This window comes from Panthera tigris, chromosome X (genome assembly GCF_018350195.1).
Source record: "Panthera tigris isolate Pti1 chromosome X, P.tigris_Pti1_mat1.1, whole genome shotgun sequence".
Lineage (NCBI taxonomy): Eukaryota > Metazoa > Chordata > Mammalia > Carnivora > Felidae > Panthera > Panthera tigris.
The window spans coordinates 106,402,687-106,474,775 of NC_056677.1; the positions used below are offsets into that span (position 1 = coordinate 106,402,687).

At 41.3% G+C, this 72,089-nt stretch overlaps 1 protein-coding gene across 2 annotated transcripts; it reads left to right on the forward strand.

Moving 5' to 3' along the window:
- The first annotated feature begins 268 nt into the window (after positions 1 to 268).
- OCRL (OCRL inositol polyphosphate-5-phosphatase) lies at positions 269 to 50,079 on the forward strand. 2 transcript variants are annotated; one of them, XM_007085459.3, is made up of 23 exons: positions 269 to 537; positions 5,193 to 5,272; positions 8,305 to 8,343; positions 16,577 to 16,687; positions 17,117 to 17,206; positions 17,918 to 18,038; positions 18,126 to 18,287; positions 19,555 to 19,656; positions 20,623 to 20,737; positions 21,905 to 22,021; positions 22,126 to 22,313; positions 24,740 to 24,851; positions 26,431 to 26,540; positions 28,149 to 28,284; positions 32,895 to 33,005; positions 33,663 to 33,828; positions 34,093 to 34,328; positions 41,573 to 41,596; positions 44,308 to 44,424; positions 45,322 to 45,406; positions 46,032 to 46,159; positions 47,274 to 47,385; positions 47,606 to 50,079. In XM_007085459.3, exons 1-23 carry the CDS (start codon positions 344 to 346, stop codon positions 47,725 to 47,727), a joined length of 2,778 nt encoding a protein of 925 aa, XP_007085521.2. In that variant the 5' UTR covers positions 269 to 343; the 3' UTR covers positions 47,728 to 50,079. The 2 variants fall into 2 exon arrangements, with proteins under 2 accessions (XP_007085521.2, XP_042829753.1); XM_042973819.1 differs by lacking the exon at positions 41,573 to 41,596.
- Positions 50,080 to 72,089: the final 22,010 nt, after the last annotated feature.

A 72,089-nucleotide genomic window follows, 5' to 3' on the forward strand; every position in this document is an offset into this window, starting at 1 on the left:
GGGTCAGGCTCTCGGTTCTCGGCTCGGCTCCCGGCTCCCGGCTCCCGGCGCCCGGCGCCCGGTGCCCTGCGCGGAGCTGTTCCTCAAACAGCGCGCAGCCAAGGGCGGTGGGATCCGCCCGCAGTCCGCAGCCCCACTGAGCCCGGAGGCCGCCGGGATGGAGCCGCCGCTCCCGGTCGGAGCCCAGCCCCTTGCCGTATCCACCAGAGGGAAGGGGGAGGGGAGGCCGCGCAGGGCGGGAGGGGCGGGGGTCGGAGGGACTGCGGAACGCGGCAGAGGGGTGGGTGGTCGGTCGGACTCAGAGGCAGAGCCGAGCCGAGGAGGGGGGCCGGCGCGGGAGGCGATGCCTTGGGCACCCAGGAGGGCGGGCAGAGGGGCGGGAGCCTCCCTCCACCCCGCACCGCGCCACCCCTCCCCGGCCGCGCTTCTGGAGGAGACCCTTGACTGTCGCCCACATACTGTTGAGGGTATGGAGATGAAGGGTGCTCTCCGGGAGCCCTGCTTCCTGACGCTAGCCCAAAGGAACGGGCAATATGAGTAAGTAACCACCTGATTCCCACGGAGGAGGGGAGCCTGCCATTACCTCCTAACCCCAAACCGCGACAAGCCGCCCACTCTCCGTCCACTGAGGCAGCGTGGGCAACAGGTTCAGGCCCAGGTGTGAAGTGTGAGTGCTGTAGCCATGGGGCTTTATCCCCAACTCTCAAGCCGCTAGGTCGCTCCTGGCAGTGTGGCTCAGTGGAAGGACTCAACAGGCGGGCGTTGAAGCAGGAAGCCTGGGTTTTTAGTTCCTGCCTCTGCAACTGGCATGTGTTGTGTAATCTTGGGCAAGTCAACAATGATTTCTGGGCCTTGGTGTCCTCATCGGTCAAATGAAAACATTAACTGCCTTACCTTATAGACTTTGAAGTTGCAACTGGTGGAATAATAAATAAATGCAAAAGTGGTTTGCAAAAAGTAAAAGTGTTAATAGAAGAGCTGCATTGTTAACCTTACAGAAGTGCCTTTTCTTAACGCATTCAACTGGTTCCTCCTGTCTCCCTACTCCTTTATTTCACTTGCTTGCAGGCATATTCATTAATTCAGTAATGGTTTAGTGTAAGCCAGTAACTGCCTCACTTATTGACTTGACTGTTAGAAAAAGTAACGAAACGTGTAGAAATATAAACAGCATTTGGCAGTGTATCAGTGTGTGTTACTTTCCATTCTGCCTTGCATATATAGGAGCTCAGTAAATACTGTTGACTGATTGAATAAAAGATTATTTTGATAAGCTATCACTATAGCTGCTGATCTCACTCCCTTTCCACTAATGCCTCATCTTAAAAGTATCCATGGTGACCATTACATACATAGCATAGGCCCTATCGCTCTGTGCCCAATTCACCTCCCTTGGTTCTTCTGTTGGTTTCTTGACATCAGAGTTTAAAAATCGGTGATTTTTAAATCCTGCTTTCTCCCAACATTGGATTTGGCCTAAAAACAGTTTTTCTCGGTCCCTGCTTTTAGATCTTACAGACTCAGTCTGGGTCTATGCTGTCGAATTTACACAGAAGAAATTCCCACTGACCTAGCCTGCCCTTTTCTTGAGACTCTTGCTGCCACTCTAACTGGACAACAGCAGGGCCTATGAAGTAGTTCTTCCTTAGGTCCTGCTTGGTCAGTTCTGTTGATATGGTAAATTGATGTTATTTTCCCCAGATTTCATCAAACACTGAAAGACCAGTTGAATAGTAAATTCAACAGAAGAGTGAATTGAAAAGCAGAATACCACTGCCACTTCCAAAGGCTAGAATGGGGTGGAGAGATGTGACCCTTGAATAAATCAGTAAATTTTTTACATCTTGGTTTCCTCTTCTGTGAAAACAATGTTTTGAGGATTAAATAAAATAGCTACATTGTTGAGATGACCACAGCCTCAGATATGGTTCCTTGGTTTGATAGGGTTGGAGCTCTAGTTAGCTAATAGGGGAGTGAGCAGCTGGCCTTGAGATGAATGCCTCATTCTATCTTGCCTCATGTGGTAGAAGAACTGGTAAACTCGGAGTGATAGCTCTGACTATTTGTGTCCTCTCCACAAAGAAATGAAAGTTTTGTGTTCCATATCTGTTTGAGTTAAGGGGGTATAGCAACAACTGAGACTTAATTGGCTTGGTGTGTGCCAGGTACTCTTCTGAGCACTTTCCATGAATTAGTTCATTTAACCCTCATGTCAGGGTTACTGTGAAATTGTGATATTATCACCATCACCCCCATTTTCTAGATACAGAAATTGAGGCACAGAGAGATTAAGTCACTTGTTCATAGTTAGGAAGTAGCATACCCGAGATCTGAACACATGTAACATTTCAGAATGACACCATTTGAGAAGTTTCTTTTGAAATCATTTATTGGAGATACCGAGTATTGTCATACCATCTATAATCCTCACATTCTTGTCTCATGGGTACCTTCTCTGACTTGGGCTCTTCTCACAACTTTTTTCCTTTGGTCTTTTTATTCTAGAACTTGAAGTCTGTTTTAGTATTTAGTACTGTAGTTCCTGCTGTCAACCTGCTGTCAATAGGAGAAATTTAGTTGAGAGAGTAAAATTACAATTGAAAATAAGGGTTTTTTTCAAGGAGAATGGATTATGATGCAACCTGTTGTTTCATCTTTAACCTTCCTTGAACAAATCAAAGTATTTCCTAGAGTAATGCTGAGTCTGCATTCACAATTTGTTACTCTTTTCTGTTTGACAACACTCAAGTTCTGATTTCCATTGTTTTGTCATACACCTATTATTTTTCATCTTTCTGTTCTGAAAGTAATGATTACATTTAGGAAGAATTTTTAAAAAAAAATTTTAAGTAGGCTCCATGCCCAATATGGAGCTTGAACTCATGACCCTGAGACCAAGAGTCGTATGCTCTACTGACTGAGCCAGCCATGAACTCCAGAAGAATTTTTATACTTATTCTTAACCCTATTCTTGCTACAATTTATTTAGTGACTAACACATGGTAGATATTGTGGAATTGACTTAAATTCCAAGTTGATCTTTGTTTTGTGATGGATTTTTTGGGGGAAGGTTGCATTTTTAAATTGAGATATAATTGACATATATTAGTTTCAAGTGCACAGCACAATGATTCAATATTTGTATATATTGTGAAATGACCACAGTAAGTCTCCTTAACATCCATCACCATACATAGTTACAGATCTTTTTCTTGTGATGAGAACTTTTGAGATCTACTCTCTTAGCACCTTTCAAATATACAGTACAGTATTATTGATTGTAGTCACCATGCTATACATTATATCCCCATGACTTATTTATTTTATAACTGGAAGTTTGAGCCTTTTGACCCCCTCCATCCATTTCACCTACCCCCCCCCCCCACCTCTAACAACCACCTATCCTCTGTATCTATGATTTTGGTTTTTTGGTTTTGTTTTGTTTTTAGATTTTACATATAAGTGAGATCATATGATATTTGTCTTTTTCTACCTTATTTCACTTAGAATAATGCCCTCAAGGTCCATCTATGTTGTCCCTTTTGTGAGGGCTTTTAACAGTACAACCTAGTTCAAGCTTTAACTGCTAATATCAAACACTGTCTTTTTAGTCATTTCTTGGAGATTGTATTGGTTTGTGTTCATTTTCCCCAAAGTAAGCTCTTCCTCCTTCACTCTTGCTTTTTATCTAGTTTCTGATCTCCATCTGGGTTTATAGGACTCTGCTTGACTCATGAATTTTGCACATTGAAAGGAGCCTGCCCCATATTCCCTTAGTCACCTTAAAATATGAACCCCTACAGATTAGGTATGCAGAATCAGAGCAGAAAGACAGCATTAATACTTTTATTTCCCTTAGTTCTATCTGAGCAATTCCTCTCCCCATGTGATCTCCTTTAAAGTTAATACATTTGAAAAAAATTCAAAAAGCTAAAACAAGCCCCTGAAAAGACATCAAACTAGAAATAAAACCCTTCAAAACAATGACATTTTTTAATGTCAGGTTGAACAAATTATATTTAGAAATTTATCTCTGTTTATAGCTTAGTGAAACTGGTTCATTGATTCAACCAATATTTATTGAGCATCTCTTAGGCAGGAGGCAAACTGAATATGATAGCGTCTTTGTTTTCAAGGAGCTCAAATTAATGAAAGAAATAAATATAACTGCAATGAAGGGTGTAAATGCTCTAGTAGAGGGGCAAACAAAGGGGACCAGGGTACTGCTTCTGCTTGGGGGAATTAGGAAAAGCTGCAAAGAGGAGGTGATATTTGAGCTGGGTCTCGGAAAGAATAGAAGAGTGTTCCTGGCAAAAAGAACCACCTAAAGACTGCTTGATTTGGGGAAGCTAGGAGATGTTCAGAATGGTCGTTTTACCAGTAGGTCATACCTTGATCCTGGGCCACTAAGGATAAGCAGTAAATGAAAATTAATATTTCAGGAGTACCTAGGAATTTAGAAGTCTTTCATTTCATACTGGGAGGCCAAATCAGTTATGTTTACCTAGAAATACCAGCATGAAGTTGGAAACCATAGTAAAAACACAAGGAATATAAGGCACTGGTTGTGATATCTGCTGCCTTGGTCACGGGTTATGTTAACTGATCCGGCTGGCTGGGCACCTCTTCTTACTTCTCTATGAACCTGTATAGTCGTTTGAAGAGATAGAGCCATTCTTTGGTAAAAGCCAGAGGAATATAATCTGAAAGTTAATTTATGAAATTTCTAATTCACTTATTCAGCAAACTTGAGTGACTGCTATGTGTCAAGCACTGTGATAGTTGCTAGAAATACTATGGTGAAAATGCAATCATAAGTCTGTCCTCATGGCATTCACACCTAGCTATTCTTTGCTCTAGTATACATACTCTGAAGGTATATGCACTATAATCCTTGCTTTTGAGATTGTAAGCTGTTTTTAGGACATAAACTATTATATATTCTTTATGGCATAGGACAGTGTAGGTATTCAGATATTGATCGTCACTAACATTCTCTTAGATCTCAAGTGATATCTCACTGTCATGATGCCCAGATCCAGGGAATATATGAGATATAGTAAGTAATATGAGATATAGTAAGTCTAATAAATATGGACCAGATTTGTGTAACAACACAGCAGTATATTTTGTTGTTAAATGTTTGGGTTTTTCAGTAAAGCCATTCGTTGATGCCTTCTTCTGTTTCCTAGGTTAATAATCCAGTTGCGCGAGAAGGAACAGCATGTTCAAGATATCATTCCTATAAATAGCCACTTTAGATGTGTTCAAGGTACTAGCTTTAATTGCCTAGCTAGTTTTACAATGTTTTTCCTTAGTCGTTCTTGCATTGTCTAATACCATACATATTTAAATATGTCACTGCACATAAAATGAAATGTATTAGTCTTTGCATAAAGTGATAACATTACTAAGCTACCATTGAGAACATGGTAAATACTTTGTCTATGAGTGCTGAAGGGCTATACTGAAATATGTATACAGACTCACCTGCTTCCCTGGCTGGGTGTTAGAGATGTATGTAGTCTCTTACGTATGTAGGTAGTCTTTTATGCTTATGGACTTCTATGTGGATTTAAATGACATTCTTGGTTTAACAAACACACTGCTCATTGTAAAGTATCAAGGTCACTGGATTCACACCCATTCAGTACTTTCTCCCCACACTGTTTGAAGTTAAAACATTTGGCAACATGCCTTACCAGATTTTAATACCTTACACTCAATTGTGCTGATTCTCAGACCTTGATGTTGGTGAATCATACTCCAAAGAGGACATATTTGGCTTCGTGCCCTCAAATTTGGGGACAGAGAACAGAAAATCTGTTGTTTCATCTGCTACAATGAGACTCAAAATTTGGGAGGTTTGTGTGGGAAGTGTTGCTTCTGTCGTCTCACATTGCTGTAGAAGGAAAATTGATTACTAGAGAACAAACGCATTATGTTTCCAGTGGGTTCATTGGCTTTGTCAGAAAGAAACATTCTGTATCAGCTGTAGCTTCTTGAAAAACTTGAATCTTACCTTGCATGGATTCTTTTTTAAACTACACTGAACTTTTTTTATCACAGAAGTAATATGTATACTGTAGAAAGTTTGGAAAGAACAGAAAAGTATACAGAAAATAAGTACATTCCCATCCTTCAGGAACAAACACATAACATTTTCCCTTTTTTTTTTTTTTTTACACATGTAACTTTCAGGGTGGGCAGAACTCACACTATATGTAGTTTTTTGTCTGTTCTGCATGCCATCGTATTATGAGTGCTTTTCCATGCTATAAATAGGTAGAGTACTATTCCATTTTATGAATAGCCTATAATGTAAGTATTCCCGTGTTTGACATTTGAGTTATTTTTTGCTAGTTTAAATAGTAATGTGATGAATATCTCTGTACCTAAATCTTCTTGCACATCTCGTATTAGGATTTATTCCTGTAAGTAGAAATACTAAGTGGGTATGACTTTTTAAGACAACATTGTATTGAGAATTAAAAACAACAGTCTCCACATTGTGTAGAAGAATGAAATAGCCGTTTAGCCTGCCCTGTGTGAGAGTTACATGTTGAACAAGGCACTTGCCTGCCATAGTAAGTTGCTGTGGTCACTTTACTTTTCATGGTGTAGTACCCTTTATTACATACCTAGCCCTTTAAAGAGGAGAAAAACTAAAGAACACAACTTTAGGTTTTCGCATCCTATTAACCCTCTACCTTTTTTTTTTTTTTTTTTTTTTTAATTTTTTTTTTCAACATTTTTTATTTATTTTTGGGACAGAGAGAGACAGAGCATGAATGGGGGAGGGGCAGAGAGAGAGGGAGACACAGAATCGGAAACAGGCTCCAGGCTCCGAGCCATCAGCCCAGAGCCTGACGCGGGGCTCGAACTCACGGACCGCGAGATCGTGACCTGGCTGAAGTCGGACGCTTAACCGACTGCGCCACCCAGGCGCCCCAACCCTCTACCTTTTTGTACTACTTCTATAGTCTCTTTAACTCTCTTTCTCTTAGTATTGTTTTTAATAAGAAATATAAGGTAGATTGTTAGGTTGGAATCTAAGAAAATATGTGTGAGCACACATAGTCGTTCCCCATAACAAATCTAGAATGGCTACCTCCTTGAGTTTTCACATCCTTTGTTTCCCAGCCTGTGCATCCATTTTGATAAGTCTATAAATACTTGGGTTTCAAGGAATTAAAGTTACTGAAGAACAGTGGAGAACTTAAAGTACTATGTCCTGATTCACTATTGTCTATTGATTCATCATGCTAGTAAGGATATTGAGGCTATTTTTTAATATTAGACTACTTAGTTCCTTACCGTAGCTTCTGTAGTAACTGAATAATGCAGCCAAATATACAATCTGGGCTTCTGAAAGAGCTAGAAAAGGCTGAGGCTACTCCATCTGGCCAAGGTAGATCCAGACTAATCCTAAGGAGTCAGTACCTAGAGTTCAACTAGCCAGGAGGGTCTTACAGGTGCTGTTGGCCAAATCCAGGGAAGTCCCAGAGGAAGAGATGGGTTGGATCTAGACACTGGAGCTAAGGAAAGAAGTTCAGGACAGCCGGGGGAGGGGAGAAAACCGAGCTCTGAACTCCAGAGACTGTGCTTTGCCCTGTTTTATACTTCCTTGTTGGGTGTGGTAGACCCGACCCAGGTATTAAATTGTAGCCTGAAGGTCAAGAACTGAAGGTATTCTCTGATCCTAAACGTGGCAAAGGCTGAAGAAAGGAGATTGCTGGAAGTTTTCAGAGACTAGGTCCAAGTTAAAATAATTCACTTCTGGGCCTTTGGGGTCACTTCCTTGACTTTTTATAAGAATTATCTAGAGACACCTGGCTGGCATAGTTGGTAGAGCATGTGACTCTTGATCTCAGTGTTTTAAATTGAAGCCCCGTGTTGGGTGTAGAGATTACTTAAAAATAAAATCTTAAAAAAAAAGAATAAATGACACAGATTATATTAAAGTCAGTATGTTTTGGTTGAGGGGAATTAAACTCCCCTTCACTTGAATTAACGTGTTCTTATATTGCCTACTATTGTCATTGCTTGATTTGCTTTGAGTTGTTCCATTCAGTTATTTGTTTAGTTTTCTTTTAGTTGAATTGCTCATAATCTTTAGAACCTAGTGCTACCAAAATCCATTTTTAAAAATGCTAAACAAAAAAAACAAAGGATTTGTAAAATGTATTGTAGACCTAGGAGTGGTGATTGAGAGAAGCAGTTATTTACTTAGGCATGTACTTCTTTTAGTTGTAATGAATGGTTTTCCCTTCCCTAATCTTGTTCTTTCTTCTTTTCCTTCAGAAGCAGAAGAAACTCTTTTGATTGATATAGCTTCAAACAGTGAGTATCTTTCTGAGTGGAGTTGATTTTTGTTCAACAAATATTTAATTGAATACCCACTATATTTAAGACACCTTTTTTGGCACATTTTTATTTTACTGTCTTATTCTGTATTCTTCATTTTCTATTTTTTTTAATGTTTATTTATTTTGGGGGGGGCACACATGAGCCTGAGTGGGGGAGGGGCAGAGAGAGAAAGAGAGAGAGAATATCCCACAAGCAGGCTCTGCTGTGTCAGCACAGAGCCCAACGAGGGGCTCAATCTCACAAAGTGTGACATCTTGACCTGAGCCGAAATCAAGAGTTGGAAGCTTAACTGACTGAGCCACCCAGGCGCCTCTATTCTTCATTTTCTTAAGGCAGCCATGTGAATTAGCATTGTCCTCCCAAAAACATTTAGGCTAAGCATAAGAAAAAGCAGGTGGCTGGCAAGAATCTTTAACAAGTTGAAAATATGATTTGCTTGTCTAATGCTGAACTTCTTTGAGCCATCAGTATTTTTGCCATCAGTTAAATCATTACTGTGGAATTAAAAATTCCAGAAAGAGCCAGAAAATGTTTAAAGCACATAAGGTTTATGAGTGGTTTTGTTTTTATTTTAACTGCTATTATATTTAAAAAATTTTTCTCACTTTTTAGTTTTGCATATTAAATCATAATTTTTTCCTTTATTCATTTTATCATTTTGGGAGGCTATAGAGTCACTCTCGTACCAGATACCTTGCTTTTCCCAAGCTACCCTTTTTTCCTTAAAATAATTTTGGTCTTTTATTTAACCTCCATCCCCTCAAGGCATCCCTTTATCAGGAAGAACATGATCTTCTCACTGTTTCAGTTCTCTCATTTTTATCTGTTTGAAGCAAATCATCTTGACTTTCTGTGCAAGCTGTTCTCTGTTTATCATCTAATTGTACTGTGTTATGGGGAGGAGACAATGGGCACTTGAATGCTACCTTGACTAGTCTGTGGTTGCTATGGAAAAGAGTTTGTGACCACATAAATGTAAATCAAAGTGGTTGCCTTATCTCCTGGTTGAGTCCTTGGATAGTGGGGCTTAGCCCTTACCTTGGGGCTATGGGTTATACATAACTTTGTTTAGAAACAGTCTCTGTACTTGCCACCATTAATTTGTATTGAACAGTTTAGATAGGCTTTTTCTGGTTTGGGTTTTATTATTCTTTTCATTGGTCATGGAATTTAGAAGTCTTAACGGTTGATTCTGAAAGGCTAAATAAACCCAGCTGCTGACTTCTGCAGGTATCCAAGAGAGCAAATAACTTACTATCTCTGTCTTACTGTGCTTAGAAAGGAGAAGGCAGAAACAACACTAAAAAAGCAAAATTTGAGCAAAGGCATTTCAGCAGTGACTGGCATTGCTGCTGAAATACGATGTTGAAATGTCCTGTTCTTGCTGTAGAAATAGATATTTGATCTAAGGCTGAAAAAGTTAAACTGAGCTGTGCTTTTTCTTTCATAAACATTTATGGCATTAGTTGTTTTGGCCTTGCCCTCATAGAAATTAGCCATGTGTTGTTCTGTCCAGAGTTCCAGTTACTGGATCACAGCAAGGTAATAGTTCAGTAACCACTTGAATAAAATCCTTTGTTACGTCTGCCCATTTAGTAATATTTGCAGTGAAATAAGATTTTATCATGATCCTTGGGCTTCATACATAAACCTTTAAAGCACACAGTATGTTGCTTGAGGGAGGCCCTGGGTTTGTTTGTAGTCCTGATTTTAATATAAATATGTGTTTTCCCATTATCTGCATGTTGGTATTAAACATTTTAAAATAATTTTTTCTGATTGTAGAGGAAATAGACGTATCTACATTATAAACAATTTGAAGAATTTAGAAAAGTTTAAAGTACCAAATTAAAATTATGCTTCTGCAACCTAGAGATCAGCACTGTAGTTAATATTGTATCTCCTTCCAGTTTTCTATTTCTACTTTTGTATGACTGGAATCTTTAAACAAAATTTTTTTAATGTTTATTTATTTTTGAGAGAGAGAGAGAGAGAGAGACAGAGCATGAGCGGGGGAGGTACAGAGAGGAAGGGAGACACAGAATCCAAAGCAGGCTCCAGGCTCTTAGCTGTCAGCACAGAGCCCTATGTAGGGCTTGAACCCACAGACTGAGATAATGACCTGAGCCAAAGTCGGACGCCCAACCAACTGAGCCACCCAGATGCCCCAATACGATTGGAATCTTTATATGTAGCTTTTATCCTGCATTTTCATTTAATATTATATTGTAACTTTTTTCCATGTCATTTAAAATTATTTAAAAACATGATTTTTAAAGACTAATATTTCACCATAGGTATGTGCCAAATTTTATTGAATTAACTCCTTTACAAAATTAAGACACTGTCAAGGAACATGGTCTGTCATTCTACTTCTTCAGGTCCTCTTTATATTTCTCAGTAACGTTTTGTGTTTTCTTCATATATATCATACATTTGTAGGTTAAGGATTTTATGGTAGATTTTATTTGTTTGAGTGCTGTTGTCAGTGGAATCTTTTTCTAATTGCTTATTTCTATTATATAGAGAAGTTATTGAGTTTTAGATATTTATTTTTTATCTAGCCACTTTATAGAAATATATTTTAAATTTTGGGGGTTCTGTTTATTTTGTTTTTTGGTTTTGATAGACAGCTGTGGTCATCTACAAATAATAATTTTGTCTCCTTTTTAGTAGCTACAACTATTAGTTTTGCTTTGTGTCTCATTATACCAATGAGAATTTTAAGACCAATATTAAATAATGATGATAATCCTTGTTTGGCTCCTATTTTCAGTAAGAAAGACTCAGGTGGTGCTTCATTGTTGAGGACATTATTGCCTGTTGATTTGATAGGGTTTTTTTTAAAAAACCATATTAAGAAATTCCATTTCAAGTTTGTGTGGTTTTTAAGACCATGAATGTGTATTGAATTTTATTAGATGTCTTTACACTATTTGTAGTGTAAAGGAATATTGTTATTCCTTATTTGTCCCATCGATGGACTGTATTATATTAATTTCCTAATAATAAATCTTCCCTTATTCATTATTCAACAAATGTTTGTTGAGTGCCTTCTGTTTGCCAAGCACTCTTCTAAGTGCTGCAGAATCAGTAGAGAACAACATACATAAGATTGCTGCTCCTGCTTTTGTTCATGCTTCTGTGCTGTTTGGTACTAGTGTCACACAGATACCTATAATCCATCATATAAAAATATGAATACCTTTTATGTGTCAGGCACTGTGCTGGTGGTCTAAGGATATATCAGAAAGCAATATAGTCATGGTACTTCATTTAATAGTGCAGGAAACAGACTTTAAACTGATAAGGTATAGATACCTACATAATTGCAGTTTTGATCAATGCTATCAAGGAGAAATACAAAGAGTTTATAAAAGGGCTGACTAAATTAGGTGGAATGGTCAGGGAAGGCCTATTTAATAAGTACCATTTAAATTGAGACCAGAGGGGCTAAGTAAGACGGGTAAAAATGGGGGAGAGAAAAGTATGCCAGGTAGAAGGAACCACATGTGTAAAGGTCTCAAATTGGGTAAGTAGCTTGACACCTTTGGAATAAAAGAAGGCCAGGGTGGTTGGAACAAGGCTTAGGCATCAAGTTAGGATGGGGTAAGGCCAGATCCAGTAGTATCTTGTAAGTCATGGTGAGGAATCTGGATTTTTATATTAAAAAAAAAATGGGAAGAATATGAAGGATTTTATCCCAGGGTGCCAATCATTTGCATGGAAATCAATTAGGAAGCTGTTTCCAGAGTTTAAGCTAGAGACTATGAGTATGGTGGCAGTATAAATGGAGAGAAGTAGACGGATTTGATAAATGTTTTCAGAGGTTAAATCAGCAGAGGTTGGTTTGGGCATGGGGGTAAGTTAGAGAAGTGTCAGAGATGAATCTTAGGTTACTAGCATGAATGTGGATGATGGTACCATTTGCCAAAATAAGAACATTGTAGGAGGAATGAGTTTTCCTTTGAGGGGGTCATGAGTTCAGTTTTAGCTATATTTAGTTTGAAATTTCTTTGAGACATTTGAGTATAGATTATAAATTGACAGTTGAATGTATGCACCTAAAGCTCAAAAGAAAGGTCTGGGCCACTAGCACATAGATGTATTTGAAACCCTGAGAGATGATATGATTGAAAATAGAGCTGTGCTATCAGATACGTTAGTTTCTAGTTACATGTGCCTATTTAAATTAATTAGAAATAAAATTAGAAGTTCAGTTCCTCAAAGTAGTCACATTTCAATTACTCAGTAGCCACATGTAATTATTGGTTACCATATTGGACAATGCTGATACAGAGTGAGAAAAAGGTTTAGGACTGAACGCTAAGGAATTCTGCTTTTTTAAAGGTTAGATAGAGGAGAAGATACCTCAAAGGGCACTAAAAAATTAGTGATCAAAGAGAGAGGCAAACTAGATGAGGATGGTATCATAGAATCCTTTGGAAAAGAGTATTCAAGGAGTGGTCAACTATTGATTTCTACTGATAGGTCTGATAAGATGACTGAAGAGGATCCATTGGATTTAGCAATTTGGAGGTTCTTGGTGACCTTAACAAAGCTATTTCACAGGGGTGGTGGGAGCCAAAGTCATATTGGAATGGATTAAAGAGAGAAATGGGAGGTAAGTAGTGACTGTGTGTTTCTAATAAAGCTTTACTGTGGAGGGGAATGTAGAGATCGACTGGAGTTGGAGGGAAATACAGGGTCCAGGAAGGTTATTGTTTTTCAAATGGGGAGAATTTAGAACACAATTTGTTTCTTTTAATTTTGTAAAGTTCATTTATTTTATCTTGAGAGAGACAGCACGAGTTGGGGAGGGGCAGAGAGAAAGGGAGAAAGAGAATCCCAAGCAGGCTCCGCAGTGTTGGCACAGAGCCTGACATGGAGCTCAGACTCACGAGACTGTGAGATCATGACCTGAGCCGAAACCAAGAATCAGGTACTTAACAGACTGAGTCACCAAGCGCAATTTAATTTAATGCTAATGGAAAGGAGCCTGTGAAAGGGGGAGATGAAAGATATTGGGGGGAGGTGTCTAGGGAATGATTGTGAGTGTAAAATTCCTGAGAGAACTAGAGGGGTTAAAATTCAAAGAGAAGGTGGTCTTTGATAGGAGGGCTCCTCTTATATCAGAAGGGAAAGGAGAAGATGGGTACAAATACAGGTAGCTTTCCATGTGGTGCCTTCCATTTCCTCTGAAGCATGAGGTGAAGCAATCAGCTTGGAATGAGAGGGTTTGAGAAGAGGGGGATCCACAGATAAATGAGGAGGTGCGAAATAGTTTTTCCAGATAGTAGTGGGAGACTAGTTGACTATTGAAATTTAACATTACTTCCTATCATAGAGGGCCAGATTGAAGTTAGCAATCAATTTGTAATAATTGTGTGTGTGTGTGTGTTTACTCCCTCTGGAGTAAGGCAGTTAGTTGGATTTCTGAGGGTTGAAAGTTAATCAGGTAGGTGCTGTGGAGGAATAGAGTGGTAAGGCAGTTCTGGGCTTTTGCAACAGAGTTGTTTGTTTTTTTTTAATGTTTATTTATTTTTGAGACAGAGAGAGACAGAGCATGAACGGGGGAGGGGCAGAGAGAGAGGGAGACACAGAATCGGAAGCAGGCTCCAGTCTCTGAGCCATCAGCCCAGAGCCCTACACGGGGCTCGAACTCACGGACCGCGAGATCGTGACCTGAGCTGAAGTCAGACGCTTAACCGACTGAGCCACCCAGGCGCCCCTGCAACAGAGTTTAATGATGACATCTGTTTGATAAAATGGGAAGTGAATGTAGGAGTGTGTGAATGGACACTAAGTAGAAGGCTGGAGGTTCCCATTTGAGCAAGTAAGCTGGAAATAGCAGGTCAGAGTTGGGTATTTTAATTAGAGATTTATGAGGTGATAGTGTTTCTATGATGAAAAATTTCAGGGTATAACTGAGGGAGTCCCCATAGGGACTGAGGGAGTAGGTGGCTGAGATGGTGGGGCAAGGTCATTGCATGAGGAAGTTGAAGATGTTTACTGTGTTTTCTGTGTTAATTTGGAAGGGACTCAAATTTAAGCCAAGAGTTTGAGTGGAGAGGAAGTCATATGAGTCAGGTATTGAATCCTGGATTCAGAAGTTTTGGGAAGGATGGCACATGATCTCATGGGGGAGGGAAGGGAAGAAGCTGGTATAGCCCAGTGGGTGAACCTCGAAGGACAAAGGATTTGTCCTGAGGGAGGAGAAGAGGGAATGGTCTGGAGTTGGCGTTAGGACAAAAAAGGACACCAGTCTTAAATTCCATAGGGTGTGAGAGACCATAAACAACATCCAGGGATAAGCCACTTTGCAGATGACTCTTTGGTTTTCAATCTGGATGCACATGAATCACTTGGGGAGTATTTTAAAAACTACCAGTGCCTGGGCTTCACCCCCTGACATTCTGCTTTATTGGCCTGGGATGGGATGCAAATGTCTGTTTTCTAAAAATGCCTCTGGTAATTCTAATGCATTTTGTTGAGAGTTAACTGAGAGACATAGGGAATGTTCAGAGGAGAAGTTTGAGGATATAGGAGTGCCTGCTGGTCACAAAGAGGCCAGGGGGTTTTGGAAGGAAGAGTAGTAGAAAGTTGGGTCATGGGATAATTTGTCCTCTTTCCCATACAACATGGTGAGAGAACATCCAGTGTTATTTTGTAAGCAATTTCTGGAATTTTCTGTTAAATGAGTCAGTGTATTTTTTGTGTTTGCTAAAATATATCTTTCAAGGATTGTGGGAGAGAGAGAAAATGTATTATTGTTCAAGTTTTATCAGATAGAGACTGATCTTTTAATTTCTTTTCTACTTTTAATATAAATTATCTGAGAAAGGGAGGACTACTTGTGCCCTGAAGGAGGTTTTCCCTGTATCTTCAAGGCTGCGATAACTGACAGCCTTTATTCATGCCCTTCATTTTTTTCTTCTCCTTACATTAACACCCTCAGTAATTTTCTTATCTGTGGTCTGCTTGGGTGCCTCCTTTCTCATGTTTTTCTCTATTTTTACCTCTTTTCTTCTAATCACTAAATCTGTGAAGATAGAAACTTACAGAAATACAAAGGAAAAAGAGTCAGAGGTTCACAAGTGGATTTCCAACATAAGAAACTAGGATTTTCATTTCATTTTCTCATCTCTTTGTCATTTACAAGTATGAAAGAGTCCAGTTCAATAGTCATTTATTAAATGCCTTCTGTCTGTGAAGTCTGACATTCATTGTCACCAGTAAAGGAACCAACCATCCTGGTTTGCCTGAGACTTTCCCAGTGTTCGCTTTGAAAGTCCTGAGTCCTGAGAAACCCCTCCGTCCCAGACAGTCTGGGAGATCCTCGGAAGTGTTGTGTTGGATAACTTGTATGTGTAGCCCACTTCTTGCTCTCAAGGAGCTTATGGTTTCCAGGAGCATGAGAAAGCAATATATGTAGTAAGTCAGTTAAATAAGAATATAAACAAGTACATAGGTTTCCTGGATCACCATATCCAGACCATTGATATGGATGAGAACTAGGGCATCAGAAAAAGGGAGACAGTATGTTAGACACATAAGAAACTAAAGTCTTAAATAACTTTACTATTAATTATACTGTTTTCCAGTTGGCTGTGCTTGAACCAGGCCACTCCTAGTCATAGGTCATTATATTGCTTTCATATGTTTATTCAAGATATGCATTCTTTACTTGAGGTAATGAGATCTAGATGCTTCTTTTCGGAATAATTCAAACCAATTCCACTACTCTTTTCTTTTTTAATTAGTTTGTAAATTCAATTGTCTAGGTACAATGTGTACCTAGGAGCAACCATCTTATTTTCTTTATTCCCTTTATGCTTTAGATACTCTTACTATATGATCTGTATTTGAAATGGTAGGAATCTACGGCTGGAAGATGGGAGGAGGGTGGTTGGGGAATTGATCTTTTGTTAGAATTTGGTCCCTACGTTGACAATGGAGACTATGATTTCAATATCACTGTACTGGGCTGCTCATTGACACAGTTCATCAGCCCCTTAGATTTCCCTGTCTGTATTGCACCCCCACCACAACAAATCCCCTGATCCCGTAGATATGCTTCCTACATTAGAAGTCTTAGAATATGTGTGATCTGGACCTTCTCTTGTTAAACTAGTAAGTTGAGAATCTGACCCCAAGAAAGCACATATTCCATAGCTGTATGTGTATGGATTTCACTTCTTTTTAGGTGGCTGCAAAATTCGGATTCAGGGAGACTGGACCAGGGAGCGCCGCTTTGAAATCCCTGATGAGGAACATTGTTTGAAGTTCCTCTCAGAGGTCCTTGCTGCTCAGGAAGGTAACTCAAGACTCAGCAGTTTTCTTTCTACTTGTTTGAATGGCAGTGACATTCTGGCATGCTGATGCAGAGGCAAGCAGCCGTTAGCAAAGTACCTCACCCCTTGAGTCTTCATAGCTGATTTTTCTTCCTTCAGGAATGAACCAGGGTTAGGCTAGAGAACAGGTGTATTCAGCTATAAGGAAGGACACTGAGCCATTTTCCAGAATCTTCAGTGTCACAGCATGGACAGGTTACTGAAGACAGTAATCCTCCTTCTGTTCCCAGATCATCCCAGAGCTGCCCTCATTCTCTTAGTCTCTTCCTTTACATGCAAGAATGCTTCTGGTCCCTGCATTTGAGGAGTGCTGAATGAATGGCTTTTGGTTATGGTAAAATTCACTCAGTGAAGGGCTCCCCTGTTTCTGACCATGACTCTTATCTCTCTAGCTCAGTCACAGCTTCTTGTTCCAGAGCCAAAGGACTCATCTAGCTGGTACCAGAAATTAGACACTAAGGACAAACCTTCTGCTTTTTCAGGTACTGAAAAGATTCTCTTTTGCCTGGTTGCTATGATCATTGCAGAGTCAATAGATTTTATCTGGACAGATAAGATAGTGTGGATTAATGTCAATCTCAGACACCTTCTCCTATGGAGTGGTTTTATTGAGTTCATGCCCACTGACTGATGTTCATTCCTGATCTTTTCTGTGGCATGTTAGCTCCTCAGGAGCCAGCTTAGCAGTGTGGTAAAGATTGGCGTGCTCCAGGGCCAAACTGCTTCGGTTTAAATTCCAATTCTACGACTTGCTAGTTACATATGACCTTGGTCAAGTTACTCAACAATGCTGAGTTTCCATTTCTTTTTCTGTAACATGGGAAGATTTTTAACACTACTGGCCATATGGGGTCTTTGTGATGATTTAAAGAGATAATAATATAATCCCTTACTGTCAACCAGGCATTATGCTAAGTCTTCAATAAATGTTAGCTGTTATTATTCAGGTTCCAAATTAATGTAACTTGCTGTTGTTCTAGTTAATATGTCAAGTCCTTCAGGGACAGATGTGTTTCTTCCCCCAGTCTAACTTATCACTATCCTTGTGATACCTTTTTGTTTGGTAATGCCATTGAGCAAATAGTGATCAAATCAAAACCACTGTGATGAAGGCAAAAAGCTCTGTCTATCCTGGATAATTTGGATGTTATCTTTATTTTCCCCCCTTTGATTCTGGGTTCTGTGTATTTCAGGGCTTCTTGGATTTGAGGATAATTTTTCATCTATGAATTTGGACAAGAAAATTAATTCACAAAATCATCCTACAGGGATTCATCGGGAACCCCCACCTCCACCCCCTTCTGTGAATAGAATGTAAGTCCTATGTCAAAACGTATTTCTCATTTAGGAACTTTTATATTTTAGGCAGTTTCACTTTTGAATTTCTCATTTATTTGCTAGGCTTCCACGTGACAAAGAAGCTCCTAATAAGGAACAGCCCAAAGTGACCAACACCATGCGGAAGCTCTTTGTACCAAATACCCAGTCTGGGCAGCGAGAAGGTCTCATCAAACATATCCTGGCAAAGCGAGAGAAAGAATATGTCAATATTCAGAATTTCAGGTTAGTCTCTCTTCTACTTACTGAGGTATGGCATAAAATGTCCTTTTGTTACTTAAGGTATTAGTTTAATTAGCTTAAGAATCAAAGCATAATAAAAAGGAATGGTCAGCCAGTTCAAGCCCCTATCTCTATATTAGTCAGTGACATACATATACAAATACATATATATATATATACAAAACTGTAGCAAATGCTACAGTTTCCCTTGGATTTTCTAACTACTAATGATACCGTGTCTACTAATGGTTCTGTCTACTCAGAACCAAATCAAACTCACATGTACTGGAGAATTATCCCTTAGCACATTCCCTAAGCAAATGTGTTTATCTTTCTGGACTGCTGAGTTTTTTCTCACCAATATTAGAAGATTAAAGTCTCCCGTTACCACTAGTTTAACTTGCTTACTTTGGTAAGTTAACTAAAGAACATTTCACCCAGTCCTCTTGATTGAGAGGTCTGTCTTGGATTCTTTCTTCTTTTCTCCATGTCATATTTTTCATTTCACCTTTGCTTGTCAATCTCTTCTTCTCTGGACCTAGCGTGAGTGGTATGTGATGTGGCGTGGTGTATATCCCAATGTGCAAAGCAGCAACACTTTTCTTTGTTGTTTGTGAACGGCACGTGCCCTTAATAGTCCAAGATTCCAGTCCCATCTGCTATCCCATTAAGCGTCATTTGTTATAATTCAATTATAACTGTATCCCTACACCAAAATCTATAGTTCCTCATATTCCCCATGATGCTTATTTTTGTATGTAAACAGTTAAGACAGTTATGAGTTTTTCCTTCTGCTTTCCCCCTTAGTACTATATCTGCCTCAACAGAATTTCCTACACAGATGTCCTTGTAATCCTTTGGGAAGTGAGTTTTTGGATTCAACTATAGCTCCTTATGGAACAGTTATCCACATCAGATGTATTTACAGCATGAAGATACCTTTTTTCCCCATCTACAAGCTCTCCCTTCAAGTATAAGTTTGGATGGAGTTTAATTGAAAGGAAATGTGGTAGAGCAATTAACTTTATGTTTTTTTTAAATAGAGACTTGGTTTCCTTTTGTGGATTCACCTAATATAAAATTTAGAGAATGAGCCCACTGCCTTTGTGTTCTACATGCAAGAGGTTTTTCTTATATGTGTATAGCAAAACATTTTGAGAAATTATGTTGGCTTATTGTGAATATACCCTTGTATGAAGAGTGATGAGAGAACTTTCATTCCTTCATACTTGACCTTTGTTTTCAAGTAATTTTTCGTATTATGTATTAGATTTTTTGTTGGAACGTGGAACGTGAATGGCCAGTCTCCAGATAGTGAGCTGGAACCTTGGCTGAACTGTGATTCGAATCCTCCTGATATCTACTGCATTGGGTAAAGAACACATCTGGAATTTCCTTTTGGCTATATGTTTGGTATTAGCTTACATGACATTTTGCCCTCCTTTTTCTAACGATTTGGTAAAAACCTACTATAGACTATATGTGAGAATTATCTTGTGGGTCAAATTTGTGAGATAAGAAAGGAATGATACCTGAAATGGTGAAAGGAAACATCTAGTCATCTCAAAATGCAAATAAAACTATATTCTTTTTTTTTGAATCTTTATTTATTTTTGAGAGAGAGAGAGAGCACAAGCAGGGGAGGGGCAGAAAGACAGGAAGACACAGAATCTGAAGCAGGCTCCAGGCTCTGAGCTGTCAGCACAGAGCCCGACATGGGGCTCGAACCCACAAACCGTGAGATCATTACCTGAGCCAAAGTCGAGTGCTTAACCGATTGAGCCACCAAATAAAACTATATATATATTTTTTAATGTTTATTTTAGTTTTGAGAGAGACAGACAGAATGCGAGTGGGTTAGGGGCAGAGAGAGAGGGAGACACAGAATCCGAAGCAGGCTCCAGGCTCTGAGCTGTCAGCACAGAGCCCGATGTGGGGCTCAAACCCACGAGCTGTGAGATCATGACCTGAGCCGAAGTCAGACGCTCAACCAACTGAGCCACCCAGGTGCCCCTAAAACTATATTCTTAACAGCAACTGAGACTTGAGGTCATTTCCAACAGTGACTATTCCTAGGATATATAAGCAAAGCTCCACTGTTATCCCTTGTGGAGGTTTTTGTTTGTTTATGTTTTGCATAACCTGTGCATATACTTATAAAGAGTCTTTTGAAAACAAAGTTGCTTGTCCTTACTGATCACCTGGGTCAGTGGACCAGTTCTATAAAGTTTCTCTCTTTCCCCATTCCCTTTCCACCTAATGTCTCAAAATAGGATGGGAGGTAGTCAGAGATAATTATGGGATATGTATAGATCTCATGTCTTCGTGTTTTTTTCAGATTCCAAGAGCTGGACTTGAGCACAGAAGCCTTTTTCTACTTTGAATCTGTGAAGGAACAAGAGTGGTCCATGGCTGTAGAGAGGGGTTTGCATTCCAAAGCCAAGTATAAGAAAGTAAGCTGCATTTCATTATTAGTATACAACTAAATAGAACTCACTAGAAGTTATTCTGTTATCTATAACTTGTTCCAAAAGAATGGCTTAATTGAATTCTTCTCTGTGTGTAATACTGGAGTAGGGCAGAATAGTCCTTTACACCTATTTTCTAAAAATAATTTTTTTCCTAAGCTTTCTGACCCTATATTTTCATTGCTTAGGTAGCTTTTAGGAGAAAAAAAAGAATTTTATTCTCAGAATGGTAATTAGCTTATGATAATTACTTACAGAGCAACAGTAAGAGTTTAAGATCAGAATTGTTCACTGACCTGGTCAGAACCAGATACTTTACAGAAAAGCAGTTTGAAGCATGTGGGTGCATAGGGTATGCTGTGGAATCAGGAAGAAGTATTGTGGAATTTAAATGAGTTCTAAACCTTGTAAATCAAAAGTAGAGTTGACTTTAGCAAGGTGGGCTAATTTCTTGGTCTTTGGAAGGCATGTGGTAGAGGCTACCAAAAGAGTTATTTTAATTACATGGTTACCATAGTAACCCCTTTAAAAGGAGTCCTTTGAATATTTTTCATCCACTCCTTCCAACAGTTGATATAGGTAATAAAAATCCTGAAGGTGTTATTCCTCTCACATAGATCCCTGACTAACTTATATTTCAGACATATTTCTAGCTCTAGTTTACAGACTTAAAAAAAGATTCTTATTTTAGAAATTTTAATTTCTTAAGAAATTGGAAATCAGAAACTAGGAAGGAGAGGCAAAAGGAATAAGCTGGGATAGGGGTTTTAGATTTGATTTTTTAATGCTAACTACTCCTGGTAAGTTTAAAAGTGATTAAAATAGATACATAGGTAGGTAGATACATACATACATACATACATATGTACATACATACATACATACATACATAGATTTGATTAAAATAATGTATCCTAGAGCTGAGTATACTTGATGTCCCCCAAAATTTTTATCTCCATCTGGTCAGAGCTGGATTAGAGTTTCCCCAGAGAAATTTTGTTTCCTTTGTATGGGGTCCACTGGGAAATTAGAGGGTTTGGATTCAGATTTGAACATCATTAATATCTTCTTGGTGGAAAATTAGTTGTGGGATTAGATGTGTGGCAACGAGTATATTAACATGAACCTTTTCTAACTCCCTGGAACTCGTAGGTTCAGCTAGTCCGCCTTGTTGGGATGATGCTCCTCATATTTGCCAGAAAGGACCAGTGGCAATATATCCGTGATGTTGCTACGGAAACAGTTGGAACTGGAATCATGGGGAAAATGGTGAGTTACTTTGGAAATGAGCTTGATTATTATTTATGTCCATGTGAAATTCACCTGCCAGTTCTGTCTTTGTACTAATTGTGAATAATTACTCTTGCTAACAGGGAAACAAAGGTGGGGTAGCTGTGAGATTTGTATTTCACAACACTACCTTTTGCATTGTCAATTCTCACCTGGCTGCCCATGTGGAGGACTTTGAGAGAAGGAACCAAGATTATAAGGACATCTGTGCACGAATGAGTTTTGTGGTCCCAAATCAGACACTCCCACAGCTGAACATCATGAAACATGAGTGAGTGGTTAAATCTCCTTTGGCCTTTGAATAGTGGGGCTGAAATGAGATTAAACTGGTAGGAAACTATGGAACTGTGAAGAGTGAATGAATACTATTTAGGGATTGGAGTTGCAAAGAAGAGCGGGTTTTTGAGGAATTCACTGAGGCAGATTCACTGAGGAGATTCACTGAGACAGAGAAATCAGATTTGCTATTAGAGGTTCTATTAGTGGGCATGTAAAAGTAATGCTGGAGGGGTGTGTCAATTGGAGTCAGTTTTTATTATTTAAAAAAATTTTTTAAGTTTATTTTGAGAGAGAGAGTGAGCATGGGTGGGGGAGGGGCAGAGAGAGAGAGAAAGAGAGAGAGAAAGAAAGAGACACAGTCTCAAACAGGCTCTGCACTGCCAGTGTGGAGCCTGATGTGGAGTTTGAACCCACAAACCGTGAACTCATGACCTGAATGGAAATCATGAGTCAAGTACTTAACTGACTGAGCCATCAGGCACCCCTTTATTGTTTTTTATTATAAAATAGAAATGTTTATTATGAATGTAATAAAAGATAAAAGTAGAAATCACTTTGCTGTCCCCTAGCCAGTTTCTATCTTCAAAGGAAAGTGTTATTAATAGTTTGGTGTGTATCCTGGAACTGTGCTGTCCAATGTGATAGTTAGTAGCCATAGGTGGCTATTGGACACTTAAAAGTAGCTAGTCCAAACTGAGATGTATCGTAAGCATAAACTATACACTGGATTTTCAGAGACTTAGTAAGAAAAATGTAAAATATCTCCATTTTTCAATATTGATTACATGTCGAAATGATAATTTGGATATATTGAGTTAAATGAAATATATTGTTAAAGTTATATTCATTTGTTTCTTTTCATTTTTAAATGCAGCTACTAAAAAATTTAAAATTACATCTCTGACATGCATCTTATTTCCTTTGAATAGTGCTGTTCTAGACCTTTCTCTATATACAAACACATGCACACTCAGTATAGAGAACTGTATTGTCCTATTGTGGGTCTCATTCCAAGCCAGTGTGTATATGTATTATATTAATTTATGCATTATATATATATTGTATTATATCTATATTATTTTTTTAATGGCTGTGAATCATTAAGAATTGGGGCACTGGAGATGTAGACAACAATGGATCAACAGGATAATATGAGAAAAGTTTGTGAAGAATGGGACTTAATAAGAATACAAGCAGAAATCAGTTGAGGGATGGACTGGGTAGTACAAAATGATTAGTCTTCAAGAAATTAATATGGGTAATTGAAATTCTGAGAGGGTGGTGTGATTTGGAATAAGTGATTTGAGATGGGAATTAGGAAAACAAAAGATAATTTAACATATTAGGATCAGCACAGAGTAGGGTATTTGGGAAAATAGTAGGGAAGAGTAGTGATATTGGCCTGATTCCATAATGTCTCAATAATTAGGATCCTATAGAATTCTTTTTTTTTTATGTTTATTTATTTTTGAGAGAGAGGGAGAGACAGAGCGTGAGCAGGAGAGGGGCAGAGAGAGAGGAAGACACAGAATCCGAAGCAGGCTCCAGGCTCTGAGTGTTCAGCACAGAGCCCGACACGGGGCCCGAACTCACAAACCGCGAGATCATGACCTGAGGTGAAGTCGGACGCTCAGCTGACTGAGCCACCCAGGTGCCCCGAGGATCCTATAGAATTCTGCTTTGTGGTAGTAAAGTCAAGGCCTTGACATTAATGGTCATGAGGTTGTCCTGAAATGCCTTAAATTTATTTCCTCAGGATTCCAGAAATTTCATGTTGCATTTAAGATTAGCAAAGAGACCCATTCAGGACTTGAGATAGCTCACAGGAGAATCCTTTTTAGTGTGGTAATTTCTGGGTCTTCCCTGTGGGGGGACTCTCAGCTCATCTAGGGGCCTGTGGCAAGCCAGTCTCCTTCCTGCCTGAGACTTGGACTGTTCATCTGGGGCAGGAGTAGGCAAATTGGCTATGGTGCATAGCTGGTCAGACCACGCAGACCTTAGTTAAGAGTCTGCAGAATGTCAGGGCTCAAAGAGGCAGAAAATGTTCAGATTCTCTTCCCCTGGAAGAGGGGCAGGAAGCCAGACAAAATTTTGGAGCTAGTCCAGCAAATAAACTACATGCTTCTTTTAGGCAGTTAACTCCTTAGCTTCTGAATTCCACACATATACTGTATTTCCCTCTCTTTGTTCTTCATGTATGGAGTGCCTATCTTCCCACCTATTTGGTAATCCCTAGTCCTTCTCAGGTGTTGGTAGTACTTGCCCCCAGAGGAGAAGTTACAGCTTAAACTCCTTGTGTCAGGTAGTGATAAATGAATCCTTATCAACAATCTACTAGTTTTCTTCTTTCCATTCTTCTCTGATTGACTTGTTATGGTAATTCTTACTACTTCTGTTCCTGTATTTCTTGATCTTCAGTGTTGTCATCTGGTTGGGAGATTTGAACTATAGGCTTTGCATGCCTGATGCCAATGAAGTGAAGAGTCTTATAAACAAGAATGACCTTCAGAGACTCTTGAAGTTTGACCAGGTAAGTAAATTTTCGTTTTATGGGTATGTTCCTAGATGGCAGATAAAATTGTTCGGTTTATGAGATATATGTGTGGGAGGTGTGTCTTACTCTAGGAATAGATGGAAAGGTCTCATTGTCTTGGGAAAACAGTGTGACTAGCGATGCAGCGAATGCACACAGGTTTGTAGTGCTTTTATTGAGCGCTTGCATAGGAGAATGGGAGATAAAAAGTAAATATAACATTTGTTCATTGTCTTTATCAAGAAGAGATTTTAGAGATTTATATAAAATAAGTTGGATAATGGGTGGGGTTAATTGGAGACCACTTCCGGGAGGAAGTGGGCCTTCAGCTATGTTGATGCTGTTTGGCAGATGGGACAGGGAAAGTTGCTCTATGATTACTTGGCAGTCTTAGCAACAGCATAGAAGTAAAAGAGGGAGGCCCTGTGAGGGGATTGGGAAGAACAGAAGTTTGGGATAAATAGCACAGACTGTGGTCTAATGGGAACTGATTGAGAAGTTGGGCCTGGCTGGCTTATAGATGTTAAAACCTGTGGGAAAAGCATTGATTTAGTAACATTTATATAAAACTTGGTATTCAGGAACCTAGTTTTCTGTAAATTTGCCTTGGAACCTGGCACATGACTTGAATTTTTACTTCAGCTTATGGATACTGGTTGCTAAAAGTGAACACTTCTTATGGAGGGAAGAAAATGTTTCGACTTGATTTTAATGTCTTTAAATCCTTATGAAAGCCTTTTTGACCTTTAGACATAGTAAAAATGTAGGAGTTTTGCAGTAGAATTTTTTATATATATATATAGTGAGTCTTTTTGGGCTCTTTCTTCATATTGAGGTTGACTGGCTAATGTCTTTGCATTTCTTCCTCTGTCATGTTTCCAAAGGGGGTACAGTTAGAATAAATTCTGAGTCTTATGTAATTCTGGTAGAGTATTTGAGTGAGGATAACTTTCAAAACGATCCATAACTATTCACTGAATTTGGCTTTTGGAATTATCCGTTCAACAATTGTGTGCTTTTTTAAAAAATTAAAATTGCGCTAGATGATTCCTGTCCAACTTAAGAGAAAGATTATTCTTATTTCATTTTTCCATTTTACTCAACCACTATTTTTTAAATTAAAAAAATTTTTTTTTAACATTTATTTATTATTGAGAGACAGAGACAGAGCATGAGCATGGGAGGGTTAGAGAGAGGGGGAGACACAGAATCTGAAGCAGGCTCCAGGCTCTGAGCTGTTAGCACAGAGCCTGATGCAGGGCTGGAACTCCCCAATGACAAGATCATGACCTGAGCCGAAGTCAGACACTTAACTGAGCGACCCAGGTGCCCCACCCAACCACTATTAGCAATAAAAAATTAGTGATTTGCACATAATGAGCATTCTATCTGTGGGTGAGTTTAGATGTCATGGGAATGGCAAGATTTAATTCATAAGGTACAGAAATTTTATTTATGCACTCTGACAGTTGCAAAGGCAATGAAACTTGATAGTTAGAAATCGTTGATCAACCTGATAATCACCTGTATTAAGATGGTGTTACCCTGCTTATGTGATGCTTTTTTCTATCTCTAGCTAAATATTCAGCGCACACAGAAAAAAGCTTTTGCTGACTTCACTGAAGGAGAAATCAAGTTTATCCCCACTTATAAGTATGACTCTAAAACAGACCGATGGGATTCCAGGTAAAGTGACAAGAACCTTGTCACAGAATAGGTTCAGGCCTGGTATATTTCTGTCCCTACAGATTGGTGAACGGCTAGGAATTTTTAGGTCATGCCAGATGCAGATATAAAGACCTAATGGTTCAGTGCTGTTACAGAAGAGTTTTTAATGCATGTGTACTCACAGGTGAATTTATCTTAAAGTATTACTTTTGTTGAAATTTTATGGGCTGTCTGCAGTGCCTTATTTCTATCATCTCAACAGACTTGCTGAGATTTTTACCTTCTTGACCCCCTCCCATTTCGTTATCTATTGTCCTGTTCTCATTGTTTTATCCAAATTGTTTCTCAACTCTTCAACTGTGAACACCAGAAATTGAGTCACAAAAGGCTCTTCCAGCACAATGGTTCTCAGTCCTGATCACACATTAGAATCTATTGGGAGACTTTTAAAAATACTGATGCCTGCAAGCTCACTGCTGTCAGTGCAGAGTTGGCTTCAGATCTTCTGTTCCCTGCCCCCTCTGCCCCTCCCCTGCTCACATGCTCTCTCTCAAAAGTAAATAAAACATTTAAAAAATACTGATGCCTGGGCCTGACCTCTGCAACTGCCAGAGAATGCTGAGAACCATTGCCCAGGGGGCCCTTTGATTTCCTGATAACTCCCAGTTAAGTACCTCTGTCAGTATGTTCCTGCTATTTGCCTTCTACCTACTGTCTCTTTGTTCCCTATGGCGTACTAGCTGGCTGAACCCAGAAGATTGAAAGAGAAGGAAAATCTCTGGGCATATTAAACTTCTTTAGACTCAGAGAGCACTAGGATGGGGTGGAGAGGGGTCTGCATTCCTGTGCTCTGAGCGAGCTGGTCAGCAAGTGAAAAGTGACACTCAAAGATCTTGTACACCTCACTTTGTTTCTTCCACTCACCTGACTTGAGAGTCAGTTGAAGAGCTACTGATAAGAACTTATGTGTGTCACCTTGTGGCTTAGGTGTACAAGGTGTTACTTATTTTAATTGAATGATGACTAGGCTTTTTCCCTACCCTTGGTATTCTATGGGCTGTTATATGTTCAGACTTGCATGCTTAGATGTTAGTTCATCTCTATTTGAAGAAGCTAGTCATGAAAGTCCAGGTTGAAAAGGAGAAATCTCTAGTTATTTCCAGAGATCAAGCCCAGTCTAGGAATATAGCATTGGATTTTTAGATTCTTACCAGTTGTCTATCTGTTGTGAAATGTCATTGCAAAATGTCATAGAGCAAAGTATTCTGAGTATAATCCTGACCTTCTGAGGATATTTTAAGAAGATGCTATTATATTTTCCTCTGGGGCAATGTTGTTAAAGATGTAATGCTAATTTGGGGAGCACTGTTTATTCATTCATTACATAACTAATCATTGAGCACCTACTTTGCACAAGACACTGTGCCAGGGGTTGGAGATTCAGTGGCAAACAAGCAGACACAGACCCTTTACAGAGTTTGCAGTATAGTAGGGAATATTATAGTTGGGATCATTAGGGAAGGAGAAGCATTTAACAAGACAGCCTAACCCTGGTCTAAACCAGTGTGGTAGGTATTACATTCTTGTGTGGTATGTTCCCTTCATAATTCCTTTCTTTATTTGCAGTGGGAAATGTCGGGTTCCAGCCTGGTGTGACCGGATTCTTTGGAGAGGAACAAATGTTAATCAGCTTCATTACCGGAGTCATATGGAACTAAAAACCAGTGACCACAAGCCTGTTAGCGCCCTCTTCCATATTGGGGTAAACACTTGTTTGTTCATTTATTTGTTTGTAGGTTAAGTATATATTCTTAGAGCATCATTTAGACTCAAAACAGATCAGTAGTTCAGTGAGCCATAAATGTTACCATAACCAAATAATTATTTGCAACTTTGAGAAATTAGTGCCCCCAACCGTCCTAAATGCTGTCCATATGGTTCTTAATGAGCTTGGCCTTTTAGTGACACAGATGTTTCTCATGCTGCAGAGTGGCTGGGTGGTAACCTTAGCCTCCTAAAGTTGTTATTCATAAAGAAGAGTTAGAAGCTAGGTTTTAAAGAATGAGTAGATAGATAGTAAGGAGGGAAAGGCCTAGGAGAGAGGTTCCAGGTGGAGGGGCTGGGAACAGCAAGAACAAAGGCATAGACTGATCAGCATACAACCAAATCTGTATATTAGCTTAAAGGCATATTGTCAGCTGTACTATTAGTGAAACTTTCCTATTCAGGAGCACATGTTTTAAATTTTTCTTTAACTCTGTTGCATCCTAGGCTGGATTAATGGCCAGTTAATTTTTTTTGTCTCTGTTGTGAGTAGTTTTTGCTTTCACATTGTATTTTCTAGCTGTGTGTATATGTAGGTTATATCTTGGGATCTTGTTGATTTAATTTATTACAGCTAGTACATTAAAAAAAATTTTTTAATCTTTATTTATTTTTGAGAAAGAGAGAGACAGAGCGCGAGCAGGGGAGGGGCAGAGAGAGAGGAAGACACAGAATCCGAAGCAGGCTCCAGCCTCTGGATTGTCAGCACAGAGCTGGATGCAGGGCTTGAACTCACAGACTGTGAGATCATGACCTGAGCCCTGAGCCGAAGTCAGATGCCCAACTGACTGAGCCACCCAGACACCCCATGACAGCTAGTACATTTAGATTATTTCTTGTAGATTTCCCAGACCTACAGTCATGTAATCTGTCAGAATCTATATAGTTCAGTGCTTGATAGGGTGGACTTTATAGACTGCTTAGATTTGCATCCTTGTTCAACTACTTCCTGACCATGTAACCATGAAAATTTATGTAACAGCCCTATGCCTCAGTTTCCTCCACTATAAAATGGGGATAACAGTGGTACTACTTATGGGGATTAATGAGTTAAGACATGCAAAGAGCATAATAGGGTAGATTTCTTTCCTCTGTGTATATGTTGATTCTTTTTGCTTCTGAGATAGATTATCCCCAACATGTCTTATCCTTCTGTCTTAAAGGGGAATTTGGGGGGTATTTCCTTTATTTACAAAGTTACTTCTTGGTCTTAGAATAATCTGAAGCAATTGTGACTTGACTTTTATCCATTTTGAAATTTTAAAATAATAATAAATAATAGTTTTTCTCAAATAGTAGCTATGTGTGCTGGGGACTGGGATGGGCAGTTTACACATATCTCATTTACTCCTCACAACAGTACTATGAGTTAAATATTTCTCATTTAACAGATGAGCAAATGGAGAACTAATGAGTTAAAATAACTTCCTTAACAGCATTCAACTGGAAGGAGAGCTAAGATTTTAATCTTGTCTGTTTAACTCCCAAGCCTATGGATGTTCTTTCCACTAACCCCACAATGCATCTATAGTTACAAAGAACTTACAGACTACATAAACCTTTAGATACTATTTCTAGCCCACCTAATTTCTATTTTGTACTTGAGAGCTGCTCTGTTTTCTTCATTTGAATTCTCTTAATTCATTTTTAAAAGGATGTCTTTCCCCCAGACACTAACCTTTTTGGTTTAATCAGCTGTGCTTGGCTTTTTTGTTTGTATTTCTTTTCAGAACCTTGGAATATTTGTAATATTCCACACATATTAATCCAGAGCTCCCAGCAGGATAGTTAAAAATTCTCCATACTACCTGTGTATTTTTGTGTATCTTTAATAAATGTCTACCTTTCTAATTTTTAATACTACTTAAATTATGCAGGAAATCAAAAGTGCTTTCTCTTTAAAATTAAAAAAAAACGTTTTAAGCAAAATTTACAGATAAGGCTGAAGTTCTTCAATCCCTGTTCTACTCCCACCTTTGTCCCAAACCCCCACTTTCCAGCCAGGCCAACTACCATTATGAATTTATATCTTTCTAGACCAGTATAGTCCAATAGGTCTTTCTGTGATGATGGAAATGTTATAGATCTATCCTGTCCAGTACAAAAGCTACTAGCTTCAGGTAGCTATTGATCACTTGAAGTGTGGGTAGTGAGACTGAGAGAGCTGAATTTTCAATTTTATTTAATTTGAAGTAATATAAATTTAAAAAAACTTAATGTTTATTTTTGAGAGAGAGAGACAGAGTGCAAGCAGGAAAGGGGCAGAGAGAGAAGGAGACACAGAACCAGAAGCAGGCTCCAGGCTGTGAGGTGTCAGTGCAGAGCCCCACGCAGGGCTCAGACCCACTAACTGATCATGACCTGAGCCAAAGGCAGCCACTTAACCAACTGAGCAACCCAGACGCCCCTGCAGTAATGTAAATTTAAATATCCATATGTGGCTACTGGCTATAATCTTGAACAACACACTTCTAGACTTTTGCATATGCTTTTCAGTGTTTACCCATATACAATATTGTTTTGTATATTGGTACATATATCATAAATGGTCTCATACCGTATTTGTTGGTCTGCAGCTTGCTTTTTAAAAAAAAAAATTCAGTGGTGTGTCTTGGAGAGCTACCCATGTTACTACGTAAATATCTAGCTCATTAATCATCTAACTCATTCTTAATTCCTAATTTTGTTGGTAATTTCCTTTTCTAAAGTGGGTGTATCAGGTGGTGACATTCTTATGGTGGTTTTCCCCTTCATTATCCTTGATATGCCATTAAGGGGTATGATCATGATAACCCACTGAGAAAAGTTTTGAGTTTATTGAGTTAACCACCCCATATTTTGGTCTCTTGGGCATGCTTGGGCATGATTAGAGGCTTTAAGAAACCACATTATATTTTTACCACCATTGTCATCAATGACTGTTAATAAAGGGACCAAGTGCTCAATGGCCAGTTAATTAACTTCAGAAGACTTGCTGTGGGCTAGCTGAGATATGGTTTTCACCCCTGTACTTGGTAATGGGATCTGTTGCATTGGTTCTCAGACTTTGGTGGACAGAGAAATTGCCTAGAGATCTTTTTAAAAAATGCAGTAGGCCAAGGCATCTGCATTTTTTAAGACCTACCTGAATTAATCCTGTTGCGTACCTGGTATTTTGGAAAGGATCTTACACTAGAGGTCCAGATACAACAATTGGATACAATTGTGGATACAACTGTGGCAGTGAGCAACTTAGCTGATCTTTTTGTATCTTGATATTCTCAAGGATCAGAAGAATAATCCTTGCTTTGGTAGTCTGGCTGGTTATTGTGAAAAGATGACACACATAAAATACTTTATGAAATAAGAAGTTGCAAAATTTTATAAAAATATTAAAAATATATAAAATTTCTCTTAACACTATAGTATGGACCCTGGTGACACTAGCGATTGCTTGGGCCTCAGTTCTCTAAGAGTTATGGTTTAGACATGTAAAAACCTTCCCAGTCGTTGAGATCTTTGGCTCAGCTTTGATGCTTTTATTTTCCATATTTGATTTACAACCTCTGCTACATGCATCAGTCCTTTTTTTTTCCCTCAACATGGAATTCGTGAAGTTTTCTTTCTAAAAAGAAGCTGCAACCTCAATAAGTTAAAATGCTATGTTAATTATGTTCATTTTTGGCATTGATTTGTATGAAGTTTAATAGTGAAAAAAACCCAAAGCTATTTCAGGAAGCTGAAAGTGCTGTGTCAGATGGGAAAATTTTTTGATCTATTAGTCAAGATGATTTGTTTGTCATGCTTTTTTTACCCTGATCTAGGGCATTTTGTATTGGCTCTTCTCTAAAATAACCATAGGATCTGTTTAGTAATGTATCTTTATCATTATATAATGATATAACGCACTGACATTATGATTCTTGGCATTGCGCATAGCAGCTAATAGAATTAAATGCTTTAATCATTTTTCTGCTGTTTCAGCGCTTTGTGATCATTGTTAGAAACAGTAGTAGGTATGTTTTGACACTTAATTTGTGCAATGCAGGAAATAATTTTTACCATAATTGTCACATTTCCCCCAACCCCAAATAACTTAACAATGGAGCAAGAAAATATTCTTCCCAAATATTACTGCCAAGCTTTTTATTTATTTATGTATTTATTTATTTATTTATTATTATTATTTTTTTTTACTGCCAAGCTTTTTAGCACAGAGGTTTAACCTTTTCCTTTTCCAGGAAGTTAACCAATTAACCTTACCTTTACCATAAAGTGTGTAGTGCTGAAATGCTTAGTTTAATTTATATTTGTTTTAGTGATGTTTAAAAAATTGTTAGACTCTTAGAGATTCAAGCTGAGAGCACACAAGACTAAAATAAGGATCTGTTTTCTTTGAGGTAAAAGTTGTGGATGGAGTGATATTTCAGAAAGTGTTTGAAGATGTTGTTTGCACCACATTTTATTTTAAATGATTGCTGTAACAACGCCTTTTAAATTGTTAGGTAATCTCAAAGGAAGATGAGCTAGGAGCATGTAAGACTGAAAAGAGGGTTTACTTTCTTTCAGGTGAAGGTTGTGGATGAACGGAGGTATCGGAAAGTGTTTGAAGATATTGTACGCATCATGGACAGAATGGAAAATGACTTCCTTCCTTCCTTGGAGCTCAGCAGGAGGGAGGTGAGCAAAAATACATGGCTTCCCCATGCAGTGCCCATCATGGTCAGTGCAGGGGAAAGCATGTTTGTTAGAGAAGGCAACACAACAAAGTGGTGAAAACCATGTGTGTTGAAGTCAAACTGCCTCCATGCTGATTCCAGCACTGTCATTTAGTAGATGTATGACCAGAGGCGCGTATCTAACTCTCTCAGAGCCACACTTTCCTTTTCTGGTTAAAGGGGTGGTTGTGAGGATTACATGAGTTAATACATGTGAAGCTCTTAAAATGGTGCCCAGCACAAAGTAAGCCCTCAGATGTTAGCTTTTCTTACTTAGTATTTCAGAGCTGCTGGTTAATTCATATCTCAGGAACCAGGATTTGGTCATGGGATGAATGTCCTGACCCAAGGTTGGGTTATCCTCTTAGGATCTCAGGAATAATCAGAGTAGTCCAGAGAAGTAGCAGGAGCTGCCTAATTCCTCTTCTGGTGTGAGTAGAATAACAAATGAGAGGACGTGGCATACAGCCAGCTCAGTCAGTGAAGGCATACAGACAATAGTTGCACACCTGGTCAATAATAATTACCTTATTCTTTATTCATATTCCCTATGGAATAATCCAACTGACTGACTTCCCCTACTAGTGATGCATGTTTGTGTCTGTCTGTTATTCCCCAGTTTGTGTTTGAGAATGTGAAGTTTCGGCAACTACAAAAGGAGAAGTTCCAGATCAGCAACAATGGACAGGTTCCCTGCCATTTTTCTTTCATCCCTAAACTTAATGACAGCCAGTACTGCAAACCATGGCTTCGGGCTGAACCTTTTGAGGGCTACTTGGAGCCAAGTGAGTTGTCCCTTTACCATTGTCTCTGCTTGCAATGCATCCTCTCCCCCTGGCTCCCACCCCCTCCCTCTGTTTAACTTCATGTTTTCTAACCACATGTCTCTTACCTTTACTGTCATTATATTGGGGAGATCTCTTTTGTGTGTCTAGTCTCTCCTTCATCACCTGATGACTTTTTAGAGGACACTTCTTCTGTTGGTTTTCATCTCCTTTCACTTTTCCACCATAAGTTTCTGTTACCATGTGTCATTTCTTATATTTCAGATGAGACCGTGGACATTTCCCTTGATGTGTATGTCAGCAAAGACTCTGTGACCATCCTGAACTCAGGGGAAGATAAGATTGAAGATATTCTAGTCCTTCACCTGGATCGAGGCAAAGATTACTTCTTGACCATTAGTGGAAATTACCTCCCAAGTTGCTTTGGTACATCCTTGGAGGCTTTGTGCCGAATGAAAAGACCAATCCGAGAAGTTCCTGTAACCAAACTCATAGACTTGGTAAGAAACATCCTAAGACACAGAACCTCCTCTAGATATAATTTTCACAATACTTAAGTGATGTCCTCGTTGTCTCTGGGCTTTCTCTTTTGCTGGGGTTGGGGGAATTGTCAAGTGATAAGAACAAGAATGTCACTTTACTCTAGCACTACTTTCATTAGATTAAGTCTCAAAAAAGAGAGAGTAATCTGTAATTGGCTCTTGTCAGGAATATATAATACTGTGTTCACTGAATTAGATTAAAGACTCCCTTCTTAAAGATCTAATGCTTATTTGTTATGCTCTTCATAATTTAAGTTACTTTTGTATAAATTAGCATGTGTGTGAGGTCCAGTAAGTTGGGGGGGGGGCAGTATTATCCTCATTAAACACATGAGAAAACTGAGGCATGAGACAATAGCTTTCCCAAAGTGGAATAAGTTAGTAACGAATCTGTCCCCCAGACTTTCTCATTCCCAGTTTGGTAATTCCTTACTTGTATCATCGTATCTAATCCCAAACTTGGCTGCATGTTGCAGCCCAGACCTATAAATGAACCTCAGAATCCCTGGGGGTCCTTGAACAAGTACAGATTCTTCCCTCCGTTCAGCTCTGGCAATGGAAGGACAGTCTCGGTGTGCAGGGCTTAGGAACCTGCATTTTATCAGCATCCCACATGATTATAATGTACACTGAAGTTTGCTGCATGTTTAATGGGACTCAAGAAAGGGAAGCAGTAGGATTTCCCTTCCCTGACGCCAAACTATAATAGCAGTGTTCTTATATAGGAAATGCTTACTACCTTCCATAATGTAAATTGATGTAGTAACAAGTTCATCCTGTTAAGGACTTTTCTTCTAAATAAAAATATTGCTGGATTTGTGTGCAGACCTCTTTGGGCTGTAAAAGCATGCTTTTGGTCTTTTACCAAGAAAAATGAGGTGATGTGGCAGCCATACTTTGTCACTACTATTAGTATTCATGTTGATGTTCTTCAGCCTCGCCAGAGCAGTGATGTTATCATCTAGCAAGGAGGGCTAGACCAGCGGGCAGACTGCTGGCCTGTGTGATCTGTTCTGTTGCCATGGAATTGTTTTAGCTATGACTCAGATGGCAGATTAAAACACTTGAGTCCAGTCCCAGCATTCTTTCTTGGAATTATACTTGTTTCCCTAGAGCCCTCATAACTGGGTGTATTACCTCTGTTTGAGAGAGAACCATTTCCTTCAGAAATTTACATCCTTACATTCTCTTATTTTTTTATGATACTTGTTTTTTTCCTTTCACCACCATATTCTGTCTTTCCAGTTTCGTATTTTACTGTTTAGGATATATTCTAAATGAAGTTTCCCCTTTTTTCCCTGCCCCCTTCCTTCCATCCTAAATATCATTTCCCAGTTTTCTTTCTCCCAACTTTTAATTATGAAAGTGGCAGATGTACAGAAAATTGGGAAGGACAGTACAATGAACCCCCACATGCCTTACATAAAATAGGCGTGGTTTTTTTTTGTTTTTTGTTTTTTTGTTCTTGTTTTTTTTTTTGCTGTACCATCTGAAATTAAGTAGTGATATGTCACTTCACTGGTGAACACCTTACTCTGCCTCTCTTTTTTGAAAAATTTTTAAAAATGTTTATTTATTTTTGAGAGAGAGAGAGCATGAGCAGGGGAGGGGCAGAGAGCGAGAGAGACACAGAATCCAATGTAGTCTCCAGGCTCTGAGCTGTCAGCGCAAAACCCGATGCGGGTCTTGAACACACGAAACATGAGATCATGACCTGAGCTGAAGTCTAAAATTATCTGTATCCCATTTGTAATATCTTCCCACTGTATTTTGATTTGATTTTGACCTTCTGCAATGCTTTCTTGTATTTGTTCATATTTGTTCCAAGACCAACATGATATTTCACATCCTATCAGATGATGCTATTAATAATGATACCCATTATCTTCTATTGTATTATTTACTCTAAAATTTTGGTGAAACCAGAAATGAGTTCAGTGCCTATGTTGAGTTTCCTTGTACTGTTTCAGAAAGATTCTTGTGCCATACCCTCTTCCCACCAAATGTGGAATGAAATACTGGCATAAACCCTTTTCATTCTTCTTGCCCTTCTCAATGATAGTGAATTTGCCACTACTAGAATAGTTGGAATTAGCACAAGTGACAGAGGAAAATTTGTTTGTAATTATCTTTATTCTTTTCCAGAATAAAGATAAAATTTTCTAGTTTATTAACTAGCATATAATCATCAATATTTATTCATTACACATTGAAAACAAAGTATTATGGAGTTTATGTGGGTTCCTGAAATTTAGTGGTGATGAAAGTTTACTTATATATAGAATATGACTAAATTATAAATCGAGGTTAATAGGGAATTTGGTTAGAGATACTCTAAACATTAGCTACTTTTACAGGTTAATGGCCAGTGTATTTGGTAAGTCAATATTTTGGAAAGGCATTTGTAATGAGAGTTGTGGAGCTTGTAATTTGTATTAACAATAGATTCCTTTCCTGTGCTGTTTGCTCAAGCCTTATATGTTATAAAAGCTTATTGATTAACCAGCTAATTTCTATAAAAATCAATCTCAGAACCAGCTTATTTTGGCTTTAATGCATATTTGATTCATGTAACATTAACATAACTAGAAACAAGTTCAGCACATAAGAATAAAATTGACTAGAAAAGTGATTTGGGGTTCATCATAGAAGTATTTTGAGTTAAGTCCAAGTATTCAAGAAATATGTATTAACATATTGGGTGATCATGTCTCCCAGGTGTAAGGGACATCATGGGTAAATGCTAGAAGGTAAAAGCAGAGGCACCTAGGTGGCTCAGTCAGTTAAGCATCCAACTCATGATCTCAGCTCAGGTCTTGATCTCAGGGTCATGAGTTCAAGCCCCATGTTGGGCTTCATGCAGGGCATTGAGCCTACTTTAAAAAAAAGGTGAAAGCAAAAAGACCACGTATGAAAAATTATAAGATTTCCCTGGGAAGGGGCACCTGGGTGGCTCAATCAGATAAACATCCAACTCTTGATTTCAGCCTAGGTCATGATCTCACAGTTGGTGAGGTCAAGCCCTGAGTTAGGCTCTGTGCTGACAGTACAGAGCCTGCTTGGGATTCTCTCTCTCTGCCCTTCCCGCATTTGTGCATGTGTATGCTTGCTCTCTCTCTCTCTCTTTCTCTCTCAAAATAGATAAATAAACTTAAAAAAAGAGATATCCCTGGGAAGAGTGAAGATTAAAGAAAAGAGTATGTGAGGCTGGTTGGGTAGGTTGGGAGCAGGGAATAGAAAGTCTTGAAGTCAACAGATGAGTTTATGCTGGAGCAGAGGGCATCTACAACTATCACAAGACTTTAGTATGAGGTTGTAAATTGACATATTTGGAGGAACAGCTTGGTCTTGCTTATAGAGTGGGCTAATGGACAGACCAGGTTTGAACTTGCCAGATATGGTTAAAGGTTTTCTTGTAGATACGGAGACAAAAAATGTTGAAGGATGAATGGACAGACTATATTTGCTTGGGGACATGTTTATTAGAACAATATCAAAGTTGAAATAATAAGAATAATGGTTTGGTGATTAGTTCATCCCCAGTGATCTTTTCACTAGGTGTTTACTTCGTCTTACTGATCAACCACTCATTTCTTATCCTGTTAGGTGTATGGTTTGTGTTTCTCCTTTTTATATTTCATTTTAATTAATCCTTTCTAGAACTTCGATATCTATTTAGTTTCCTGCTTTTTATTTTCTTTTATTTTTTATTGTTAAAGTTTATTTTTGAGAGAATGCATAAGCAAGGGAGGGGTAGAGAGAGGGAGAACGAGAATCCCAAGTAGGGTCTGTGCTGTCAGTGCATAGCACGACGTAGGGCTTGAACTCACGAACCATGAGATGATGAACTGAGCTGAAATCAAGAGTCGGGCACTTAATGGACTGAGCCACCCAGGCACCCATTTGCTATTTATTTTTAAATTTGAATCTGCCTCTAAATGACTCTTTAACATTATCTTAGCTACATTTACTACTGGCAAAATTCCTCTAGGGATGAGTGTTGGAGTGAAGAATGATTTGCAGTGCATTTGTAGCATGCCAATGTTGCCCCACTAGGGAATCTGAATTAGGTTTCCTTTTTAAATGTAATCAATGCAGGGGCACCTAGGTGGGTGTCTGACTTCAGCTCAGGTCGTGATCTTCCTGCTCATGAGTTTGAGCCCCACGTCGGTCTCTGTGCTGATAGCTCAGAGCCTGGAGCCTGCTTCGGATTTTGTGTCTCTCTCTCCCTCTCTGCCCCTCCCCCACTCATTCTCATTCTCTCTCTTTCTCTCGATCAAAAATGAATAAACATTAAAACATTTTAAATGTAATCAATGCATAGCCTTTTGTAGAGAGAGGACAGGTCAGTTGAACTAAGTGATTATAAGCAACCTTAGAACTACCTTAGGAGTATGCTGTTTATCAGTGGAGGCTAAGTAGTGTTTCTGTTTGCAGAATTGAGCCTAGTGTTGAAATAAGTTATTTACATCTACTATATGCCTGTAGCCAGAGAGGTAAACTCTCAGTATAAATGTGCTGCCCCACCAATATCTAATCAAAGTCCTTTTGATTCTTCTTTCAGAGTTTTCTCTTTTATCTATTTATTTTAAAAAAATATAGTTTTCCCATAATTAGTTAAAGTGTTTACTCGCTCCTTTTTGATCTACCTTGATAACCTCTTAACAATCCCTTTTGCCTCTATCGCTGCTCATTCATTTTTCCTCTTCAGGGCTGTCAGACTGATCTTTCTATAATACAGCTTTGGGACCTATCACTTCCTTGCTTAAAGGTAGTCCGTGGCCTGCCCATGCCTACTAAATACAATCCAAATTGCTTTACCTGTCATTCAAGTTCACCAAAAGTCTGACTTTAACATTCCTTTTCATACTTATTTCCCACTATTTTTCTCAGCATCCTGCCATGCTGTCTGCAGAACAGATGACCAACTTTTCCCTACACCCACCTTGGGATTTACCTTCTCTGAATCTTTGCTTATTTTTGCCCCTCCCACTTGTAGTGTCCTCACCCCATCTCTACTCTTTAAAATCCTGTGAATCTTTTAAGGGCTAGTTAGGTCCCATCTCCATTGTGAAAAGTCCCCTGACAGCCCCAGCCTAAAGCCATCTCCTTCTTTTGAACCCCTTTGCTTGTTTTTCATATTAACCGTTTATTGAGAACTCCTCTCTGTGAATTATAACAATATCAGGCTATAAATTCTGGGACTTCTTACCCCAAATCAATTGCATACCCAAATCAGGGACCATATCATTCCCTTCTGTGTAGCCTCCTTTCTCATCCACCCCCCACTACACCCCCCAAAGGCATGCCTTGCACTGCTCAAAGAAAACTGCTTTGAGGGCCTGGTTTGACAGGTTAGTGTATAAAAACTCTGCCTAGTTTTACTCATCGTATCATGTGGCATGTATTCATGGGAGGAAAAATAGAGAAGTCTGTTAGGCTAGTTCTACTATTTCTTAATAAGTAGTCCTAAATTTAAAGAAAGGTTGTGCTCCAAAATTGTGTTAAATTAGATGTTTGGCATTCAGAATTTAACTTTTAAATTAAAAAAAATAATTACAATACTATTAATATTGCATACTTCATAAGACAATATTACTCTGATTATTTTTAGCTCGATTTATATGTGGTATTTAAAAGTCTAGGTAAACCTACAAGAGCCTGTTTAATCCATAATGTATCTAATAATACTAAAAAGCCTATCCACCATATATATATAAAAGTCGTTTGGGGGAAATGTATTTAGCATTCTATTTGGAACATCAGGGAGCACACACTACCCCACCTCCAGCCTCCTGCACGTCTCTCATAGTAAGATCGGGACTCCCCCTTTTACTATCAGACATGAGACGTGTGATTTATACTCAGGTTCTTGGTGGCCTGTGGCAGCGTTGGCAGGATTCCAGCTGGGAGTTGCTGGGGAGGTGCTGGCATACTGCACCACCAGTGCCCCAACATGCCTGGATTTTAGGCTGTTTCCTTGTCCTACAAAGTAAATATCATTATCCCTGTTTTGGAGATGAAGAAACTGAGGCTTTATAAAGTTTAGTAACTTGCCTAAGGTCTGTACAAAATTAATAGGAGGCAGAACAAAGATTTTACCCAGGACTGTCTACCACTAGTGCCTGTACTCTCTCCACTAACCATGGTGCTTTGTTTCTCACTGTCTTTTTCACAGTCTTGCCCTGCCTCTCTGCCCAGGAAGCAGCTAGATTGTATTTTTTGAGTTGTCTAGGGGACCATAGTGGTAATGACTATAGAGTCAGTCAGACCTGAGTTCTAATCCTGTACCTGCCACTTAATACCTAATAGTATGACCTTGGGCAAATAATTTAACCTGGTAGAGCCTCAGTTTCCCCATCTGTAAAATGGGAATAATATCTACTGTGCAGACTAAATGACATTGTATACAAGTACTTTACAGTTTCCGGTACATGGCCGGTGCTCCCTAAGTGGTGGCAGTAGTTATTGTTGCTCTTGTTATTGGATTATAATAAAAGCACAGAAGACAGAGCCAATTAACCTTCTTCCCTCTCCTTTGCTTCTCTTTTTTCTCTTATATCATACAAGAAATCACAATAGGGATAATTATGGGTCTTCTGGTCCACAAAGGTCTGAAATGAAATAAATTTACATTTCAGAGGGACCTCCATATTTGGGGAGTTTAGGGGCCTTTGAGGAGGGGAGTAGGTACATGGCGAGGGAAAAGAGTGTGGGATACTGCTTAGGGTGAAAGGAATGGCAGGGAGAGGGGAGTAGCCAATTGTCTCCTTCTGAATGGCCACTGTCAGACTCACAACCAAATTCGTGCATCGAGTGGCGTTAGGATGACTTAGGAAGCCACATAGTATAGCAGCAGGGCCTGCCTCCAGGCAGCACGTGGAAAGGAGCCATCACTGGGCATTTGGCCAGGTCAGCTGGAAGCTGCCAAAGGACACAAAAGTCTGGAACTGCACATGTATGTTTCTTGAGTGATAATCTCAATAAACCACATGAACATTTAATATGTACAATAGAGAACTTTGCATGTAGAGAGAACATATTCCATTTTCAACAATAATTTATTTGAAAAATTTAAAGCTGTTTAAAGTGTATACATCTAGCAAGATAGTGAGTTCTAATAATACTGATCTGTTTCTAATTCTGTAAATTAATTCTGATTTCTGTCTGTCAATGACTTTCTTTTCCTGCTCTGCTCTCAGGAAGAAGACAGCTTCCTAGAAAAGGTAATACAATCCATTGGTGGTTATGTGCTTCCTGTGCTTAATTAACACTTAACTGTGGTCCCTGGAATTTGTCCCTAATCTTTGCCATATCAGAGACCTCTGACTCCATGAGAATCCACCAAAGTCCTGCCAGCTGTTTTTAAGTGTGTCTGAAGTATAGAAAAGATATTTACTGCACTGGTGGTTGTTGAGACCCAGTACATAAAAGCAATAGGAGTCAAGTTTCCAAATTTGTATTTTTAAAATGAGAAGTAACTAAAGAGCTGTCTTGATATATGTGAAAGCTCATGAGGTGGAGCAGGGTACCATTTAGCTGTCCTCCATTTCCAATGATAATAAAAGCAGAAGTGGATTTGTGTTGTATTAAGAGTGATTTGGGGTTGGTGACAGTAGTCATTAATTACCGAAAGAATGCAGTTATATGGTTAAGAAAGAGTGTAGAATAGAATTATAGAGCTGAACAAGACCATGAGGGATCATCTGGTGTAGCTCTCTGCCTTCAGACAGGGTAACTTTCTCCATTCTAATAGATAAGACAACCAAGGCCCAAGGTTGAAAAACTCACTAAAGTCATACTGCTCCTGGTATCAGGGGTGTGGGGCAGAGGGCACTAGAACCGACATCTCCTGAATACTCAGTCAAGGAACCTAGTAAAGGGCTCCTGTAGTGCTTTGCCACTTCTATCTTCAAGCTGGAGGGTGTCTGGCTCCACACAGGGCTATCACATAGAGAAACATGGGCTTAAATACCATTCTTAAAGCGGTGTCACACAGCATCTAACACCATCTCCCCATTTGGTGGAGTTTAATGCATTTTGATGGTGGAAATGGTGTACTGTTTTACTGCGTTAATTATTAGCACTAAGGTTTCAAAGTGTGCTTTATTTCCCTTTGAAAATTAAAGTTATCAGGATAATTTGTGGACTTTTGAGAAAGTACTATTTCTTGTGCATGATCTTTCTCTAGACTTCAGAGACACAAGTCTGACATTTCATGTTATCACGCATGAATTTGAAAATGGATAGTGGATGATGTATATAACCTACTGACATTTTATTAACCTTTTTAAACCACTAAGGGTTGAGACAGTTCTGCTTCCTGGCCTTTCCTTGTTAATAGCAGGCCATGTTGTCTTTTCATCTCGGACAGTGCCTTGTGTCGCCTTAATGCCTTAGTACAGGAAAAGCACCAGTTGGATGTCAGATTTTTTAAAAAGTACATGAATCAGTGCTGAATAATTTATATACGGTAAGTTTGGAGGCATCTGCTAAATCTGTACATGTGTTGCATTTGGTTCAGAAAATGAGCAGAGTGCATTATGGACAGTGTTTTGATTCAGATACTATGTGGATACCTGGATTTAATACTTGCAACTAGAAAGAAGTTAGTGGATGAGCCCCTGATAAAGTTCTGGCAGCCACAGGGAACATGAATACCAAGTGATAGACTCCCAGGAAAAGAAAGAAAGAAAGGAGGCAAAATGGATGTGAAGAAAATAGATTTTAAATGGTAACCAACTGTCATGCTCTTTTCTCTTCCTCATTCTCTTAGAAAGGTAAAACAGCTTTAAAACGTCAGCAGTGCTGGTTGAAGAACATAGTGTTAAGCAGAGCCCTCATCTCTGCTCTAGTGTACACAGTCTCTGGAAGTCGTAAAACGCTTTTCTTTCCCATAAAGCAACACGGCTGGGGTTGGGCTAGAATTTACAGAATTTCCTAAAGTTGAAAGTACACAATTTATAACCTCAAGCTGGAGAAGGGAGGAAGATGCAAAGAATTGGTCACCGTTTTCTCCACTAGGATTTTTCTGAAGGCTGCCCTCAAGGACTTAATCTATTTCAAACACCTTTTTGATATAATTTATATTTGACTATATAAACACAAGATAACTGAGTTTATGTCCCCAGCCATTTCCAAGTTCAGGTTTAGTTGTCACTTTTGGGTTTTTCTCTTAGATTCTTTCAGGAGAATCTAACAGAAAGTAGGAAGATAAGTGAAAGGGGTCACAGCCTTGAGAAATCTGCTGAGTTATTAATATAAAGAATAACTTCTGGACTCAAACCTGGAACTTTTCACAGTATTTTTGGCTCTTGGTATGCTGTATTCGGTTTACTATTTTTGGATCTTAAGGGCTATGAGTTTAGTGCCTTAAGATTAGACCTTCTATTGAGGCTGAAATATTCATGAATGTAGGTGTAATGTGGAGAATTGTCTTTAATTTCTGTGGACCAGAGAGCCTCATTTAAATCAGCAATGAAAACTGTAATTTTGTGGTAAGACCTGAAAGAACCAGAAGTTAAAAGTCACCAAAAACCTAAGTAGATGCTGCTCTTCCAAAGTACTGTGTTGACCATTGTAATTTAATGGCCCACAAGTCTCAGGTGGTATGTGCACTCTGCCGTGACCGTACTGCTACAGCGCTGGCTCTCCGTGTCACCCTTGAGAGGATTTACCACACACAGTGCATCCAGTGATAAACATAATGAACCCAAACGGAATGCTTAACTGTTAAGCATCTAGAAAACGAGATTCTTTAACTGTGGGAATCCGTATCAAGTGCCTTCTGACCAGGAGTGACCCCAGTGAGAAAAAATGAAAAATCTTAAGAGATGAAGATGAAATTGTACTTACATAAGCAGAATCTGGAGGACCTCAAGTTACATACATGTTTTTATTGAGACCGCTTTGATTCTCTTCCTTTTTCATCTATTAGGAGAAATCCCTTCTGCAGATGGTTCCCTTGGATGAAGGTGCCAGTGAAAGACCCCTTCAGGTCCCCAAGGAGATCTGGCTTCTGGTAGATCACTTGTTCAAATATGCCTGCCACCAGGTAAGTGACTATGGGCCTACCCTACAACTTTGGAAGGTGTGTGATACCTCCTGTCGGTATTGTGCTTGTAACTTTTGCAAGCTACCTTCACAGAATAGCACTGTCAGATCGTCTGGGCAGATGGAGGTATCCGTATTTACAGATATGACAATAGAAGCATACAAACTAAGTGATTTAGTTAAGACCACAGTGTAAGTGTAGTGGTGGAGCCAGGCCCAAACTGAGCATGCCTGTCTCCTGGCTACACACAATTTCCCCTGGACCACTGTGTACCTCGGTCTATAATGCATGTTTCCCGTCTCACATAGGCATTGCAGATTTTAAAGTCCAAAGCCCATTTCTATACTTCTAATACTTCAAGCCCATTTCTTGAATTTGATTTTCATTTTTTAATCCTATCTAAAATATTAGCTACCCCCAACCCAACTGCCCAAAAAGAGAAATTTCTTGGGACTAAATTGAAGGAAAACATTTTTTTACCTACTGAAGTGTAATAGAACTCAAAAGCAAGGTTTGGTATGGGCATGCCATTTACTGCTGCCCTAGCATTCCCTAAGGTCAGTATTTAACTGTGGTTCAGCTGTTTCGACTCTGCCTTCTACTTGTCAGGAAGCTAGAAGTGGAAACATCTGGTCTCCCACTGTAGCCATCTAGTCCTCTGCCATATCAGGTATAAGCTAAAACCTGTGGAGATCATTTTCTGGTTGGAAGTAAAATTTCACACGGATTATACAGATGATAAAGGGAAAAGATGCCATTGTCACACCTCCATTCCTAATCACGAGTATGCACATTACACTTCCATTTGCATTGTCACTCTCTTGATCCCTGGATGGACTTCAGAACCTTAGGGCTGATTATCTTGCCTTGTTCCATTTATTGTCATGTCTTTGGTAGGAGGATCTGTTCCAAACCCCTGGAATGCAGGAGGAGTTACAGCAGATCATTGATTGTCTGGATACTAGCATTCCCGAGACAATCCGTATCCTTTTTGACAAAGGCTTAGGAAGCTGGATGAATTCTTGACCAAACTTTTCTTCCCTCCTACATTTGATTTTTGTGTTTCCATCTGTACTTTCTCTCTGACTGTCATCTATTATAAGGTAATCATCAAGTCTGCAGTTGTTTTTCAATTCCTTTCAGGAACTTTTGACTTCTCTCTGTATCAGACTCTTACTGAAAGGAATAAAGGGGTAGGTAACAACAACTTTTAATAAACATGGAGCATAAGACCCACAGCACTGGTACTGTTCTGCTTCAGGCTTTTGATCACTCCTGCCACCATGTATGTTGTCACTAGGACATAAAAGAGAATGGGAAACACTGGGGACTAGTTTCAAGGACTGATCTAGTGTGAACATCATTCTGCATGCCACATTCCCCTGACTCTCAAGTTGAGCCAAACCTCCCAAGAGTCTTTGATCAATTCTGTAACAACTCAGCTGCAGCATACCTGGACCAATAAAATATCAAACCCCAGTTAGGATCAATGTGCCCTGAATAACAGGAAGGAAACTGTCCCTGAGGGGGCTGGAGGAAGGAAGCAAATCAGGTCTCTGTGTGGCCTTTTTCCTAGAGCCTCTTTCCCTTGACTTAAGTTGATACAGCTGGCAGTAATCACTCTGTGGCTGAAGCACTGCTCATTTTCCTGGAGGCCCTGCCAGAACCCGTCATCTGTTATGAGCTGTATCAGCGATGCCTTGACTCTGCTCAGGATCCCCAGAACTGTCGACAGGTGAGTTTTACTGCTCTGAGGATGTGCCTGGGGCAGGTTCCCCCGTAGAGAAATCAATCTAGCAAAGCCAGGCGTGTAGCTAGCTATGTGGTAAGATAGGTCTGGATCTGTTATTCATGGCAGGACACCAGCTTTGAGTGTTGGGACTTATTTATTTATGAGTGGGGGAGGGGCAGAGAGAGAGGGAGACACAGAATCGAAGAGGCTCTAGGCTCCAAGCTGTCAGCACAGAGCCCGACACAGGGCTTGAACTCATGAACTGTGAGATCATGACCTGAGCCAAAGTCGGATGCTTAACTGACTGCGCCACCCAGGTGCCCCGAGAGTTAGGACTCTTAAATTTTAGGTTGTATTATTTCCTATTATAGTTGCCACACTTTTCTAGTTGGCCTACTGAGTAGGGTGGATACCTCTACGTTGGCAGAAGATTGTTTATGAAGCTGAGTTCTGGCTGACATTACCAGGAATGGTCGGTGATACTTGTGAGCCTTTCTTCTTTTTGTCTTCTTGGTGTTTTTTTTAAGATTTTATTTTTAAGTAGTCTCTGCAGACAGTGTGGGGCTACACACAACGTGGGGCTCAAACCCACAATTCTGAGATTAAGAGTCACTCTGCCAACTGAGCCAGCCAGGCACCCCCTTCTTGGTGTTTGTTTTTAATCTTGAAATAATTTTGATGCACAGTAGCTGAGAATACTTCTCAATCAGGCTAGTGAGTATTGGGAGGAGCTCCCATCCATGCTAAATGACATTACAGAGAAAACCATTCAGCTTGGCAGATGCCATGGCTGCGTGCCTGAGGAGATGGGAGAAGACCAGATTAATACCAACCTTCTTGTGAGGTGGGGTGTGCGTGTGACTGTGTGCTGACCACGTAGCCTGGTCATTGAGTGTATACCCAGGCCAAACAGGATGACCTTTCTGACTCGGAAGTTATTATTTGCAGGTACTCTGTTAGTCATGAGTGAATAAAGGAAAGTTGTGACAGATGAATGGGGTTCTGTATAGGTTGGATTATAAACTACTTCTGTGGCAGCTGTAAGCTCTTGTTACTCCCTTCCTTCACCTGTTCTCACTGCCCACCCTTCCCCCCCTTTTTTTTAAAAAAAAAACAGGTGATTTCCCAGCTTCCGAGATGCCATAGAAATGTTTTCCATTACTTGATGGCATTCCTTCGAGAACTCTTAAAATTCTCTAAATACAACAATGTCAGCGAAAACATGATCGGTAAGAGTGCTTCATAAGAATGGCAACGTGAGTGGGGGTAGGCTGGTCGGGACAGTCTGTGTATGGTGTACACAGTGTGTTCCTTCCTTCACGTCCAGGCACATGGCAGTTACTTCCCTCCCATTGCCCTTGTCCCCTGGCCCCCCACTTCCTGTCTCTGAGGCTTTGCTTAGGTTGTGTCTGACAAAGGGTTTTACCTTTCCTTTCTCTCACCCTCTAGCTACTCTCTTCACTAGTCTTCTCCTAAGGCCTCCACCCAACCTCATGGCAAGACAGACTCCAAGTGACCGTCAACGTGCTATCCAGTTCCTTCTGGGGTTTCTTGAGAGCGATGAAGACTAATAAGCCTTTACCTCTTACTACTCTCCAAGGTTCTAGAGGCGGAAGGTCTCGGGCACTAAGTATTTCAGAATGGTTTGAAAAGTCATGCCACAGGAAGGGGCAGTTGCAGAATTTTGAGGCTGTTGGCATGAAAAAGTTGTTTCTAGTGCAAAAGGAAAAGAGTTTCCTAATCCCTCCCTTACCATATCCTGCACAGCAAAATACTTTTAGACTCACATTGCCAAGCCAAAGGTACCATATTTTGGTGTTTTTGTGTTCTCTCTTTATAAGGCAAGAGATCTATATCTACACTCCTTTATCTGGGAAGTGTTTGTTGCCCTCCTGCCAGCTATCATGATTGTCCTTAGCACCCTAGGCCTAGATTCTGAGATGTTCCCATTCTAGGTCTGCAAGCACTATGTGCTCTAGCTCAGACTAGTCTGTAGTCCTTCGTCTAAAGCACTTTTGCCCGGCCCCCTCCCATATCACCTCTTTGCACTCCACTCCACTAGTACTATTATGTCGAAGGAAGTCTGGGTAAAGCTAGTGACTCCTCGGGTGTCCCCAACAGTGAGTTAACTGTCTACATGTGGTTGTGACATGCATTTGTGCATTTCTACTACAGTGGCATCTGTATGTCTCTGTAACATTGTCCTTGTCATGGATCAACGCTAGGTGGAACTGTATTCTCTTGTCTCCAACCACATTGAGTAGCAGAACTTTAGGGACTGTCAGAGATGCCATCCCATTGATGTGAGAGAATCACGATCAGAGTGGAAGCACTTTGAGCGTTTCAAGAGTGAGAATATTCATGTTTGACAGGTCCTGCTTTCTACCATCCCTTTTCTGTTTTTATTCAAATTGTACATGAGAACTCATCCTGGTTGTCTGTGGGACCTGTTCCCCACTTACACATCCATCTCCAGAGCAATGCTTGCATCAAAGTCAAAAAGGCAGTCTGCATCTCAGGTGGGCCTCTCCAGCGATACTGCTCCTTCCTTCAGCAAGGCTGTTGTGGATAACCCTTAGAACCCCCTCTCTGGTCTTCTGAAATACCAGGGGGTAGATGTTGCCCCCTCTCCCGTCAAGGCTGGTTCTGGGCTCTATGACCAGCTCCCCATGGTTTCTAGTCACCTTATCCAGTGTTATGTAAAAGAGACTATGCAGTGGGACCAATGAAGCCCCTTTCTCTCCCACCCAAGACAACCCTCTGAGCATTTCATTCACTCAAGCTCTGTGGGGAGCATTGTTGTTGTTTTTGTTGTTTTTTAATTATTCTGTGTTGGTTGGCAAACCAGCCACCAGCCACTAACTGCAAAACTACCTGATGTAGTTGGCTTCTTCCTGGTTTTCTTTCATTAACCACCCTGAGTTAACTCATTCTTGGCTGTTAACATTAAATCCAAGGAGCCTAATGTATAGGCTTTGTGTCTGGTCTTGGGCATTGACTCCTGACTCTTCTAGCACATTGAAGGAGAGAGCCAGGGGAAACACCACTGCTGAATGGTTCTTCAGTTCCCCCCATCTCTTGTAAGTTGAGTTCTGTGGGGAAGAAAAGGTATGTATCCTGTGATATACTGGTTAAAGCCTTTCTTGATAGGGAGTTATGGAACTAGGAGTTAAGTTCTCTGTGCCAAACAGCTGCAGATCTGATAGATCGGAGGCTAGGTATTGAACTTAGTTAATAGAAGATTATAGGCAGAATGCTTTTGCCATCTCCACTAGGCCAGAAGGTGATCATAGAGGCAGATTATTGATTCTGGGGCAAGGTCGTTACACAAAGACAGGGAGATGCCTGTCCTGGACACATTGTCTAGTATATTGCCAACCTGGGACCTTTGGGTGATCAAGGATGTGGTTGGTGGGGGGTGTAGGCAGCATCCTGTTTCCTCATAAGACAGGCAGATGCACCAAATTTGTTTAGTGCCTCTACATTTTTCCAGCTCTGGCCCTGGGATGTACACTGCATTAAAGGTTTGAGACAATCTCTAGGTAGGGGAGACAGAAATAGAGTAGACGGAAGAAATCTGCCTCCCTACTGTGCCTACTCCAGCACGCCAACCTCTGATTCCTAAGTAACTCTAATGTGCTATTTATTTCATAGCTCCTGAAGTAAGGAGTTCAGATTCAACTGGTAGAGAAGGACTCCACATCTATTGTTTTAGGGAAGAAATGGCTCGAACCTATATGGTGACATTGCATTAGTTTCCCTTTCACTGTTTTCTGATTCTTATTCTGTAATTGTTATATTTCTCAAAAATGTCTTGGTCACTAAGCAAAGCTGCTAGTGGGATTCTGTATTTTGTGTCATCTTTTTTATTATAATTTATTGCAAATGTTTTTCTGAATAAATATATGTTGTGTGAAAAATCAGTGTGATCTTGGTAAACGGGGGCTTATGGTCACTGGATCCTACTTGACTGCAGTCCTCACAGCTACGACTGTACTGTTATTTCCTGTCTTACACAGAAATAGAAGAATGCTCGGTATGTTTGCCCCTGGAAGGGAGAAGAAGCCACGTTATTTTCTGAGGCTAATAAAGTCACAGTGCTTCCAGAGGCCAGCCCAGGATTCTTATTTTAACTCCAGGGATTCAGGCAACAAAATAACACGATTACCAAAAAGGATGTTGATTGTTTATGCATGTAAATATCACACTGGGTCAGATCCATGATCACTCCAGCCCCAGAAATCTGACAAACCCCAACATACACATTTTGGGAGAACCCAGTTGTCCTTGCCAAAATAGCCTCAGCGGTTTAGACATGTTCCTACAAAGAGCCTGTTTTCACAAAAGTCATTTTGCAACTTTTGAAAACCCATTTTGAAGCTTTATTACCTCTCGGGGGGCATGAAGTCCATAAATTAAGTACTTCTGAGGGAGCTCTACTCTGAACTCTAATACTTTAGGAGGAAACCCCTAATTTGAGCATGCTGCCTTTTATTCCCCTGCCGATCTCCATTATGACTTTGCCCATTCTGGTTCCATTCCCTTTGAGGCTGAAGAGGCCTCAGCTGGAGCTTTCTTAACCAGGGCCCTCTTCCAGTTCCCTTTGACTATGAGCTTGACGCTGATGAATGTGCTGATTCAGTGTTGTCACGAACAGTTTTCTTAGCCCCACCCAAAGCCTTGGCAGAAGAAGATGTTTCCTTTTGAGAGTGATTTCCCCCCAGTGGATGGAGACTGACACCCAGAAGTGTTTACACAGCAGCAGGCGATATGGCCAAGCACACACCTCTTTCCAGAGGTTACAAACTGCATCCCTGGATGCTGTTACAGGAGAACCATTAGGCTCTTTCAGACCACAGGACAAGCTCATGACCTGGCTCTTGGTGTAGCCTAATGATTTAAAGCTAGACACTGCCACAGCGGGATTGCTGAGTATTAGGGAGAGAACCTTGGTGGTGATCTAACCCAGTCTCGTTGTTACAATGGGCAAAATCAGGCTCAGAGGGGACAATGAGGGAATCAGGGTTACTTAGATTAGTGACACAGTAATGCATAGTGGGTAAAAAAGAGTTTAAGCTTTGATGTTAGACCTAGTCCTTTTTGTTTCACTTTATTTATTTTGAGAGAGAGCACAAACAGGAGAGGGGCAGAGAGAGGGGGAGAGACAGAATCCCAAGCAGGCTCTGCGCTGTCAGTGAGGATCCCGATGGGCTCGAACTCACGAACCATGAGATCATGACCTGAGCTGAAATCAAGAGTCAGATGCTTAACTGACTGAGCCACCCAGGCACCCCAGACCTCTTTTTTTTTTCCAACTTTTTATTACAAAATCTTTCAAACATACAGAAAAGTCAAAAGGATACAATGAATACCCTATACCCTTAACTCATCACCTGTTAACATTTTGTCACATTGCTTTATCTCAGAGAGGCCTGATCTTTAATCTAGATTCAGATACTTCCTCGTGTGTGACCCCAGACTGGCTAACCTGTAGTTTCCTGGCCTATAAAATGGAACAGGTGTAGTACTGATCTTTGACGACCTAACTACATCTCCTCACTTCTCTCTTAAAAACCCTTCAGTGACTTCGCAGTCTAATTAGAAGAAAATCCAAACTTTCCATGGCCTACCAGGCCCTGCCTTATTAAATGAGAAAGAAACAAAGTGGCAACCACGGTACCTGGTGCACAGCAGGTGTTGTGTAGCTGTCAACTTATGTCCTGCTCCCCTAGCTCTCCACTATATTTCACTGACTCTACCGCACTGCCAAAGGCTTTATGGCTTTCATTTGATGTTAACCTTGTCAACTAGGTATAATCAGACCCCATGCTCAGCCTACTCCGTTGCCCTCCTCCCCCCCACCACCACAGACACACCACGGTGCCACCTTCTATATACGTCTGTATTTAAGCCTTTTGCTGCAGATTTTTTGGGAGTAGGGGTGAGGTGTAAATGAAAGGATGAATAACAAGCTGCGGAGCTGAGGTCACCAGCATATACACCTGGCTGTTGTTGCGCCTCAGGAGCCACACCTGCTGTTCTGCCCTTCCCCCCCCATTAGCCTCCTTTTGCTCTTTCCTATGCTGCCGTCCCCTGCCCTGGGTGCCTGGTTCCTAGCCCTTCTTTCTCTTCCTTCTGCTTTGTGGATAAATCCCCCCACCTCTAGTTTGTACCTTTGCTGCTCTTACCTACATTGATTCTTACCCAGTCACTGCTACCTACCTTCTCCCTCATTTCTGTCTTGTGGAAGCTACTCCCATCCCCTAGCTCCTGCATGGAGAAGAGGGGCTTTCCTCTTCCTCCATCACACTTTGAAGCCATGGTTTTGTGCCATTCAATTCCCCATCTTCAATTTAGATGCATGGTTCTCAACCCTGGCTGCTCATTAGAATCATCTAGGGCATGTTTCTCAAAGTGCAGTCCCCAAATGAGTGTCACCTGGAAGCTGGTCTAAATCAGTGGTTCTCAACCCTGGGCACATAACCTAGGGTTTTTACAAAATACTAGTACCTACACCCCACCTTACAATGTTTGAATGCTCACCAGTAACCCTCCCCTGTCCCCACCACTGTGCTCTGACACTGACTACCCCCAATTAGCTAAGCTCTTTTCCACCTCAGGGCCTTTGCATATGCTGTTTTCTCCTACTCAGAAACCACCTCTCTTGTGTACTTTAGGATAGCTCAGTTTCTACCTTTACCATGCCTAACTCAAAGTTACCGCCACCCCATACACCTCCACCCCATTCATGGTTTTTTGGGGGATTTTGGTTTTTTGTTTGCTCCCATTCCTGGGCTTCCTGGCATAGCATTGGCTGACTGCTCCTAGGCCTGCCATATATCATTCATTCCACAGTCGTCCTCTTCATCTCTTACTGACCCTTCTAGACTTGGTGCTTCAGGAACTAAGAGGCAGGAGATTGCTGTGGTTCTTTGCATAGGCTCCAACAGCTACATTGCCTGGTTCAAATCCTAGCTCTGCCACTTCTAGATGTCTGATCTTGGGCAAAAGTTCACTGACCTCTCTGGGCCTCAGTTACCACATCTTAAAATGGAAGTAATAATAGTATCTTCCCTCATAGGATCATCATGAGATGGCATTGGCTAGTGTGTTTCAAGGGCCGGGAGCAGTGCCTCATGCATAAGCACTAAATAATTGGCAACTAGTATAATTCTAAAACCTTCCACTGGCCTCAAGGCCCAGACCTCTCTTCCTCAGCCCTTCAGCTCTCAGCAGGTGGCCACATCCTTTACTTTATGCAAATGTCAAAGCAGTTAGCTGAAGCAGCCATCTCAGAGCCCTGCTCTGCAAATCAAAATGTCTATAGCTCATCCCTCCCCCTTCCCACCTGTCAGAAATAAGTGGTCTTCCTCCTTGCCTAGGCTAACTCTTCCACTGTGCTTTGAGCCCTTCTCTTTCCACCCTGATTGGGCTTGTTCCCATCATTCATCACCACCCACCTCGCGTCTTCAATATTAATCAACCAGTCATTCAATATGTATTTATTGAGGCCTCCTGCATGCCAGGTGCCTCTCAAGGTGCTGAGGCTATAGAAACCACGGTGCTTTCACTAGGAGGGTGGGGCGGGATGGGGAAAGCAGACATAGAAATAGTGCACAAGGTAATTAGTATGACAGATGCTCTGCAGAGAATAAAGGATGATGTGCCAGAGGGCATGGCGAGTGGACTTGGTCAGGGAAGGTTGCTTTGAGGAGGTGATGTCTGCTAAGACCTAAATCTCAGGAAGACAAAAGGTCTCAAATCCTGATTTGAATGACGATTATACAGTATATATGTCCCCCCCCCCCTTCCAAAAAAAAAAAAAAAAAAGCCAGCCATACAATATCTGGCAAAGAATATTCCAGGGGAAGAAAAGAGCAAATCCAAAGGCCTTAAGGCAGCAAAGCAGCTTGCTGTGTTCAGGGGACAGGCAGGGAGAACACAGTGGGGTGGTGATGGGGGTGCTGGACAGGAAGTGGTCAGGGCCTGTGGAGCCTGGAGAAGGAGGCTGCCTTTTATTCTGTGTGTGCAACAGGAAGCCATGAATGGCTTTACTCGGTAATGACATGATTTATGCTCCCTCTGACTTTAATAACAGTGATAGTTACTAACAACTACAGCTATCATTTACCCCAGGTGCTGTACTAATACATTTAACCTCACATTCACCCTTGATAACCTCTTTATTAAGTACTACTTTATCCCCCTTTCATAGGTGGATAAAACAGGCTCAGAGACTACTTGGTACTGGGCTAGTGGCAGACCAGAATATGACCCCAGACCATAATTAGTGCTCTTAAATATAGCCACTATCTCCCCAGATGGAGTGTGAATGAAAGTGGGATGTTCCTTGAAATCTCTCTTCAAGCTACATCCCAAAATTTCAAGTCAGCTGGATGACCTTCCAGAAGCTCAAATTAACCTGACTTTGAGCAGCTTCTCCTGGTATCCTACTCTCTCCCATCAGCCAGGCTTAAAGCTTTGGTTATTTTTGGCCCCTGTCCCACTTCGAATTAGTCACCAACTGCAATTCAACAAATATTTACAGAGCACTTGCTAAGTGTAGGCCACTATGCAAGGTTCTAAAGGAAACCAAAATGAGCAAAACTGGTCATTGTAAGACATACATAATATTTTTCAAGAAGAAGTAGGAAGAAAAGAAGAAAGAAAAAGAAGAGGGAGGGAAAGAGAAAAGAGGGAAGGAAGGAAGAAGAGGGAGAGGAGGGGAGAAAAGGTGTGATGGGATATTCTCGGAAGGGAGTCCAAGGTCAGGTTGTTCATAGTCTTGTCCATCTGGCCCCTCCTTTCCTCTGCGCACTTCCCACATCCCACCAGCAAATGCAAACCCTCATTACTTCTGGCCTGGTGTATCCTGTTTAATCCCTTTCTAACTGATTTTTCAGCTCCCTTTCAGTCTATTCTACACACATCACTGCCAGACTAATCTTCCCAATGCATTACTTTGATGACACTCCCCTAATCAAAACCCCTCATAGTCCCAAGCCTCTGCTTACTGCAGAGTCCCAGTTCTTCAGCCCGGTATTAAAGCTCTCTTTCGTCTCTCCCGCCGACCTCTCTGGCCAAACCTCCCACTCTTGACCTTGTCATGCCCTCGCCTTCCCTAAACTCACATACACTCCACTTTGGCTCAGTCTGTGTAAGTCACTTGGAACTCTTTGGCCACTACCACTCCACCTGTCCAAACCCTATCAAACCCAAATGTCACTGGCTCCAGGAAGCCTTTCCTCACAACTCTTGCTTCCTGTGAACTCTTAGAACCTTCCCCTTGTTCCACTATATTAACACACCACACACAAAAAAGTGTTGTTGCCAACCTGGGACTCCAAGTATCATGAGAGTGGGAACCAAGCTAGGCATATTTTGGATTTTCCCACAATGCCTTGCTGAGAGAAGTGCTCAATGATATTTGGTTAATAAATATTGTTCTTCAGATCACTTGAAGACACAAGTCTGTATACAATAGGTGTTTTTAAAAGGTGAATACATTTAATTATTCATACTGAGCTCTTAACTTTAGAGGAGTTCACTTGTGGGTGTGTGTGTACTTAGTAAATTATATTAATGTAGTCCAAAAAGTTAATAGCTTTTAGCAGCCATCCAGTACTATTTTCTATTGTTTTTGTGGGCAACAAGATCAGCCTTGCTGAATTTGCTTTTTAAAAGTGGTTCTCAAGGTTCCTCAAAAAATTAAAAATAGAACTACCATATGATCTCCCATCCAAGTACTAACCAGGCCCGACCCTGCTTAGCTTCTGAGATCAGACGAGATTGGGCGCGTTCAGGGTGATATGGCCGTAGACTACCATGTGATCCATCAACTGCACTTCTGGGTATAGATCCAAAAGAATTGAAAACAGGGACTTGAACAGATATTTGCACACACGTTCATAGCAGCATTATTCACAATAACTAAAATGTGGAAGCAGTCCAAGTATCCATTGATGGATGAGCGGAGAAACAAAGCGTGGTATCTGCATGCAGTGAAATATTGTTCAGCCTTAAAAATGAAGGAAATTCTGACACATGTTCTAGCATGGAAGAAGCTTGAGGACATTATGCTAAGTGAAATAAGCCAGTGGCAGAAAGACAAGTACTGTATGACCCCACTTACCTAGCAAATTTATAGACAGAAAGTAGATGGTGACTGCCAGGGTCTGGGGGGAGGGAGAAATAGGAAGTTGTTGTTTAATGGGTTTAGAGTTTCAGTTTTGCAAGATGGAAACATTTTGGGGATCTATTGCACAACAATATGAATATATTTCACACTACTGAATCATACACTTAAAAATGGCTACAGTGGTAATTTTTTTTTTATTTTTACCACAATTAAAAAACATTTTTTAAAGTGATTCTCGAAAGGCAGATGTAATCGCATCACCCCTCTGTTTAGAGCCATTTAGTGGCTTCCCCAAACCGGGGCCCACAAGGCAGCAGGTCTGAGTTCCACTGACTCCAGCCTCCTCCCACATCCTGCTACTCCCATGGTCTCTGCTTCAGCTATACAGACTTCTTCCTTGACTGCTCTCTGCATCCTCTCACCACAGAGCCAGCTCTTCCCATGCTGTGCTTCCGCCCCCCTCCCCCCACCGCCACAGCATCATCACAGTCTGTACTTACACGGTCATTATTGGGTCAGGCCGTTCTCCCACCAGGTCAGGAACTGCGGAGGCTGAGACCATGTTCTTTTTTTTTTCCTTACTGTGCTAACCCCAGGACATAGCCCAATATCTGGCACCCAATAATCTGTGTCATCTATAACTCTAGAGGCACAGGTGAGGGAAAACATGTGTGTCCACCGCTTGTCAAAGGCAAATGAGTGTCACCTCTCTAGAAGTGATATGGTCATAGGTATCAAGAGCCTAGAGACATTCATAGTAGCAGTTCCGCTTCTAGGAAATGTGCCAAGAGGAGCACAAAGGGGCAAGTCCACAGAGGTTCATCTTAGTGTTAGTAGAACGAAAACCTGGCAACAATCTACATAGCCTTCAGAACCAGAAGATGGGTACACATGTTATATATTTTATGGATAAAACATTATGCAGCCTTTACAAGTAATGTTGCTGAGGGATGGGCAGAAAAGCAGGCTGTAAGTAGGTATGTACCAAGTGTTCCTAAATTTTAAAAATCAGTTATAAAGATAATACATAAAGATAAAACATGTGATGTAGAGCATGGTGAATACAGTCAATAATACTGTATTGTTTATTTGAAAACTGCTAAAAGAGTAGATCTTAAAAGTTCTCCTCACAAGAAAAAATTGTGTAACTCTGTGGTGGTGGATGGTAACTAGACTGTGATCATTTCACAATATACACAAATATTAAATCATTATGTCATACACCTGAAACTAATATCGTGTTATATATCAATTATATCTCAGCAAAAAGTAAAATTTACAAAAGATAATACGTACACACAAAAATAGTGAAAGTCAATGTTCCATTCAGTCAATAGCAGTCAGCCCAGGGTGGTGGCATTGTGGGCTGCAGTGGCTCCAGAATGTCTCTAAAGGAAGGTTTAGAAGCCATTCAAAGGGAGGCTAGTGACTGTCTGGAAACTGCAAGCCGTATTTGCATAGCAAGTGGAGTTTTTCCTTACATTGCGTGTATATTTAGAACGACTTTGGGAGTGCTAATGGAGATTACGGTAAAGCCCCCCAAGCCAACCTCTGTGCCAACCTAAATTATTTTGTTATTTTTATATTTTTCTGCTTCTCTAATGTCTTACAATGAGCGCCCATTACTTTTTATATCAGAAAAAGATTAAAGAAAACATTATTTCATAAAAGAAAGAAACGTCTGTGTGTTGGAATGAACGGGCACAGTGTCCTGCTCAGGCTTGTAGGAGGCTGGAAAGGGCCTCTCGGGCATGGAGCCCAGCACCACACCGCTCCCTCACATCCCTGGCCTGCTCCGTCCCTAGCGTCTGCAAGCTTCCCTTCCCTAACTTCTGGCCCAGCACACCAGCACACCAGCAGGCAACCATGGGGCTCTCCAGCCAGCCTGGCAGCTCCCTGGGGCATGATGTTCTAAGCCATGTCCTGGCACAAAGCACAGTTGCAAGTGCCATCTGGTGACCATGGGCCACTCTACCTTTAATGGTGGCCCTGGCTCCGCGCAAGGATCTTTTTTACTGATTGTAGCTGTGGCCAGTAGGTGGCAGAGGAGCGTGTTCCCAGATGTAAAGCTGGTATTTAAAGCTTCAGTCACTTCTCTGGTTTTCTGATCATTTCTTTCTATTTTGAGGAGTTTCATTGACTATTTTCCTTATAATCTCTCACTTATGGCCTTTGAAGTCAACAACAACAAAAACAATGTTTCAGGACTAGATTGAGATTATGTAATGGCCATGGACATTTCAGCACCATCTCGCTGAAAACAGGCCAAATGAAATATCATTTTCCTCTCTTGCTTCCTTCACCATCACTCAATGCTGCAAGTTATTTAGAAAGTTTCAACAAGGGTGGGGAGGTCATTTTGCTGCAGAAAAATGATGCATTAGATCTTCTCTGGAGACGGGTCAGGAGGGATGGAGGCCTGGAGACAGCTGGAGGAGGGGGAGACACAGATGTGAATGGGAAGGAATAGAATAATTCCTGACCATACAACTGGAGAGGAAGTGGAAAGAAGGGAGACCAAAAGGCTTGTTATAGGTTGAATTGTGCCCCACCCGCCCCCATGAAAATCCATCTGTTAGAGCCCTAACCTCCAGTACCTGTGATTGTGACCTTATTTGGAAATAACATCACTGCAGATGTAATTAGTTAAGTAAAATGAGGTTATTTTGGAGTAGATGGGCCCTAATCCCGTATGACTGGTGTCCTTAGAAAAAGGGGAAATTTGGACACGGACGCACACACAGGGAGAAGGTCATGTGAAGATGAAGGTAGAGATCTGGGTGATGCACATACAAATGAAGGAATGCCAAAGACTTCCAGCAAATGACCAGAAGCCAGGGCAGAGGCTTGGAATAGAGTCTCCCTTGCCACCCTAAGAAGGAACCAACTGTGCCAACCTGGATCTTGAGCTTCTGGCTTCTATAACTATGAGAGAATAAATGCTTTTTGCTTAAGTCTGTGGTACTTTGTCATGGCAGCCCTCTTCGAAAACTAGACTCTTTGGGCCAAGGTTCTAGGAAAAATGAGATGGTGGCAGAAAATGAATGGAATTCCTTTGCTCATCCCCAGGACTATACATGCTGGTATGAGGAGTGATGGCTGATGGAGAGAAGCCTTCCTGTTCTACCAATCTGTCCCCCACAGCCACACTTCTTAAACGAGTTATCTCCACTTGCCACCCCCACTTTCTCACCTCCACTCACCCCTTGACCCTCTCTGGCCCATCCTTCTGATACCACTCCCACCAAGGTCACCAGCAACCTCCATGTTTCCAAAGCCAAAGGTTGTTTCTTAGCCCTTACCTTCTCCGACCTCTCAGTAGCACTTCACTACTTCTTCTGGAACACTCCCTCCACCAGGCCACCAGAACTCAAACTCCTCCCGGTTTCTCTCCCACTTCACCCACCATTTGGTCTCAGGCTCCATTGTAGGCTCATCTTCCTCCCTGACCCTATTGCTAAATGATAGCATATCCTAGGTCCTAGGCATTGGGCTTGAGCCACTTGTCTTCTTATTCTATATTCTTGCTCCGGAAACCCCACTCACTCTTCTGTCTGCTGTTGCCACCTATGTGCACATGGACCCCAAAACTCTGAAGCGGTGTCCTTCCCCACCATTTTGTACTTCAGACACATTTACGGTGTCATCACACCTCATTCAGCATACACTCTACAGTCAAATACTTCAGGCAAAAATTGAATATACACAGAAAAAAACCTTAAATACCCCAAAAGAGAAATAATGCTCCCAGGAAGCGTGTCACGCACACACGTGTGCACATGCACACACCATAAAACAACAGCTTTATTTTTTTTTGCATTTTTAAATCCAACTTAGTTAACATATAGTGTAACAATGGTTTCAAGAGTAGAACCCAGTGATTCATCACTTACATATAACACCCAGTGCCCTCCTTGATGCCCATCACCTATTTAGACCATCCCTGCCACCACCTCCCTCCAGAAACCCTTAGTTTGTTCTCTGTATTTAAGAGTCTCTTATGGTTTGCCTCTCTCTCTGTTTTTATCTGATTTTTCCTTTCCATCCTCTGTGTTCATCTGTTTTGTTTCTTAAATTCCACATATATGTGAAATCATATGATATTTGTCTCTCTCTGACTGACATTTTGCTTAGCATAACACACTCTAGTTCCAGCCACGTTGTTTCAAATGGCAAGATTTCATTCTTTTTGATCACCAAGTAATATTCTCATATATGTATATATATATATATATATATATATATATATATACACACACACACACACACACACACACACACACACTCACCACATCTTCTGTATCCATTCATCTGTCGATGGACATTGGGGCTCTTTCCATAATTTGGTTATTGTTGATAGAGCAGCTTTATTATTTTTTTTAAAGATTTTATTCTTAAGTAATCTCTTCACCCAACATGGTGCTCAAACTTACAGCAAGATCCAGAGTCACATGCTCTAATGATCAAGCCAGCCAGGCTCCCCACAACAGCAGTTTTAAATACATGACCCGTATCAGCCCAGAGAGATGATCCTACCGTGACAGGCATGGAAGAACTGAGACTCACTGAAGGAGCGACAGACCCACTTCTTTGTCTTACATTAATTGAAGAGTCCATGCTTACTTGGCCAAAGGGCAGGTGGAATCACTAGAATACTTGCCATCGTCATCTTTTGCTTTGCCAGCATGAGTAGACTTGAATTCAGGTAAATCAAATGCTTGTGTGAAACCACCTGCTGGGTATCTCCACTTGAATGTCCCACAGCCATCTTAAACTCAACATATTCCACAGCAAACTCACTGTACCCCATAAAGCTCCTTCTCTTCCTGTGTTTTCAATAAATGGCAGCACCATCCTACCCTGGCAATCTTCATGTCTCTTCTCTCCTTAGACAGGCAGAGCAAGGGGTGGCCCAGGATTGGCTGGTGGTGTGCTTGGAATCAGCCAGTGAGCTAACACAAATGGCTTGCTGCAGTCAAGGAACTGATACCTATGTGTAATGGCCCTAGTTGAGGTTTGGACTTAATCCAGTGATAGTCTAGGATACCCACAATGCCAGTAGGTCCTGCTCTGTGAGGGTGGGCACAGGACAGTTGAGGGACATAATCCAGATGCCCTGCCCACCTAGACAGCCAGAAAGGCTCCATTTAAGATGTCCATGAAGATTCTCTATGACCCTGTATTTGATTTGGCACTCTCTTGTGTAACTGATGTGTAATTTGCCTCTGGACAGGTCTTGTAAAGTTAGGTCTCAGTTGCTCTCAGAGGTTGACAAACTATGGCCCACCATCTGTTTTTGTAAATAAAGTTTATTGGAACAGAGTCATGCTTATTTCTTAACATGTTGTCTATGGTTGCTTTTGTCTGACAAAAGCAGCATTGAGTGGTTGCAACAGAGACCATATGGCCTGCAAAGTCTAGTATATTTACTATCTGAACATTTACAGAGAAAGTTTGCTGACCCCTGCTCTAGACTGTTGTGGTATTAGCCTTCCATCACTAGAGCCTGGGGCTCCTTAAAGAGCACACACAAACCTGGAGGTTGGCCTTGATAGGAAGTACATGTCATGTAGCATTTAACTTTTAGGAATTTACATATATATGCTCAGAACAAAAAAAAGAGATAAAATGATTTATGCAAGGGATTTCAGTCTGCTACCACTCAACAAGCACATACCTTAAAAGGGCACGAGATACATGGGGACTGTGAATCTGCTGTTCCCTCAGTCGCCATCCCTACATGCTTTTCCCTGTGTGAGCATCTTACCATACTGGGTGTGATTCTAGTGTGTACTCTTCAACAAGCCATGTTGGGACAACTGGGTAGTCATTCGGAAGAAAATACAACTGGATCCACAGCTCACATCTAAACAAGTCCCACAATCAGGGACTGAGAAACTCCTCCCCTGCCCAAGGAGGCCACTGGCAGGATGGTCAGGTTGGAGACATGAAAGGTGATTGGTGCCTTGTGAGACTCAGAGACTGCAAGGGATTTGGGTTTCATGGAGCTGGTCTGCAGCAGGTGGAGCCCTTGGTTGGACAGAAGGCACCCACGCTGGGCTTCTCAAATGTATATCTCTCAAAGCCAGCCAGGAGGTGGGGCTAAAGCTGATAGTCTAGGATGGAACAGGCCAGTGGCTCACATAAGGTGAAGCCTGAGGAGCATATCTTGATGTCCTAAGCAGACCACAGCCTGTCAGCCCAGGAGGTCAAGCAAACTGTTGTTCATTAGTTACTGAAAGATTGCTGGGGCACTGTACAACTTAATGTCCGTGACAATTTTTCTCCCCCCAACCCAACCTGCCCTGACCTACAGAACCTCCAGAGGTCCTCATTCTGGAAGACTCACTGCCCATGCAAAAGATGAAGGACTTCCTATTTCAAGTCAACAACCAGAGACCCTGATGGGAAGGGAAAGGGAGAAAGTGTGAGGCACTTGGACCTAACTGGTGTCTATATCCTTGCAGGGGCTCAATCTCAGACCCTGAGAAGTATTAATTATAACAAACAGCAAAACACTTTATGTATATTAACTCATGTGGCCTGGATGACCACCCTATGGGGTATTATTATTCCTATTTTGCAGATGACACATGATAAATTATAGATTTCTCCAAAGTCTTAGGCACAGGAAAATAGGGTCCAGGGCTCCCAGAGGCCATGAAAAAGGCTGATGGCTAAAACCTGCTATGAGGAAATGGCATTCATCGGGAATGGCTTACCATCTCCAGCCAGATGGTGTGGGAGACATCAGCTGTGGGTCAGTGATCACCTCAGCCTCAGTGACACAGCCTGGGTGTCCCCAGGCCCTCATGGCAAGTTCCTAGAGGGGAAGGGAGGGAGCTGCATTTCCTGAGGCAGTCTCCTTAGAAAACCTTTTCAATAACTCCAGATCAGCTTTGTGCTACAACCCACAGGGTCATCTGAGGCCTGATGTCTTTCAGATCCCCAGCTTGGGGCATAGAATGTTGGCTCTGGCCACATACTCACAAGCTCTGGTGTGGAGGGGAGAGAGGCTGGGGCACCTGGTAGGTTCTTTCTGACTGGCTATAACCCCAGAGAAGATGGTGGCATGCTGGAGAGTGGCCAGGCCCACTGTTTGTCTGGCAACACGCCCACCATGGGGAACCCGATTGTGAGACCCACTCTGCACTTCCAGTTTTCTAGGCTGGGATGTCCCACAAGCAGGTGTGGGAGGGACCGCAAACACAGCTATTTTTAGATAGATACCAGGCTGGTATTGATCAAATATGGAAGGCTGGGAAGTTTGAAGGCTATGAGCAGTTCAACCTGGAGGCCAGCTTCCTGAATCCTGTCAAGAACAGAGACCTCAAGGCCTAGTTGTTCAGTTCTTTGGATGCCATCTTGGGCCACCTCTCTACCAGCAAGTCCACCAAATGGATGTGTTGTTCAGATTCGTAAGAGCTGAGGAGCGTCAACCGCACTCCTGATGGATGGCCACCAGCAGAGGCAGGCTTCCTGTGCCCTGCCAGGGGAGAGATAGGAATGTAAAGCTCTCTCCATGGCCTGCAAACCAGTCTCCCATCTCGCCTCAGCCTGCAGTGTGCTGTGTGACCACTAAGTGGCACTGTTGGGTCACAAGAAGCTCTGAGAAGCCAGGCCACTCTTCTAGCCTCAGCCTTCTGCCGGGTGAGAAAGCCCCTAAGGAAACCTGTGGTGTTCTGGGAATGTTTGGAATTTTCCTCCTTGGCAGGAAGGATCTGTTCTAGTCAGTCATGGAGGCCTGGCCTGGGCACCTCATGCCAGCCATTGGGGAGAGTGGTGCAGAGAGGCAAAGAACGAAGCCTAAAGGGACCCTAGCTTGATTCTAGGCACCAGATCCTGGCCAATTAGCTGGACCAAAGTGCAGAAGCAGGCAGGTGTGAAATCGAAAGGAGCTAGGCAGGAGACCGGCCAGAGGAGGGGAGGACAAGGGTCTGGAGGCTGTCTTGGTTTCTGGGTTGGTAGGTTCTCTGGGATGTTTTAGGAAGGACCTTTGACCTCAAGGTATGTGGTAATTGTGGTGAGGTGCGGTTAGAGGACCCAACACAGAGCAAGCAGCCCAAACAGGAGATTGGGTCTTATGTTTGACACCGTTCTTCTTCTCACTTTTTCTCATCCATGTCATCCCCAAGTTCTTTCATTTCTATCTCCTGACCACCCCTTGAATTTTTCCGCTTCTATCCAACTTCACTACATCTACCCTAGTCCAAGCCTCCAACATATCCTTGATGTCTCTAAGATAAGGTTGCCAGATAAGATATGGGATGCCCAGTTAAACTTGAATTTCAAATACATGAAGAATTAATTTTAGTATATCCCATGTAATATTTGGGATAGACTTATACTAAAATTTGTCTATCTGAAGTGCCAAATTCAGTAGGCATCATGTTTTCTTTTCTTCTGTTTTATTTTGTTTCTACACCTGGCAACCCTCTCAAGAGCCTCCCCAGCCTTACACTTCTACAACCCATTCTCTATAAAGCAGCCAGAATAAACTCAAAAATTCAAATCCAACAATGTCACTACCCTGCTCAAAGCTTTTCAGGGATTACTGATCACCTAGGGATCAAGTCTAAGCCCTCCGTGTAGCACATAAGGCCCTCCAAGCCCTGACCACCAGCCAGCTCTTAACTTTATCTCTCACTGTCCCTCTCAATGTGCACTACAGCCCCAGCATATGAAACATTCTGTTGTCCCTTACATGTGCCCCTATGCCTTCACACATACCTATCTCTGTCAGAAGGCCTTTCCCTCAGCCACCTAAAGAACTCAAGGTCAGGGAGCCAGGGTGGCTCAGTCAATTAAGTATCCGACTCATGATTTTGGCTCAGGTCATGATCTCATAGTTTGTGAGTTTGAGTCCTGCATCAGGCTCTGCGCTGACAGAGGGGAGCCTGCTTGGGATTCTCTCTCTCTCTCCCTCTCTCTCTCTCTCTCTCTCTCTCTCTCTCTCTCCTTCCCCCACTTGTGCTCTCTCTCTCTCAAAATAAATAATTAAACATTTAAAAAAACCTCAAAGTCAGTCATCAAACTCAATCAAACTCTTCCCTGCTTCCGCTAAGCCAAGCAAGCCTTCTTTGTGCTACATAATGACCTTTAACAGAGCACTTACTTAAATGCTTCAAAATGATCTTTGTGGGTCTATCTGCTCCACTAGACTACAGCACCCTTCAAGGAGGGGAGTTCTCTGTATTGTTCATCTTTGTACCTACAGTGTACGGCACAGCACTTGGCCCAGGGTGGGGCACTCAATACTCGTGTGAGGCACGAATGAATGGTTAGTAAGTGATTCTAAATCTCCTGAAACTTAGAGGGACCTCTGGCAGTGACTGCAGTGACAGAAGTGGACACCAGGGGGCAGAATTACCTCAGTTTTGTTTGGGTTGTTGGCCAATGGTACAGAAAGCTGCCTCCCGGAATCTTGACACTCCCCCCCCCACACACACACACACACACTCCCCTGTGGGAAAACCTGTCTGTTCTGGGTGCGCCCGGCTCAGTCAAAGTTGGCCACTGTGCTAGCCGCACATCCCTGGATCCTCATCAACCAAGCCCAGAATGTCCTTGTAGACCTGAAAGACTCCGTGAATCACAGGAAACCACTGGGCCTTGGCCCAGGTCCTGTGGCAGCTACAAATAGGACTGGGAGAAGGTGAGACAGGTGAGGTGCCCAGGGTGCAAAATTTAGAGGGGGGGGGCTCTCATCCACTGCAGGGCCAAGCAAGTTCGGGGTCAGCACTGACAGTGAGCACCTCCTGACAATTTGTGCCCTAGGCACCTCACCTGTGCCCTGGCCCCAAGCACAGCATTGAAATCTGAGACCTTGTTCTCCATCCAGCTGCCAGGCCAGCCTAACCTCAGAGGGTCCACAAAGAGGCAGGGGCCACCAGAGCTCTTTGAAGGAAGGTCAGATGGATGGCAGGTATTCAGGGATAGTGTTTCACACTGTGTAACTGGTTCATTGTAGTCTTAACTCAATGGGGTACAGACATACAATGATTTTCTTTTTCTTCACTCACTATCTTCAATTTGAGAGGGGTCTGGAGGCCTCCCCACTTCAGAGTTTCCTGATGTGGAAGAAGCTATTCAGCCACTACTTCTTCCAACCAAGCCCCCTGCCCTCATGCCCATACTTACACACAGATGCTGCCAGCAGTATCCTCAAAGGCCTTTGCTCCCAGGGTCCCCTCACCCAGTGGCAAGTCCTCTTGGGTAGTATAAGGTAAAACAGCTCAAACCTCACTACCTTCTGAAGCATCCACTTGACCTGAGGAAAGTGCCACGAGTCTGCCATGCAAGCAGATGTCCAACCAGGAATGAGAGGCCATTCTACTCTCCTCACAGGTCCCCCAGTCTTGATGGCATTCTCTTGGAACCCCCTAACCTGGCTGGGGGCCTGGGATGGGGGAGAAGTTACAGCACTAGTCCAAAGCTTCCTGATCCCAATGTTGCCCCCCCTTTTCTGCTTGTATAGACAGTGTGGGAGGGGATTTGGAGCAGTGGAGCCCGTTCAGTAGGCTCTTTTTAAAATTTATTTTGAGAGAGAGAGAGAGGGAGAGTCAGAGAAAGGGAGAGAAGGAGAGAGATGATCCCAAGCAGGCTCCACACTCCCAGCATGGAGACTGATGCGGGGCTTGAACTCACAAACCATGAGATCATGACCTGAGTTGAAGTCAAGAGTCAGACGCTTCACTGAGCCACCCATTTGCCCCTAGTAGGCTCTTGATAAACTCCACAGAAAGTGCTGGCCCCCCATTGTTGGAAGTCCCTTGACAGTTCTCATGTGACATTTGACCTCAGCTTTAGGCCCTAGTTACCAGTTCTGGAACTACAAAACTCCCATTCACATCTTGTTGAATGTCAACTGCATAAGTCTGTATGCCTCTATTCCAACTCCTAAGGATCAGAAATAAAATGAGTGCCCTTCATTGACCTCAGCTATTTTCAATTGGGCAAAAATGAGGCTTAGGACGCCATGGTGCCAGGAGAGGAGGAAGGGATTACCTGGTGGCCAGTTTACAAGTGAGAGGCAGCTCTCTCTTGTAACAAAGCAAAAGAGATAGCAAAAAGAGCAGCTCATTGTCATTCATTAGGTGTGTGCCTTGTGCAACTCACGGACCTCTCCAAACCTCTGTTTCGTCATCTGTAAACTGAGGATAACACAGATGTCTCAGGAAGGCAGTAAAGATCAGATGACACCAAGTATGTAGAAGCCCTATAGAAACTGGAAAGTGCTGGCCAAAAGAGAAAGGCTAATTATTAACCAATTGAAAGAAACTGTCCCTATCCTCAAAGAACTTACAGTGATTGAGGAGCAACTCAAAACATATGATAATGGAGGCTGACCTGTCAGGAGCATAAGAGAGTACCGGTTATAGCAGGATGTCTTAGAATCTGATAGGCTTGGGTTCCAGCTTTGCCACGTATGAGCTGTGGGATCCTGGGTAGGTCACTTCCCCTCTCTGAACCTCAGTTTCCCTGGGTGTAAAGTAGGGATGATAATACCTCCCTTAGAATGTAGGAGGATCAGATAAGATAGCATGCAAGAAATATGAGCTACTGAAAGGCTTAGTGGTGCATAGTGGTATACAATAAATGTTGGCTATAGTTATTATTAAAAGATCAGGAGGCAGGGCACCTGGGTGGCTCAGTTAGTTAAGGGTCTTACTCTTGATCTGGGCTCAGGTCGTAATCTCACAGTTCATAGGATCAAGCCCCGTGTTCGGCTCTGTGCTGACAGTGCAGAGTCTGCTTAGGATTCTCTCCCTTTCTCTCTGCCCCTCCCCTACTTGCTCACTCTCTCTCTAAAAGAAAGAAGGAAGGAAGGAAGGAAGGAAGGAAGGAAGGAAGGAAGAAAAAAAAATATTGGTAGGCATTACAGTGGGAATGGGGAGTCAGGGAGGATTTCATAGGAGAGATCAGGCTTGAACTTGGGTTTGAAAAAGAAGAATTTGGGAGGTCAGATGGGAGAAGATGCTTGTAGATAAGTCTTGCCAAGCATTTAAACAAAAAGTCAAAGCTCCAAAGTTCACTTTGATTCTCTCTCATGGGTGGTTTACATAGACAGTCATAGAGGTAGCCTGGACTCAGAGAGGTATGGCAGTGAGAAGCCACAGGGAAACTGGAGTGATGAAATGACCCTCCTGCTTCTGATGAAATTCAAATCCCTTGATGGGCAGAGGAGGGAGAGATAACCTTGGGCCAAACTGTGTAGTCTGCCTCCAGTTTGTGATCCAGAGTGGCCCTGAGCCCCTGGGCCTATCCCTCCACCCCTCTCCTGAGAAATCAGTCCTTAAGAAAGTGCTTCCTCCTTTTTCCCACAAAGATGGTGCCAAAGGCAAAGACGGAAGCACCGGCCCCTCCCAAAGCCAAAGCCAAAGCCAAAGCCAAAGCCAAAGCAAAGGCTTTGAAGACCAAGAAAGCATGCTTAAAGTCGTCCACAGTCATACGCAAAAAAGATCCGCCCATCACCTATCTTTTGACGGCCCAAGACACTGCATCTCTGAAGGCAGCCCAAATATCCTCAAAAGAGTGCCCTCAGGAGAAACCAGCTTGACCACTCTGCCATCATCAAGTTCCCCTGAGTCCCGAGTTAGACATGAAGAAGACAGAAGACAATGCACTTATGTCCATTGTACATGTCAAGGCCAACAAGCACCAGATCAAATAGGCTGTGAAGAAGCTCTATGACATTGACGTGGCCAAGGTCAACACCTTGATCAGGCCGGATGGAGAAAAGAAGGCATGCGTTCTACTGGCTCTGGACTATGATGCTTTGGATGTTGCCAACAAAATTGGGATCATCTCAACTGAGTCCAGTTGGCTAAATCTAAATACAAATTTGTTCACAAGAAGAAAGAAAGAAAGAAAGAAAGAAAGAAAGAAAGAAAGAAAGAAAGAGAAAGAAAAGAAAAGAAAAGAAAAAAAGACAGTGCCGCCTGGTTGTCATAAGTTAAATGAGTGAGTCCTTCCAGGGAACTTGTATGCATTTCACTAGGGCTTTCTGGAGATAATGCCTTATCTCTCAGGTTTCCCAATGTTTAGCAGCTGGAGCTCTTGTTTTCTTATGTGAAACCACAATGGATTCCTTGGGCTGTTTACATCTTCACTGTTGGCTGAAGCCCAGGACCCAGGAAACACAGTTTGCATTTGTCTGAATACCAAGGACTCACTAGTGCTGGTGGCACTCATCTGCTTTTGCCCTTGTTTGGACAAATGTGGTATATATGTCATGTCCTTTTCTCTGCCAGTGTGCATTGGTCAAGATGGGTTAGGTTATGTTGCAGTAACACAGAACCCCTAAAATCTCAGTGGTTTGACACAGGAAAGGCTTCTTTCTTTTTTTAAAAAATATTTATTTATTTATTTATTTACTATAATTTATTGTCAAGTCAGCTAACATACAGTGTATACAGTGTGCTCTTAGCTTCAGGAGTAGCTTCCCATGATTCATCGTTTACATACAACACCCAGTGCTTGTCCAAACAAGTGCCCTCCTTAATGCCCATCACCCATTTTCCCCTCCTTCTGCCTCCCATCAACCCTCAGTTTGTTCTCTGTATTTAACAGTCTCTTACGGTTTGCTCCCTCTCTGTTTGAAACAATTTTTCCCCTTCCCTTCCCCCATGGTCCTCTGTTAAGTTCTCAAATTCCATATATGAGCGAAAACATATGATATCTGTCTTTCTCTGACTGACTTATTTCACTTAGCATAACACCCTCCAGTTCCATCCATATTGTTGCAAATGGCAAGATTTCATTCTTTTACATTGCCAAGTAGTATTCCATTGTATATACATACCACATCTTCTTTATCCATTTGGGCTCTAGGAAAGGCTCATTTCTTGATCACACAACATCTAATGCAGGTCAGATGGCAAATAACTGAGCTATCTGGAACATGTGATCTCTGAGATCTCCATACCAGGGAACATGTGTCTTAGGTTGGGCTGCCATGACAAAATAGCATAGATGCAGTGGCTTAAACAACAGAAATATATTTTCTCATTGTTCTGGAGCCTGGGAAGGCCAAGATCAAGGTGTTAGTCAATTCAGTTCCTGGTGACAATCTCTTCCTGCCTTGTAGACTGCTACCTTCTCACTGTGTCTTCACATGGCAGGGACAGGGAGAAAGAGAGAGAAAGAGATCACTTTCATGACCTCATTTGATCTTAATTACTTCCTTAACACAAATATACCCACACTGGAGGACTGGAGGTTAGGGCCTCAACATATGAATTGGAGGGAGGGGGATGCAATTCAGTCATAGCACATACCAACTCTGAACTACCTCAGCTCAGAAATGGTGCAAATTACTTCTGATGACTCTCCCTTGGTCAGAATTAGTCATGTGGGTCAAACTTAACTATAAGGGAGGCTGGGAAATGAAGGGGTCCAAAAGTATATTTGTTGAGCACGATCTTTGTCTTACACTCTCTTCTGGGCCGAGCTTTGCTGGAAAAGGAAAGTCTTGAAGGTAGAACAACAGATTTGAGATATAAAGGGGAAAAGCACACAGCTGACACTATCTACCAGGTAGGTTCAAAGAGCCAAGACCTAGAACCTGATTCTGAATAGGATCCTTAGAGGTGGGGGTGGGAGGGTAGGAAGCTTATCCCTGTGTTTGGTATATTTTGAGCTTTATTATGTCCTTCCCAGGATGTGAACAAAATGTTTCATTACAGATATATCAATAGATGCTTAGGAAATTCTGGTGAATTGGGCAGGTACCAGGCTTTTGATTCAATTGTTAAAAATTGATATATTGAACATCCCTCCACCAAGGCTTTGCTTCTTCTTTTTTTTTTTTTTTTTTTTTTTTTAAGAATCATTTTTCAGGGAGCCCAGGTGGCTCAGTTGGTTTGGCGTCTGACTTTGGCTCAGGTCATGATCTCAAGGTTCGTGGGATCAAGCCCCACATCAGGCTCTTAGCTCTCAACACAGAGCTCGCTTTGGATCCTCTGCCCCTCCCTCGTACTCTCTTTTTCTCAAAAATAAATAGACATTTTTAAAAATTTTGTTTAAATCATTTCCCACTACATATGAATAAGAAAAAGGCTAAAAAAGTGCTTCCAAGTCAGTCTTTAGAAACCTGCTTTAGTGATTAGATAAGCCTGCTCTGTTAGCTGCTCAACAGCCTTGGTTGATTTCTAATTTGCCAGCGAGTCTGTTCTTTTCAACACATGAACTCTGCTTTCATTTGGTGTCATTTGGAAGGCAGTATAACAAACCCATCACCTCATAGCCCAGCCTCTGTGTGGACCAGTTCAAAGTTTGAATTGGTGAAATCCAAAATAGACAGGCTTTGCTGTTCTGAAATGTCCATAACCATGATCGGGAAATGCATGACTAGGTGCCACATCTTCCCTCTTTTATAATAGAATGTGGATAATTGTGCAATATATATATATATATATATATATATATATATATATATATATATTTTAAAGTTTTATTTATTTACTTTGAGAGACAGAGAGAGAGAGAGAGAGAGAGAGAGAGAGAGAGAATCCCAAGCAGGTTCCATGCTTAGCATGGTGCCTGATGCGGGGCTCCATCTCACAACTGCAAGATCACGACTTGAGCAGAAATCAAGAGTTGGGCGCTTAACCAACTGACCTACCCAGGTGCCCCAATGCATTATGTTTTGACAGATTGTTCTAGGGAAAGCTCTCGGTCATCTGGGATTGTTCTTCAATGGCTTCTCTTATGGCTTATGAGGCCCATGCCTGCTTCTCTGGCCTCACCCCTCTACCTAATGACCCAGGCACACTGGTTCCCATTGGGTTCCAA

Coding starts and splice junctions, on each gene's coding strand:
- OCRL (XM_007085459.3), top strand. CDS start 344: ATGCCTTGGGCACCCAGGAGGGCGGGCAGAGGGGCGGGAGCCTCCCTC. Junction 538..5,192: donor CAAAGGAACGGGCAATATGA/GTAAGTAACCAC, acceptor TCTGTTTCCTAG/GTTAATAATCCAGTTGCGCG. Junction 33,006..33,662: donor TGGAGCTCAGCAGGAGGGAG/GTGAGCAAAAAT, acceptor GTTATTCCCCAG/TTTGTGTTTGAGAATGTGAA.